General features: G+C 48.1%; 2 protein-coding genes, 1 long non-coding RNA gene and 1 pseudogene across 4 annotated transcripts; 1 reads left to right on the forward strand and 3 right to left on the reverse strand.

The window, feature by feature from the left end:
* Nucleotides 1–6,682: 6,682 nt before the first annotated feature.
* On the reverse strand, nucleotides 6,683–6,740 carry Gm22203 (annotated as a pseudogene).
* A 5,900-nt stretch (nucleotides 6,741–12,640) lies between these two features.
* Nucleotides 12,641–13,851, reverse strand: D530033B14Rik (RIKEN cDNA D530033B14 gene). The gene has a single exon (NR_165180.1). It is a non-coding gene; the product is annotated as an RIKEN cDNA D530033B14 gene (long non-coding RNA).
* 1600014C10Rik (RIKEN cDNA 1600014C10 gene) lies at nucleotides 13,286–27,637 on the forward strand. Of its 2 annotated transcripts, none has more exon segments than NM_001085385.1 (4): nucleotides 13,286–13,590; nucleotides 18,675–18,845; nucleotides 24,773–24,858; nucleotides 24,860–27,637. In NM_001085385.1, coding segments are annotated over 3 exon segments (426 nt in total). In that variant the 5' UTR covers nucleotides 13,286–13,590; nucleotides 18,675–18,685; the 3' UTR covers nucleotides 25,040–27,637.
* Nucleotides 27,638–50,722: 23,085 nt separating this feature from the next.
* On the reverse strand, nucleotides 50,723–58,063 carry Plekhf1 (pleckstrin homology domain containing, family F (with FYVE domain) member 1). Its single transcript, NM_024413.2, has 2 exons — nucleotides 58,010–58,063; nucleotides 50,723–52,227 (listed from the first exon to the last, which is right to left on the reverse strand). Exon 2 carries the CDS (start codon nucleotides 52,209–52,211, stop codon nucleotides 51,372–51,374), a length of 840 nt encoding a protein of 279 aa, NP_077724.2. The 5' UTR covers nucleotides 52,212–52,227; nucleotides 58,010–58,063; the 3' UTR covers nucleotides 50,723–51,371.
* Nucleotides 58,064–71,008: the final 12,945 nt, after the last annotated feature.

Here is a 71,008-nt window from a genome sequence, read left to right on the forward strand (position 1 = left end):
CCAAGACCTATATGTCTGCCGCTTCCTCCACCCCACCACCTGCTCTGACTCCTCCTCTCTTCCTCCTGGGACCTGGAAGTCAGACCTTTTCCTTCTCACCCAGCGATTGGCTTCTGCCTTATTTATTGACACAATCAAGAGCCAATTACGGGGGCTGGAGAGATGGCTCAGCGGTTAAGAGCACCTACTGCTTTTCCAGAGGTCCAGAGTTCAATTCCCAGCAACCACATAATGTCTCACAATCATCTGTAATGGGATCCGATGCCCTCTTCTGGTGTGTGTGAAGACAGCTACGGTGTACTAATATACATTAAATAAAAAAATCATGTGTATATATATATATATATAACCAATTACGAAATCAATACCTCCACCTTCACGTTACTTTTGCAGAGTACCCAAGTTCAGTGCCCAGAACTCATATGGTAGCTCACAGCCATCTGAAACTCCAGTTCCCTGGCATCAAACACCCTCTTTTGACCTACCTTGTCTCTGGATATGCACACAGTGCGCACATGTGCATGCAACTATGATGTTTTTTTTTTTTTTAATCAACTTGACACAAACTTCAATATACCTGGGAAGAGGAACTCTCAGTTGAGGAATTGCCTGCATCAGATCGGCCTGTAGGCAAATATCTGGGAGTGTTTTCTTATTTTCTTATTTTGAGATAGAGTTTCACTATGTAACCCTGGCTGGCCTGTAGACCATGCTGGACCTTGAACTCACAGAGACCCATTTGCTTCTTCCTCCCACTAGGCATACCCTTGATTAACGATGGATGTAGGATGACCCAGACCACTGTGGGCGGTGTCATTCCTGGGCAGGTGGCCCTGTGTGCATAAGAAAGCAGGCTAAGCAAGCCAGGGGGAGCAAACCAGTAAGCAGCAGTCATCCATGGTCTCAGCTTCAGTTCCTGCCTCCAGGTTCCTGCCTTGAGTTTCCTACCCTGACTTCCTGTACTATGGACCATACGCTCTAAGATGAAATAAACTCTTCTCTCCCCAACTTGCGTTTGGCTATGATACTTATCACAGCAATAGAAACCAAACAAAGACATAGATAAAACACTCATATACAGAAGACAAGACAAACATTAAAGAGAGACCTCTGCTCCAGCTGGGCATGGCAGCTGACAGCTGTGGTTCTAGCACTTGAGGCTGAAGTAGAAGAACCTTCATCTGAGGCCAGCCTGTGTGACTTACTGAGACCCTGTCTCTGATGGCTATTCTTCGTTGTCAACTTGACTCCATCTGGAATTAACCAAAACCCCATACCTGTGAGAGATTTTTTTCATTAACTGGAACATTTGAGGTAGGAAGCTGTCTTAGGGTTTCCATTGCTGCAACGAAGAGACATCATGACCAAGGCAACTCTTTTAAGGACAACATTTAATTGGGGCTGGCTTACAGATTCAGAGGTTCAGTCCATTATCATCAAGGTAGGAGGGTGGCAGCGTCCAGGCAGGAGGAGCTGAAAGTTCTACATCTTGATCCAGAGGCAGACGGGAGAAGAATGCTCCCACATGACTAGGAGGAGGGTCTCAAAGCCCACCCCTACAGTGACACCCTTCCTCCAACAAGGTCACATCTACTCCAACAAGGCTACACTGCCACTCCCTGGGCCAAGCATATTCAAACCATCACAGAAGACTCGCCTTAAATAGTAAATCTGGGCCACACTGTCTCATGGCGGGCGGCCTATACAAAGGACGTGGAAGAAGGAAGCACTTGCTTTCTGCCTGCTTGCCCTCACTCTTGCTTCTCCGGCATTGGAGCTTACTTCTTTGGGATTCTGATGCACACAGTGAACCTGCTGAGACATCCAGCCTCACGGACTGAACAACTGTTAGATGCTTGGACTTTCCTATGGAAGATCGCCGGTGCTCTACTAGCTGAACAACAGCCTCTAAGCTGCCCTAAGAATGTTCCTCCTGTATATTTAGATTCATCCTATCAGTTGTGCTCTCTAGAGAACCCCAGTCTACTGTCTGGAAACAAAAATGATTTACATTTTGAAGACCATGTTTCTGTTTCGTCCACGAGCCGTGAGGAGAGGAGTAGATAGATGCCTATGTGTAGCTGGGGTGAAAGAGATCATCAAAACCTAGACAGCTTGTCAGCCTGCTTGCCCAGCTACTCACGGGGCAGGAGGATCCCAGGTTCAAGGAATGCCTAGATAAAATGATGGATTCAAGGTTCGCCTGGATAGGTTAGACCTTGCCTCAAAATGAAAAGTACAAAGAAGACTGGAAATAGAGCCTAACGGTGGCAGAGTGCTTGCTTAAAACCCTACAGTGAGAGGTTGGGGGAGTGGTTCAGTGGTAAAGCCCCACCTAGAGTACCCCAGTGAGGGGGTCAGAGGCATGGCTTAGTGGTACCACACCTACCAAGAATCCCTCAGTGTGAGGCTGGGAGTGTTCTGTGGGTAAAATTCCCGTTTTTGACTGGAGAGACTTGACTTCCAGAGAGGAAGGGCATGATGCACTTGGGTAGAGCAAACCTTTGTCCTCTATGACTTATCCTTGTAGAATGTAAGACCCAGGGCCTTTAAGGCCTGTTACAGGCCCATAGTAGATAACCATCTTGCTGATACTGGCTATGAGAAATGGGAGTCCTGGGTGACTGGACTGGAGTGGAGTTGAGGTTTGGACCATTAAGCAGAGCTTAGTTGGAGGCCCAGTGAGGCAGAGAGTCTGGTTCACCAAGTGACCTTTTCTTTCTTGTTCCCCCCACCCCCAACCCCTGTTCTGGGGACTGACCCAACGCTTATGAGTAATGTGTGAATGTCTGTGAGGAGCAGGTGTGGCGGCAGTCCCAAAGGCGCCAGGGACTGCAGCTAAGTCGTATGACTTGCACCTGACTTCCTCATATAAGCCACAAACATCTTGAGAGCTGTGCAGGTGTACCAGGATACTGGTGAATCCATTTTGATGGAGATATGCCCCTGCTGCCCTGATTAGCTGAAGCTGCGTACCTGGTGAGGTGGCGTGGCCTGCTGTGAGTGGATGGGAACTGAGAGTATAAAAGAGTGAGAGGCCCAGGGTTCGGGGGAGATATAAACAAGGGAGATAAAAACAAGGGAGATATAAACAAGGGAGATATAAACAAGAAGAAACAGGACTGAATAAACGTGTGCAGAAGGATCCTGTTGCAGCGTCGTTCTTCCTGGCCAGTTGGGCGAGTGCAAGAAATGTCGATCCATCACTGAGCTCCATCCCTGATAGGACCAAGTGACTGGGAGCTGCAAAGATGGACACAGAGTAAGAGCATTGCTGTCCTTGCAGAACATCCCAGGACCCACATCAGGTGACTCACTATCCCTTGTCACTCCAGCTCCAGGGAATTCAATGGCCTCTTTTAGCCATCGAGGGTACCAGGCCGGCATGCACATGGTGGGCATAAACGTACACACTCTTTCACACGCGTGTACACATATAACAAATAAATGAATATATACTGCTAGAAGAGAAGGAGGAGGAAGAAGAAGAGAAAGAAGAGGAGAAGGAAGAAGAGAAGGAGGAGAGAGGAGGAGAAAGGCAGCATAGCAGAAGCGGCTGCAGAAGCAGGCTTGGCATTTCCTATCCGGCATCTCTGGGCCTCCGGTGAGCTTCAGCCCTCTAGCCTACCACAGGGAAAAGTTGTTTGAAGGTCTGTCCCAATAAGCACCTTTATAACAATCCCTTGAGAACTCATCCCAGATAGATCCAGGGTACCTGATCCTTCCAGTCAGACATTGTGCAGAGAGAGAATATCAGAGCTAAGGAGGAAGAGCCGGAGACTGTCAGGTAGAGGTGGGCTGCTCTGGGGCTGCTCTGTTCCTGGGCCACGGGAAGGCCTGGATCTCCCGGTAGTTTGAGTGCTGCTCCTCAGTTGATCCCGCTAAAAATTCTGAAAGGCTACAGGACATTTTGGAGTTCGGATATTTTCCTCTGAAAAAACTGACTTTTTAAGAAACTTACAAAGTGAATGCGTTGTAACTGTTTTGCAAATATAACTTCAAGAGAGACCCCTGTCCCGCTGCTCTCCTGGTCCACGCACCCTCCTCCCTGACCCCGACTGTCCCCGCAGCAAACAAGTTCTGGGGCCCTAAGAATGTGAGAGGGCTGAAGTCGGTAGGGGGCCGGGTGGGAGAATGGACTCTCCTCTCCAGCCCAGGAGAAAGGAAGCTGGTGTCTGGCACGCCCGTGCATCCTGGCGGGGTGATTATCTCAATAATAAAGGACAGGAAAATTTTTATTTCGTGTAAACAAAACAAAAACCCGGCCGTGATTCATTAATGTCATTGAAACGGCATGCAAATGACAGGATGGAACTTAGCAGAAAGCAGCTTGGTGCAAACAACAGGCATTGTTTGGGAGCGCGGTCCTCATTCGTTTCAAATCCACAGACACGATTTCCTGGGTGTATAATTGTCCCCCCGCCCCCGACAGCGAGGCTGGGCCCTTTGTTTCCCTGGCTCTGCTGCGTGGAACCGGTGCCGTGCGTGCAGCCCCCGCACAGATGCCGCCCGGCTTTTGTTTTAGAGGCCGAGACACAGAGAGCCGGGCGCACGTGTGTCGGGCGTCCCTGGGCACAGTCCCCCTCCTTCCTGCGGGCCCCATTGTCTACCGCCTAGCGGCAAGTGGCTTTGCAAATGGTAGGTTTCTGCAGCTATTCCGAGGAGCTGCTTAACAGACATCGCTTGGCTTGCAGAGATCCGTTTCTGCGAGCCCAGGCACCAGCAGGGCAAATGCAAAGTGTGTGCCTCTGGTCCCCGGAACAATGTGAGCCTGAGGAGAGGATTTAGGCCTCACAGAAATCAGTGGGTTTAGGCCTGGCACCCAACAAGGAGGTACCCCTCCCCCGCAAAAGAATCTCAGTGTGTCCCTGAATTCCAGACCCAAAGATGTTCTTCCACACTAAAGTCACCCTATTTCCAGAGGGATGGGAACATGGGCCTTTGACGTGAGAGGATTTTCAGCATGGAATTGGGGAAGGAAGGGCACAGGAGGCCTGCCCTCTATGAGGCAGCTGACGTGTTACAGTCTGTAGGCTAGGGAGGGATGGAGTAGGGTCGGGAGATAGTGTCCCTGACAGTTAAATCAAGACCTTACCAGGTGTCGGGTCACTTATGTATCCCCAGAGACCCAGCTCCAGAAGAGCCACTTACAAATTCCAAAGCCTTTTGGAAGGCTCAAACAGCGGGTCTTCAGTCCTGGATAATGCTCTGCTGTTTTTCCACACGGGTTTGTGTGTGTGTGTTTCAGCCTCCACTCGAGTTGGGGTGGTGAGAAGCTCAGAGGTCCAGGAGACCTTCCCCTCTGCTTTGACTCTGTTTTCAACAGCCTGACACTGTCTTCTATTCCCTCATCAGCCTAAGAATTCACCTGCCTGGGGCTGAAGAGATTGTTTTTAAAAGTTAAGAGCACAGAGATCAAGTGGCCTGAGCCTGATTCCTAGTACCCACATAGAGTAGTTCATAATCACCTATAACGTCAGTCCCTGTGGTGTTGGAGGTCTCTGGGCTCAGGGGCATACAAATTCATGTGCACACACACCCATACCCATATTCCCTCACCACTCACACACACACACACACACACACACACACACACACACTGCACATTAACTTTTTAGTGTGCAACTGGGGGCCTCCATGCTTCTCTAGACCTAGGATCTGCCCCTCCAACATCAGCAGCATCTCTTGGCTTGACATAAGGTCAGAGACAGCTTCCCAGAGTGTAGTACTGGTGGGGGACTTTCCGTAGACCTTATTCTCTTGTAGGAAGGATGAATGGCTTAAAAGCTGGGTGTGCAGCCCAGGATTTGAGGCTTCCCCTTTCCCAGGGATGATCCAAAGCCACTGCTGTCCGTGGTTTATTTAGCTGTCAGTTTGACTGGACTAAGAAGCATCTAGTGAGGTGGGCATGGTGTGTGGGCTTGTGCACAGGATAAGCTAAGCCTCTGATTTCTCTATTATTAATGTCACAAGAGTCTCACATGTGGCAGCATACAGCACCTCTATCTTAACACAACCAGACTTTTATTTTTAATTCAGACTATCCTACGAAGCAAGGCCTGGCAGCTCATATTGGTATTCTTAGTCCTGGAGAGGCTGAGGCAGGGGGATAATGAGCTCAAAGACAGTTTTTAGGCTATGTAGTCAGATTCTGTCTCTCAAGACCAGTGTAGGGAGGGGGTATGCCATGGCACACACCTTTAATCCCAGTACTATGAAGGCAAAGGCAGGAACATGGCTGTGAGTTTGAGGATGGTTTAGTCTATATAGTGAGTTCCAGGCCAGGGCTTCATAGTGAGACCCTGAAGAAAGAATGGAAGAAGAAAAGGAGAAGGAGGGGACAGGAGAGAGGGAGGGACAGGCAGGCTGATGACTTGGGGGAGTCATATTAATGAGGCACACTTCTGGGCGTGTCAGTGATGATCCTCTCAGAAATAACTGTATTCTGAGGACTCTGACCTCCCAAGGTCCAGCCTCGGCTTGGAGAGGGGCTCTGGGGAAGGGATGTCTGGGCGTGGCCAGAAGAACAATTCCAAGTTCATCTGTGGCTTTCTGACAGCCTTGTGCTCTGCTTGAGATAGCTCTCCAGACAGCTGAGCTCTTGCTAGGAAAAATTCTAAAAGCTCTCTAGATAGCTCATGGGTTTTCCAACCTAAGTCAGAAAAGCTGCTAGAAAATATTCTTGGGTTTTCTGAGCAAAGTCAGAAATCCTGCTAAAAAAATTCCAAAAGAGCTCTCTAAACCATTCTCCCTGGGTGACTTTCTCTTGCAGACTAGTCTTTTATATTTTATTTTTTATTCAGACTAAATATATATATATATATATAATCAATTCAGTCATTTATTCCAAGTTCCCTTTTGATTATCCTGTGAATCAGCATTTTATGACTACAGGCCCTTGATTCTTAAGAAAAGATAGCAAGTACATTTTTTTTTTAAAAGAAAACATGGCAAATTGAATTCAGAGAGCCACCAGCCTTTATAAGCACAAACAATAAATTTAGCTGGGTGGGATCTTGCTCTGCGATCCGCACTTCCTAAATCTCTTTACCTCCTTCCTTAATATCTTTCTGACAAGCTGGCTCATAGTTCAGCACCTCTCTTCTTTTAGATCTGTGAAGCCCCTCATATAATTCATATTGCATCCTCATACTTTGCATAGCTGAGAAATTATACATTCTTGAACTCATGTTTTCAGAGTTCTTTGCCACAGCCTTAAAGGCTGTCCTGAAGGTCACTGCATTTCCCATTTTGCTAAGGACATTAGACACACCCTTGACTCCTGGACTTGTGCTGTCTCTGATTATCATGGGGTCATGATAATGGCAGAGAGGACATTGCTCCAAAGGAAGAACATAAAGTAAAATGTACAAACAGGCCTTCTGTCTAGCAACTGTCACCCTAGGCTCACACCCCGCCTAGCTCTACTCCAGGGCGGAAACTGCATCCCGCTGTCCCTTCTGCACGGCCATGCAGGACTCTGCACTGACCTATCAGTGGACCAGTCCCTCAGTGGCATTATTAAGAAGTGGGAACAGCACAGCATAGAAGAAGGAAGTGGTCCTGAGAGTGTTCTATCCTGGGGGCTCTGACCCCATCACCATTCCCTCTGTGCTAAAGATCTGCTTCTGACACATACTCTCTCCATCATGGTGTGTTGTCCAAGGACATGAGGCCAAGTGACATAGATTGAACAATGATTTGTAACTGTAGTTCTAGGAGACATGACGCCTTCTTCTTGCCTCAGGGTCCTGCAGTCATGTATACACACATGCAGACACACATACCTACATATGATTTAAAAATAATAAAGATAAAGCTTAATATAAAAGCACACACACATATATCCACCCCCCCATCTTAGGTAGCGTTTCATTGCTGCAAAGAGATTGGGTGACCAAAGCAACTCTTACAAAGACAAACATTTAATTGGGACTGGCTTACAGTTTCAGAGATTCTGTCCACTATCATTATGGCAGAAAGCATGACAGCATCTAGGCAGACATGGTGCTGGAGGAGCTGAGAGTTCCACAACTCGATTCAAATGCAGCCGGATGTGTGTGTGTGTGTGTGTGTGTGTGTGTGTGTGTGTGTGTGTGTGTGTGTGTGTGTGATTCTCTTCTCATTGGGCAGAGTTTGAACACTAGGAGACCTTAAAGCCTGTGTACACAGTGACACACTTCCTCCAACAAGGCCATACCTCCTAATAGTGCCACTTCCTATGAGCCAAGCATATTCAAATCACCCCCCCCCACAGACACACACACACAGTGCAGATTATACAACTTTTCAAGATAAACCTAAAAACTTAGATTATTTATTTTATATGTATGAGTGTTTCATCGCATGTGTATATGTGTGTCACCTTCCTGCCTGGTGCCCGAGGACGTGAGAAAAGGAATCAGATCCCTGGGAATTGGGGCTACAGGTGACTGTGAGCTGCTGCTGTGTGCGTGCTGGGAATGGAGCCCAGGTACTGTATAAAAGCAGTAAGTGTGCTTGACTGCTAAGCTATCTCTCCAGCATCCTCTAGATGAGAAAAGGTTGAAAGCATGCTGACCGGGATGACTAGCAAGTAGATACAAGTGACCTCACAGTATGTGTTTGAAGCAAAAGAAAACATTCGGCTGTTGAGGAAACACTCAAACTGACTAGGATTTTAAAAAATGCACCCAATGCAGCATTAAAGTAAAAACTACTTAGGAAAAAAAAAAAAAAGGATTTCCATTCTATGAGCAATTTGAAATAAAAACTTCAGAATCGTAGGAGTGACTCTACCATAATTTTCTGTAATAAAACATCTATTATAACAGATATAGCAATACAATAAAAGTCCCATTGTTCCAGAGACTGTATCATAACTGAAACAGGATAATTATAGAAATACTTGTGTGGGAATTGCATGTTCAACAGAACCATTGAAACCCATTGTTCTCAGACTAAATAAGTCTTCCAGTGTGAGACTCTCCCGCACCCTGAGAGGAAGGCAAGGTGGATTTTTTTTTTTTAAATCTTTTATGGCATTGTAATCTTCCAAAGTCCCCTCAGGGCCATCTGTGACACATTCCTCAGGGCTCATCCAGAAGTCATCTCTACACTGTATTTGGAAAGCTAAAATTCATGAGTGGGGTTTGAAGTGGGTCTAATTCTTTTTACATTTTTTTTAAATTACTACTTGAATGTGGTATTGCACGATTTTAATCCCACTACTTGGGGGGAAGAAGCAGAAGGATTGCCACAAATTCAAAGCCACTGTGGTCTATGTAGTGAGTTCTAGGCCAGCCAAGGCTACATAGTGAGACCCTGCCACAACTCCACCAAACAAAAACAAATTTACTAGCATATATGTATTGTATGGAGAGCTAGGTTTCATGTCATTTTGTTCAAATATGTCATACACTTGGACCACATTCACCACATTATCCTCTCTGGCGCCTATGATGTTCTGGTTCCTTGTCCCAAATAGCAAGTGTCCTTTCTACTTTCCTAGAATATGGTTCTTATTTTAAATTTAAATTTTATTTTATGTAAATGGAAGTTTTGCCTGAATGTATGTCTGTGTACTATTTGTGTTCCTGGTATCCACAGAGATCAGAAGAGGGCGTCAGATTTCCCTGGAACTAGAGTTATAGTGAGCTGGGCAGTGTTGGCGCACGCCTTTAATCCCAGCACTGGGGAGGCAGAGGCAGGCACATTCCTGAGTTCGAGGCCAGCCTGGTCTACAGAGTGAGTTCCAGGACAACCATGGCTACACAGAGAAACCCTACCTCAAAAACAACAACAATAACAAACAACCAAACAAAAGATTTCTAGAGTTAAAGTGAGCTGCCATGTGAGTGCTGAAAGTCTAAGCTCTGGAAGAGCAACTAGTGCTCCTAGCTGCTGAGCCATCTCCTCATGCCTGTGTGTTTCATCTCTGTGAGACATTATCTTGCTATGTAGCTCATGGTGGCCTCAACTTTGTAATGATCCTCTTGCCTCAGCCTCTCAAATACCCGGCAGTAGGCAGCTTTAGGGTGCAACAGAGCTCTGTCCAGTTCATTTGTAAATTCTCCCGTAGAATCCTCAGGATGCCTTGTAAACCCTGGTCACTGCCAGTGTGCTGGTTCAGCCAGTGTCCTGTTCTTAGTGGACAGCACACCTTTTGTCTCCCCTCGTCTTTAATCTTCACAATATGCTCAGGTTGTTGAGAGCCTGGGCTCCTGTGCTCATTTTGTATGAGGACAGTAAGGGAGGGTTGGGAGCCTGCCTAGGGCTTTGTCTGGAAGCTGTGTTTGCACTTGAGTAAGTTGGCACTTGAAAGGCTGGGGGCCTGGGAGATTCAGCAGTGAGGAAGCCTGAGGGAGTTGTGGCTCTACAGGGCCGGAATGACAATAATCCTGGCAGTGATGACCGTTCATGGAATGCCCCAGCAAACATGCAGACTGGAACGAGATGTGATAACCGTCTACCGAAATCCGAAGAATGAACTAACCTTCATCAGAGTGACAGAGCCCAACACGAGGTTGTCGTCAGTCTCCAAACATCTTGGCTCTGACGGACGGCACTTTCAGAGTAGAGATCTCTCAAGACTGAAGTGTTGGTGGTCCTCATGGACACACCAAGCTTGACTTAGGCCTGGCCTGAGGGTTCTGTGTGTGTTGTGCCATGGAGTGGGCATGCATCTCTCGGGCAGGTGCTCAGAGGTAGTGCTCACAGCTGGCATTCAGCAAGTGCCTGATGTTATGGGTTTGTCCTAGCTGCTTTTTTGATGCTTTGATAAAACATCATGCATGACCAAGGAAGCTTATAAAAGAGAAGGTTTAATTGGGCTTCCAATCTCAAGGTTAGAGGTTATGGTGGCAGAGTGAGAGGCAGGGTGGCAGGTGACTGGAGCAGCAGCTAGAGGCTCATGTCTTTTTTTTTTTAAGATTATTTATGTATTATATGTAACTGTAGCTGTCTTTAGACACACCAGAAGAGGGCATTACGGATGGTTGTGAGCCACCATGTGTTTGCTGGGATTTGAATGTAGGACCTTTGGAAGAGCAGTCAGTGTTCTTACCCGCTGATCATCTCTCCAGCCCCTTGTGTCTTTTTAAAAATTATTGTCATAGTTTGAATATGCTTGGCCCAGGGAGTGGCACTATTTGGAAGTGTGGCCTTGTCAGAGTAGGTGTGTCACTGTGGGCGCGGACTTTTACACCCTAGTCCTAGCTACCCCGAAGCCAGTATTCTGCTAGCAGCCTTCAGATGAAGATATAGAACTCTCAGCTCCTGCACCATGCCTTCCTGGATTCTGCCATGTTCCTGCCTTGAGGATAATGGACTGAACCTCTGGACCTGTAAACCAGCCCCAATTACATGTCCTTTATAAGACTTGCCTTGGTCATGGTGTCTGCTCACAGCAGTGAAACCCTAAGACACTTATTTTTATTAATTTTTAAGTGTGTTTGTGCACACAGATGCAGTTGTCAGTGGAGGCCAGAGATATCAGAGCCCTTTGAAGCTGGAGTTAAAGGTGGTAGTGAAATGAACGTGGATGCTGGAACTGAACTCAGGTCCTCTAGAAAAGGAGGAAGTAGTCCTAACCACTGAGCCTTTTCTCCAGCCTCAGAGAGCTTATATTTTGGTCCACAGACAGGAAGCAGAGAGCACACTGGGTATGTCATCAGTCTTTTAAAACCTCAAAATCCACCCCCAGTGACACACTTCCATCAACAAGGTCACTTCTCAAAACAGTTCTACCAACTGGGGACCAGATAGTCAAACATATGAGCCTATGTGGGCTAATCTCATTTGACCACCAGGTTGAATTGTTATTGTCCCGAAAAGACTTGGAGTCCTAACTCTGTCACTGTGTATCTAACTGTCTTAGTTAGGGATTCCTTGCAGCTAGAAGACTGTCCTCCCCTCCCCCGCCCCCACCACACATCCATGCAGCAATAGAGAAGATTAACACTGTAAGCCAAGGGTTATCGAAGACTGGTAACTTTACCAGAAGCTAAGAGAGACAGAAAGGAATCTTTCCTACAGGCTCAGGGGAGTGTCAGGGGAGTCCCTTCAAGTTGCTGTAACAACATAGCAAGGATAGGGAATTTGAGCTACTGAACCAATTTCTTTGGAGACAAGGAAGTCCAAAATTAAGATACCAGCAGGTTTCAGGTCTAGTGTAGCTAAGCACTTCATAGATGGAGGAAGGGGACAATAAGCTCCCTTGGGCTTCTTATATGAGGCCACTAGTCACCTCCCAAAGGTCCACTACTAAAGACTTTCAGTGTGTGAACTTGGGGATAGGAAGGAAGAAAGTTGAGGGAGGGTCTCCATCTGCAGCCTAGGCTGGCCTCAAACCCTGATGGATTTGCTTGTTTGTTTGAGACAAGGTTTCACTATGTAGCCTGGGTCAGCTAGAATTCTCTTTGTAACCAGGCTGGCTCCAAACTCATGAGATTTGTTTGTTTCTGTCTCCCAAGTGCTTCGATTAAAGGTGTACACCCCTGCACCTGGTAGCTAGCCTCAAATTGTTGAGCTTTCTGCCTCAGAAGGAGCTCTATCTGAGTAACAGGATTGTGGATGTACACACACCTACTGTGCACCTCTTTCACAGACGGCCTCAGCCGCTACTGGCTGTCTAGGAACACTTCTAGGTGTCAGGGTGATAATTTTAGGGCTTTATTCATCGTCGGTGTGGATGTCTTATAGCCTAGTCTCTATTCTCCACTGAACTTTCCTGTTCCCATCATTGCTACATACTTCTGATATTTAGGCAAAGGAGAAAACAAGCGAGTCCGGTTCTCGACCTTGCCACCAGAGGGCGCTGCCCGCGGGGGACATTGAAGCGCCTCACCTCATAGCTCCACAGAGAGCAAGGAGCTAATCTATTCTTAGCCTCAGTTAACTTTGGCTCTTGAAAGTCACCCAAACTCGGGCAAAAGCTCCTACTCGAAAACGCACAGACTTTTCCACTCCAGCCAGGAGAATCTTGATGTTAAAAGGGGTTCGAGGCCTTCTAAGAAGACAGAAAAGAAGAAATAATATGGCCCTGCACAGATCATCTGTATGCCCGCAGCAGCTCTCCACCCCCACCTGGCAGATCGCGCTAGGGGCCACTTGGACCTAGACTGGAGTTCGCTCGCCACACTCTCTATTTGGGTGGCATTGGCTAGCCCAGTCCCTCTGTATCTAGTTTGTCACTGACAACCGTGCGTACTCAAGACTTTGCTCAGGGTTAAAGTTCAGTATTGGGAGAGATACCAGATTTGGCATATTTTCAGGCCAGCCCTAGAGTCCTTGGGACCAGGGGGCGGGGACTGCTCCCTAGGCCTCTCTGGATTTTTCTGTTACTCTGCTCTCTTTCTGAGTGGCTCCCTTTGCCCTGCAAGTGGAGTGGGCTCTGTTCTGGTCTTAGGAGGTCTGAAAGCTATACCAGCCCCTGCGCGTCCCACGCAGGCCCCAGCGTTAATTAACCAGCAGTCGCTCCTGACAGCCAAGCCCCTCTATCATCTCCCAGGTCCAGGACCCTGTGGGAGAAAGGGTCCGGCAAGTCACAGACCCAGCCAGCGCAAAGGGCGATCGAGGAGAACCTTCCAGGAACCGTCCCAGATCCTAAACGTGAGGTTGGGCACTGAGTGGGGTGGCCAGGCGGAGAGGAAGTGGGGGCAGCGGGTCCTCGCGACACAGAGTCCCCTCCCAGATGCTCCCCATTTCCGCAGGCACAGAGCTTCCTAGCCTGGGTCTTGGTGTCAGTCAATCAGACGCTGGGGCGCGGAAGGGACGCCTCGCCCCGCCATCAAGATCTTTCCCCAGGCCTGTCCCATCTTGAGGACCCAGACTCATGGGGACCCAGAGCTCGGCGACCCGGAAGGCCGGCGGAGCCGGAAGGTGGGAGGGCGGAGCCAGGGTGGCGGTGGCCTGTGAACGCCTCTCTGGAGCTGGCAGAGCAGAGCCGGCCTCAGTGCCTTGGCGGTCCCAGACTCCAGCTCGGTAAAGGTGCGCGCGGGGAAGCCGGGGTCTGCGAAGCCGGTCGGGGACCCTACGGTGTCAGGCCCAGTGCTAGAGCTGTTCATCTCAATGCAAAGGACCTGAGACACTGAAGGCCTAAGCTGCAGCGCCGAGGTTGGAGTAGTCAGCAGCTCCGTGCGCTTCCAGCCGCAACCTGGATGCTTGGGAGTGCGCGTGCGCGGTGCGGTGTCTTCCCACAGTTTATGCCTTCTGCCTAGCGGACTGCTGTGCTTGGCCCAGAGAGGGAGGAAATCTGGGCTCTAGCTTAGGGATGGCCAGGAATGAATGTCAGGGGATCAAAGGGCCAGATTAATTGGAGCTGTTGTTGAAAAACGTTCTTCTATGACTAAGTAGATAAGGTGCATGCATGGCCGGGTGCAGAGGGCACGGTGCTGCTGAGTGATGGGTGTCAGTTAACTCTGCGAGCTATGTAGCGAACCTACCACTGACCACTTCTGATCTTTCAAGAGAAATTAGGAAGATCTAAGATATATGTAAGATTGTATTATTGCTGTTAGTTTGAGACTGGGTCTCACTATGTAACCTTCACTGGTCTTGATCTGGGAGTCCTACCATAGCCTCCCCCATGCTGGGGTTATGGGAGGGAGCCAGCACACCCTCGATATCTTCTTATTTTTAAATACCAACAATCAAGTAAGTAAACAACTTAGTAGGCTGGAAGAACAGGGTGATGAACTTCACAGAGGACAGAGTACAACTGGGGAATTCCAGACAGGGGAGCAAATATTGCTATTTGGCCAAAGACCTGTTTTCCACTCAGTTTCTGTTTGTTTCTCCCTGCAGCCTCCCCTTACCCACCCCCTACCCCTGACACATTTCCTCCCTCTACTCTGGGGATTTGAATCCCAGCTTCGTCTAAGATTGCTATAAAGAACATGGAGCCCCCTGTTACTCTGAGGCCTCCTCCTCTGTTCCTCACAACTTGATTGGACTCAGGTCAGGCTGCTGTCCAAAGGTTTGAGTTTTTCACCTCCTCTGTGTATGGGAGCCCTGCTGTCATCTTCCCTCCAGTCTGGGTGACTATAGGACATCAGGGCTCCCAGTTAGCTTTTGTCTTCCCTATGGCTGGCAGATGGACTTCCGGTGAACAGGACCTGTTTTGAGGACAGCATTATTGAAGTCGTTCTGCTCCCGTGGGAAGGTCCTGTCTTCTGCGCCCCCCATCTCTTCCTCGCAGACAGACAGAGGTGGCCCCTGGAAAGAGGAGAATGGGGCGTGTTACCTTTCAATTTCTTGAGCCTGAAGAATTCAGAAAGTGAAAGCTTTCACATAGACTCCAGGTCCCAAACCTTTCTTTCACCACAAAAGCCTGTTGCTGCCATAACTTCTGGAATTACTCTTCAGGAAACCTAGGCCAGCCTTGCCTTGCCTTGGAGACTGCAGAAGCCCAGCTGGGGCGGAACCTTTCTTGCCCGGCTCTCCTGCCCCCTGACACTTGCTAAGGAGCCTGGCTTGTCTTCTGGCAAAGGCTTGTCTGGGCGTGGTAGAGATTGAGAATGGCATGTGCATGTTGGAACCTTTTCTTTTCTGCTCCATGGGCTTTGACTTAATGTTATTCAGAGCAAATCTGGAGGTAGATAATTCTTTGAGTAGGTAATCAGGGGTAAGATGGGTGAGTCCAGTACTCATTCCCAGCTCCCTCCCCCCACCCTGCCCACACTTTTACATTCTGTAGTTTCGGCTACTCACAGCCAAGTAGTAAGTGAAAAAAAAATTCAGAAATGAACAGTTCATGAGTTTGAAATGCTATGCAAGTTTTAAGTCATGGGCTGTTCTATATGGTTAGAAATTTCATTCTGAGTAGTAGTAGTAGTAGTGATGAGCTCAAGTAACCTCGTTTTATTTAACAATGGCCCCAAAGCTTAGGAGTTACAAGGTCAAGAAACCAGAGCAAAAAGGCTGGCTGGACGGATTGACCGTACTTTCAAGCATCTGCTGGAGTCTCCCTGTGTGTTCCTTATGGATGAGGGGGCAGCTGTGTGCATCTCTGTCCTAACTCCTTCACATGCCTTGTCTTGTTAGGAAGCCACCTTTTTGAGAGTGCAGATTCTTATTCTGTGATTTGGACTGGTGCCTGTGCTGGTGCTGAAGCTGGCCCTCAGAACCAGAATGTCACAGGCCTTGTGCTTCCGAGTATGGGTGGTGTCCTGCAGTCCTCTGAGACCTGGGCTGCACCTGAACAACAACAACAACAAAAAACCCAAAAGCTGGCTGTGCACCAAAGCTAAACTAGGAAGTGCTTAGCTACTTTACAGATTGGGGGTGGGGTATTAGTCTTTTGAAAGGAAGGTATTCATCTAAAGTTTGTCAGCATGGATAAGGAAGTCAGAGATGATGGTGCACACCTACAGTACTGGGAACCCCATACAGAAGGTCCATGAGTTCCAGGTTAGCCTGGGTTACATAGTAAGTAAAGAAATCTCAAAAGGGGATGGGGGTGACAAAATTGGACATTTCCAGGACTAGAGCACAACATACAATGTCCAGAAGTTTTTTTTTTAAGATTTATTTATGTATATGACACTGTTGCTGTCTTCAGACACACTAGAAGAGGGCATCAAATCCCATTACAGGTGGTTGGTTGTGAGCCACCATGGGGTTGCTGAGAATTGAACTCAGGACCTCTGGAAGAGCAGTCAATGCTCTGAACTACTGAGTCATCTCTCCAGTCCCCCAGAAGTTCTTTAAAATAGCCCTTGTGACAGTATGGTGGCTCCGTGGGTTCCTTATAAGGGCCCAGAACTCCCAGAGTCTCAGAGACAATTTTACATGAAGAGATTTGGATTCTGCGGAGTTCTTGGGTATCAAGAAAAACCAAGCAAAGCCCAGGAGAATGTCAGCCTGTTGATGGTAGCCTGGGACTCCCTCAGGAAGTTCCCTCAGCTGACTAAGGCCTCAGCCTCCTGGGAGCAGGAAGCGTCTCTTGGAAGTGTCACATCTGCTGCTTTTTCTCAGCAGCCTTATGAGGTGGCCTCTCAGCGTGTGGTCTCTCCTTACCTACTACTCCCTCTGTGGGGCACAGTCCACCTCACCTATGGCAATGCCTCTATCCCTCACTTCCCAGCCAGCAAGGCAATGCGTCCTGATCCTAGCAAACTGCTCGTAGGCTCACTGTTCTTCAGGGCTGCCTGTGGTTTCCTGTATCTTGCAAGCCCATGGTTTCCTGTATCTTGCAAGCCCCCGGGTGGCTCTTGTTTTGAGACATGGTCTCTTGCTCTGTAGGGCAGGCAAGCCAGATCTCACTGTGTAGCCCAGGCTGGCCTCAGACTCATCTGACCTTTCTTCTACTTCCTGAGTGCCAAAATTGGGCCTATGAGCCACCATGCCAAGCAGCCAGCCTCTGGAGATCTTTCAGTTATTTTGTTCTATGATTGTTTCATCTCGGTAGTTTATACTGTTCCTGGTTTTCTTTATTATTAATTAACTAAGTAATCATTATTCTTTTTATCTTGGTAGAGAGTCTAGCTATCTAACCCAGGCTCTCCACGGGCTCATAATCCTCCTGCTTTAGCTTCCCAAGTACTGAGTATTGCCTTGTGGTACCATGCCTAGCTCTTGTCTCTGCCTGTAATGTCCCAACAGGGTCCACAGTGCAGAGTCAATCACTCTGCATCCCTCTTGCTCATCCTTTACAAGGACCTAGCCTATAAATGGTCTCTCTTCATCTTTCTTTTCTTTTCTTTTCTTTTCTTTTCTTTTCTTTTCTTTTCTTTTCTTTTCTTTTCTTTTCTAAGTATTGTTCATGCCAAACATATTGTCTCCCATGTAGAATTGTACTTTCAGCCCCATTTTCACTCCATATTAAAGCTAAGTATCTGACTATTGGCTTCAGGCTCAGCAGGCAAGTGCCAGTGTGGCTCAGAATCTTGTCCTTTCCCCACTTTCTTGCTTGGCTCAGATACCTTGTCACATCAAGAGGCCATCTGGATTTGGCTTTTCCTGTTCCTGACAGCCTTTATACATTGAAGGTTTCGTGAGCCACTTTGGAAGTGTGTTTGTGTGAGAGGTCAGGTTAGCTTGGTAGGAGCAAGTGAAGCCTGTGGCTGAGGCTGTTTCCTCATTTGTCAGAAGTCTGAAGTTAATCAGAAGGCAGAAAAGACCTTTCATCCACTCGGCTGCTTCCTTCCGTAGCTTGTTAGCTCATGCCCAGGCTCTTGGCTTCAGAGAAGCACAGAGGGCTGCGTGCCTCTCTGGCATGCACATGGCCAAGCAATTCTTCCCAGAAGATGGGAGCTCCTTCTAAAATGCTATAAAGTGTTACATTGGGTTAAAATACTCATAAGTGTATTAAAAAAATCTTCCTTTCAGCTATAAGGTATAGTGGTAGTATCTCTCCTATTATCCCAGCACTCAAAAACCTGAGAGAAAATGATTATGAGTCCAGACTGGTCTGGAATATGTAGCAAGACTTTATCTCAAAAAACAAATGCAAACATGCACCGAAGAGATGACTCTGAAGTTAAGAAAACTGGCTATCGTTCCAGAGGACCTAGGTTCAATTCCCAGCACCCACATGGTATCTCACAATGGTTTGTAACTCTAGTCTAGTGGGTCTCTGCCTTCTGAGGGCACAGACACATATGCAGCAGGACACATGTATACTTTTTTTTTTAAGTACACAAAATGAGCAAACACCAAAGCCCACCTATCTATCTCTCTGAATCATCTCCTAGGGTCTGCTGAGATGCCCATCATGGTAGATGACATCATGAGGCTTCTGTGCTCCATTTCCCAGGAGAGGAAGATGAAGGCGGCCGTCAAGCACTCTGGAAAGGGTGCCATGGTTGCGGGGGCAATGGCCTTCGTCGGTGGCTTGGTTGGTGGCCCACCAGGAATAGCTGTTGGTGAGTGAGGGTGATTTTACAGGTACAGCCAGCCTTGGGGCTATCATAAAAGCTCAAGGGTCAGGCCTGTCATCCCTGCACTTGGGATCCAGGAACATGGGAAGTTCAAGGATAGCCTGAGCTACAAAGTGTGTTTCAGGCCTCCAGCATGGTTGGGGTTTTGGGAACACATGGGAGAATGACCTGGTAAGTACGAATGGTGCCAGTCACATGGCCTGCCTGGTCCTGTTTGTATGGTATGCCCCATCTGCTTCTGAGCTTCTGAGCTTTTGTGTAATGCAGAATTCTCTTGGCCTTGGTGTTTGTATCTCTCAGAGCCTGCAGGCACCTTTCCTCCAATGCCAGGAACCCTTTCCTGGAATTCTTCTGCCCTTTCTCTAGAGATATATCTATCCTTGAGTCTAAAAGTACTGGGTGTCTGGGTCCCGAGAAGGGACCCAGAGAAGAAGCTAAGCCCGCCAACTTCCTTCCTTGAGTGTGGCTGTGTCTTTATGTGCCTTTTCCTGCTGTGAGAGAACACCATGACCAAAGGCAGCTTGGGGTCGGAAGGGTTTATTTCAGCATGAAGGAGAGACAGGGCAGGAACTCAGGGCAGGAGCCTAGAGGCAGGCGCTGAAGCAGAGACCACGGACTGCTGCTTCCCGCTTCTCTTGGCTCAGTGTGCTTGCTTTCTCCTCTGATGGACTGTTCAGCACAGTATGGTTAGCATCCCCACATAGGCTGGGCACCTGCCACGTGCAGCTGGGCAGTTCTTCACTGACTGCTGTGGTTTCCAGTCCCCATATCCTAGCAGGCTGGGCAGAGGGGGGCTCTTTTGTGCTGAGGCTGGTTTCAGTTTCCCAGGTTGCCGACACCCCTTCCCGCTTACTCTGTACTTCCCTTCAGTGGCAGTGTTGACATCTGAGAAGGTTGCATTAAACGAAAGCTACATTTCATAGAAACGGAAGAACACACACAGATGGCCCAGACAGGAGCTCAGACATCAACTTCCTCCCACGACAGGAGAAGACAGCCCACATCTCGTTTCCTTAGAGTTGCCTTCACCTTCCACTCCTACCTAAGTGTCCTGGGGACGCTTGGCTGGGGCTGTTGTATCATATGGCTATGTCCTGTCCTGTTTCTGTTGTGGCAGCCCATATTTTATTCAGGTTGAGCAAGAACAGAGTCTGTCTGGACTTGCTGCCTCTGGCCCCTGGTCACGGTGGGTGCTTCATTTTCTTTAAAAGACACATAGCTTCTCCTTTCTCCAAAGGTCTAGTAGCAACTTGTGCATCGATGTCCTGATATCCCCACTGCATTAAGTACTCTTGTAAATCAAATATTGATGTTCTGTATGGAGGTAGTACAGATGCTTGCCGTACAGTCAGGTCAAGAGGTTCACTGGTATCAGGAGGAATAGTGCAGTCAGACTTGTATGAACATCCCTTCCTGGGATGCCTCTTTCCCTTAGAGACCAAATCTAGCTGCCCATTTGTAGGGAGCTGTCTGCTTCCAGAGCCACACTGCTTGGGTGTCAGTCTCTGTCTCCTGAGTCCAGCCTACAAGTGGGTTCTCCCTGACATAAGCTGGGTGGTCTGTTTACTTAATGAAACATTTATAAAGTGAGTATTTTTATTTTATATGCATGGGTGTTTTACCTGCGTGTCCATTAACTATATGCATGCAATACTCACAGAGGCCAGAAGAGGGCGTCAGGTTGTTTGGAACTGGAGTTAAGGATGGTTGTGAGCCACCCTGTGGGTGCTAGGAATCAAACAGTAGCCCTCAGCAAGAGCAGCCAGTGCCCTGCTCTTAACCACTGAGCCTACTCTCCAGCCCCACCTACCGTTTTTGAGCGATGATCTCTATGAATGTCAGACTGGTCTGAAACTATGTATCCCAGATTGATGTTCCTTAATGAGGTGGTACAGATGCTTGCAGTATGGTCAGATCAAGAGGTTCACTGGTGTTAGGAAGACAAAACTGAGTTCCTCATGCCTCAGCCGCCAGAGTGCTGGAATTACAATCATGGTGTCCCAGTATTAAAAGAAGCGAAGAGGAGGGCATCTCCGGGGAGTCCACAAAGAAGCAGTGATCATGGGGCTGGTGAGATGGCTCAGTGGGTAAGAGCACCCGACTGCTCTTCCGAAGGTCCTGAGTTCAAATCCCAGCAACCACATGGTGGCTCATAACCATCCATAACAAGATCTGACTCCCTCTTCTGGTGCGTCTGAAGACAGCTACAGTGTATTTACATATAATAAATGAATAAATCTTTAAAAAAAAAAAAAAAAAAAAAGAAGCAGTGATCATGCGCAGTGCTATCTGTTCCCGGACCATCCAAGAGCAGCTTTCCCTTGGGACCGGAAGCTGTGCTCCCAGGGCTCTCCGGGTCTCCCACAGCGCACTGCCATCCCGGCTGCTGGCTCTGAAACACCAGGGGAGCAGGATTTGGCTCAGTCGCCCCCTGCGTCCTCCACTCCAACACACACCTGCCCCCTCCTGCCAAGGCTAACTTCCCATTTAGCCACAGCCTGTCCTGCTGCGCACCTCCCTTAGACACACTGCTCTCTGCGTGCCCTGTTTTGCTGGTCCCTTCTGCTCTGCTGTTCCTGGCTTCCCCTTAGAGGGTCCTGGGAGCATTCTTTGGCCCTAAGGGGCCCCGTCTCAGAAATTCTGACAAGCGCCATAGGCTGACCTGGCAGCAGAAAGTGTGGTCAGTGCAGTGGATGCTTAGATCCCAGCTTGTCCTTCACCTCCCCACCCCCAAACTGTCAGATGGGCTTCTCAGTTATTCTGCCCCACCTTACCCAGATCCTGCACGAGACTGGCTAAGCCTCTTGGACTACAGTAAATAGGAAAGATGCTGACCCGCCCACCTTGTTGTCACCTGGGGCCTGATGCAGTGACGTAACCACCTATCTCCTAAGTGAGGTTCTATTTCTCTGGCTTCCACCTAAGGCAGACAGGATGCTAACTTGCCTCCCGACTTCCACTCTAGGCCGTTCCCTTCCTCCAGGAGGCGCTAAGGAGCTAGCATTGCTCTCCTTTTGCTCCTCCCTGCCGCACACCCTCAGGGTTCTGGTTCCATCTTTTCCTCTGTTCACAGAGAACCACTGGACAATCGTGTTGATTTTTGGTCGATGTTCAATCTTAGACACCACTATTGTTGCTACTACCAGCACCAAATGGTCACCCCCCCCCACCCCGTTTTGCCTGCACTCTCCTCCCCAACAACATTTTAGGGGAAGGGGGGCTGGGGCGCAGTAGGCTGGTTTTTGGACTACCTCACACCAGGGAGGATGGGGCCCTGCCCCTTGGATGCTGTAGCAGAGTGAGGAGGGGTGCCCACTTTAATGGGGAAAGTGTGTAGGAAAACCTTTTCCCCTTGTTCTGTAGGGTAGGGGTAGCCAGTATTGGTGCCAGCCTCCGACTCCTCATCTGCGTTTCTGTTTGCAGTTACTTGAATTTTTTTTAAAGGCCTTTTCTTGAAGGAAAAAAAATTCATTTTGGAGTAGCAATATGTAGAAGTTGCAAATATTTTACAGAAAATCCCTGTGTGTCCCTCAGTCAGGTTTAGTTTTAGTGGGAATGTTTCCCGGTCGGGACCGAGCCGCCAGCACTCATGCAATCCTGTGAGATCTCTGTGACTGACCAGTCAGTGCTCAGTGGCCTTGTTTTTCTTCCAGTTGCCACTTTTTTTTTTTTTTTTTAATTTGAGACTAGGTCTCACTGTGTAGCCCTGGCTGTCCTAGAATTCACTATGTAGACTAGGCTGGCTTTAGACTCAGAGATCCCCCTGCATCTGCCTCCCAAGTACTGGGATTAAAGGTGTGGGCCCCTATGCTCAGCTGACACCTTTTATTGTTTGTTTGTTTGTTTTTCTGAGACAGGGTTTCTCTGTCTAGCACTGGCTGTCCTGGAACTCAGAGATCTGCCTGTCTCTGCTTCCAAATGCCTCCAAATGCTGGGATTAAAGGTGTGGGCCACCACATTGCAGCTGTCTTCAGACACACCAGAAGAGGGCATCAGTTCCCATTACAGATGGTTGGTTGTGAGCCACCATGTGGTTGCTGAAAATTGAACTCAGGACCTCCTGAAGAGCATGCAGTCAGTGCTCTTATCCGCTGAGCCATCTCTCCAGCCCAACACTTTGCTTTTAAAACCTCGTTTTCCGTAGTCTCTTCTGGCCCGTGACAGTTTCTTAGCCCTTCCTGGTTTTCCTGACCTTGATAATGGGGGAGAGGGGGTGCTGGCAGGTGTTTTATAGAATTCTCAGTTGTGTGAGGAGCTTCTCCTGAGCCTTGGGAGGGAACGCCCCTGAGGTGAAGTATCTTCTCCATCAGTCCAGGGATACACGGCATCCCGTGGCATGTCCAGTGAGGCTGACCTTGGTAACTTAGTCAAGGTCATGTGTGATGAGTTTTTCCACCCTTGCGATTTTGGTTTCTTACCCCATATTCTGTCCCTTGGGAACAACTGAGTCTACCCAGGCTGCATCTGTGACTGTCTGATTGCTGATATGTACAGTTCATGGGAGGCTTTGAAGATACAGATCTAATGTGCCCAGTGACAGCGGTTGTCTGGCACACAGAGAAACCCTGTCTTGAAAAACAACAACAACAAAAAAAATTTAAAAAAATAAAAATTAAAAACAATGTTTCTAGGAGGGAGGGACTCTGTGAAGGGGACCAGGAGGGTGTTTGGGATGTAAATATGGAAAGGCAGACAGACAGACAGACAGACAGACAGGATGCATGCCTATTAAGAGAGCTTGGCTGGCCCCTGAGCCGCTCTCCCACGCTTCTCCCACAATACCAAGCACCTGGAAAAACAGTGAAAGCAGAAATCTAAAAATAGTGTTTTCTGACTGGGCAAGGAGGCTCGCACACACTTATGATACTCAGCTGAGATGCTGAGGCAGGGGGATCAAGAGTTCTAGACTGCCCCTGGCTCTATAATCAAAAAAAAAAAAAAAAAAAAAAGTAAGAGAAAGTAAAACCAAGCCCCTCTGGAAAGAGAACTAGTAAATTCTGTTAGGTTTGTTTGGAGGAATGGGATGACAGAATCTCCAAGAGAACAACTTGCCTTGCCACCAGAGTCATTCCCCATGTGAGTTCTCTAGGAATTCCCTAAGCTCAAGGGCACAATTCCTATCCCCCCTGAATTTATATCGATTTGACACAAGCTTGAGTTATTTTGGAATGGGGAATCTCAACAGAGAAAATGCCTCCTGCTAGACTGGCCTGTGGGCAAGCCTGTGGTACATTTTCTTGATTGATGATTGATGTGGAAGAGCTTGGCCCATCGTGGGTGGTGCCATTCCTAAGCTGGCGGTTCTGGGTGCTAAAAGAAAGCAGGCTGAGCAAGCCAGTGAACAGCGCTCCTCTGTGGCCTCTGCATCAGCTCCTGCCTCCAGGCTCCTCCCCAGACTTCCCTCAGCTATGGAGTATGATCTGAGGTGTAAGATGAAATTAACCCTTTCCACTCCAAGTTGTTTATTGTCATGGTGTTTTATTACAGCAATAGAAACCCCTAAGACCGCCACACTGTGGAAATGGTTCAGGCTCCCAGCCTTTCCAGGCAAATGGCTTTCCCCAGAAGATGCACGTCCCTCTCGGCTTCTCCTTTATGGAGACAAATTGCTCTGGGAGCCACAGCGGGTGGGGGTGGGGGGGTGTTCCTCAGTCATGAAGGGGATCTTAGTTGGCACAGTTCTGAGGTAGGGAGGGTGTAAGTGAGGGGCATTGGGAACAACCAATTTGAGTATCAATTATGTGGACCAAATGGACTAGAGACCACATCAACCTTTGCCCTGCAGAGTGCCTGGCAGAAGCTGGGCGTGCTGTGACCTGGTGAATGTCCCCACTTGTCATGACTCTCAGCAAGAAACAAAGGCCATTGTTGGGGAATGAGGCTGACTAATTGAGCCCTTCCTTGTTTTCCAGGGGGGACCGTTGGGGGCCTGTTAGGTGCCTGGATGACGAGTGGACAGTTCAAGCCCGTTCCTCAGATCTTAATGGAGCTGCCCCCCCGCTGAACAGCGGAAACTTGTTAACGAAGCCATGGCCATCATCGGGAACTTGGACTGGACAGACGCAGTGCAGCTGACTGCTCTGGTCATGAGCAACCAGGCCATGCAGCAGAGGCTCTTGGCCATGCTAACGACCTATGTCACCAAGGAGCTGCAGGCTGAGATCCGCTATGAGGACTAGGCCCCGCCCCCTGGGGAGTGGGGCTCTCATTTTAGATGATTCTATGGCTCATTGAAGGTGACCAGGGAATGGGGGAAGCCTGACTTCTGGGAAACTTGTCTAATACCAGCATTGATTGTAAGCCGCCATGCTAGTGCATTCTGTTGGACCGTCCTGCTGGAGAGGCATCAGCCATGCCTCTTGGGCTGTGTGTGCTATGGAAGGGTACAGGCGTGCCTGCTGTAGGCATTCACGGACAGCTTGGAGTCCTCCCGATGACCATGTGGGTCTAAAAGGTTCTCATGTTGTTGGCTGGCCGACCATAGCAGATGCTTCTCTTTCTGTGAAGTGTACCTCCAGGTACCTGTCACAGGATCGAATCCCCTTAGACTCTGGGGTCTTGGGGTTCAGAGCCAGCTCTTGTCAGGATTGTGCTAACCTGCTGAGTGTTTCCTTCCCTTGGCTAAGGACTTCCCAGTGGTCTCATGGTGACAACTGTCCCTCCTTTGAGTGAAGCCACAGATGCCAGGCAGGTTCTATTCTCTGCTACAGGCTATGCCCTAGACGCTCTTGAGTAACTTTAGTTTAGCTTGTAGGAGCTTCTTCTGCCTCCTTAAGAAAAATCATGGCACTTCATTATATTTTATTTTCCATGTCGATTCTGGACTCTTTTTGTTCTCTCCACTTTCGTAGCCTAAATTCATTTAGCTCTGTTTTCTTTTTCTTCTTACTATGTTTCCTTGGGCTAGCCTTGAAGTCCTGGGCTCAAGCTACATAGCTGGGACTGTAGGCTTGTGCCACCATACCTAGCTTTACCTCAAAGACTGTTGTCCACTCTACTTTTCCTAAGCCCTCCCGTGTTCTCCTGTCTGCTGGCTGCAATCTATAATTCATTTGTGTGAAAAGACAAAATTACCAATGACTTGAGTTCAGAGATCCTAACATAGCTAGGTGCTATGGTGCAGACCCATACCCACGGTCCCAGATAATTGAAAAGCTGAAGGGGGAACATCCTTGGGCCCAGGAATCCAAGGACAACCGGACATTGTGGAAGCCGGGAGATAGGTGGGGACACACACATCTTCTTAGTTAGCTTTTATTTGCAGTCACGGAATCAAGAGGCAGCAAGTGCCCTGGTGAGACGGAGAGAGAGGGTGGACAAGGGCGAGCAAGGGAAAGTGGAAACAGCAAGAAAACTAGATTAACCTCCCGTGACACTGGCTGTTTATGGATTGGGCTAGCCTCGCCTCCATTTCCCTAAGTGACGGAGGCTCAAATCTGACATTAGCTTGTTTGTTTTCCTTGTGTTGTGGATGGAAGCCAGGGCCTTGCATAGGCTAAGTGCCACCCCTGAGCGCTGCTCCTAGTCCTCCTCTCTGCTGATTCCCGCCCAGCCTGGTCCCAGCCCTTGAGTGACTCAGCTTTGGTCTGGTCGGTTGGTCCCAGTGCTGGAGCTCAACATCTAACATTGTATCCATTTGATTAAGTATTTGATACTTCCTCCTTATCCCTCCTTGGAGGTGCTCACTCACTGAGGGCAGGAGCTATGTGTCTCGGTCACTTCTCCTGCCTCCAGCTTGCTCCTGCCTGGCACCATGGCTTTTGTGGGGTAGACACTCAATAAATATATATTTTTAAAGCTATGTATTTCATATCTTTCTGTTTGTTTGTTTATTTATTTATTTATATCTTTACTTATTTATTTTACATGTTTTGTCTGCATTTATATAAGTACGATGTATGTGTCTGGTTCCCACAGAGGCCACAGGAGGCACTGGACCTCCTGGAAACGATGTTACTGACAATTGTGAGCCGCCATGTGGGTGCTAGGAACTGAACCCAGGCCCTCCATTAGGGCATCAATGGCTAAACAATCTCCCTCCTCTAGGTTTGGGTTTTTAAACCTGGGTTTCTCCATGTGATTCTGGTTGGCCTCAAACTCCTGGTCTTTCTTCCTGCCTCAGCCCCTTGAACTCGGAGACTACAGGCAGGCATTTCCAAGCCAAGACAAATACGTTTTGTTGTTGTTAGAAGTCTTTAAGTTCTTATTGTTTGCCTTTTCTTTGTTTAGTTTTTTGTTTGTGTTTGTGTTTTGTTTTGTTTTGAGACAGGATCTCATGTAGCCCAGGCTAGCCCCCAACTCTATGTAGCCAAAGACGACCTTGAACTCTTGATTCTCCAGCCTCCATCACTGCCAAGTGTTGGGAATTACAGAGATAATACCTTTATGTGAGACTTCAGTAGGTATTTTTGGAAGTTATTGTTCTGAAATCACTTCCTGTGGAATTCCTCCAGGAAGGAAACATGTGACAGGAGAGACCTAGAATCCAGTTTTAAGCTTTTTGAAACCACTGAGCTGCTAGCCACGGAAGCTGGAGTTTGGCCTGGTGTCCCTAGAACCCAGAGCCTCGCTTGAGCACCATGTGGTCCCTCAGTTTTCACAAACAGGTTTGGGACATGTTTTCACATGAAATAGTTTTAGTCAAATGTATGCTGTCTCTGAAGTGGGGTATCCCAACCTCAGATAGTTCCACCCCAAGGTATCCCCCATGCTATATCCTTTCAGAACTACTACCCGACTATCATCAAATTACTAATAAATTACTTTTCCCTGAAAAAGTCACTCTCTGTGTATTTTGTGGAAACCACTTCTGAAGCCTTTAACATCAAAAGGAAGATTGCTCCATCTGAGGCTTGACAGGACAGGTAAAAGCTCCCTGGCCCGGTTCGTGGCGGCCATTTCTGGCCAGCATGCGCCATGTTACTGCAAGCCATGTTTAACCTCCACCAGCCCTCCAGCCCCAGTCCTGTGTAGGCAGTGCTGGGACCGGGGCTCTCTGTGTGGCGGCAGCCCAGACTTTCTGCAGTCTGAGGGAGGTGCTGGTCTAAGGGCCAGCTTTGCAGTACAGATCTCTCTGTGTAAAGGAAGCCTCCTGTGGACTTCACCCCATGGGGATAAGGCTTTGTCTTACAGTCTGCCTCAGTGAGCCTTTGCTGGGTTGCCTGTGTGACCTGGAACTCACCATGTCAGTGGAAGGTGTTGGGGCAGGGCTGTGAGCAGATGCTGTCTTTGGAAACTGGCTCTTCTGGTTCAACCTGACATTCCTGTTCCCATTCTCCCGGCTAAACAGTAAGGGACCCTCACAACCCCTAGCTCACAGCCCCTTAAGCCAAAAGTCTAAAATCAGAACACTACCTCCAGTTGCTATAGCTCTGAAGTTGCCAGCCTTTAGTACAGAGGTGAAGATGTTGGTTGGCAGATCCGGGGCAATGAGATCCCAAGTAAGATCTTTTTAGCTCAGTGTTTCAAGTTAGGGGATGTTTCTTTTTTGTTTTGTTCTGTCATTTTGAGTCGGGGCCTCACTATATCCCTGTACAGTGTAGGCTGTGGAGCTCAACAATCCTCCTGCCTCAGCCTCCCAAGTACTGTGAGTAGAGGCATGTGCCCCGTTTTGAACAGTATGTCAAATTCTGCAGTTGCTTACACCCAAGCCTTTAGAAAAGTTAAGAGTTGTAATAGAATCCCTTTGTTAGGCCTGGCATGAACCTTAAAGGGAGCCAGGATGTGGAGAAAGAGGAACACTCCTCCATTGTTGGTGGGATTGCAGGCTTGTACAACCACTCTGGAAATCAGTCTGGCGGTTCCTCAGAAAATTGGACATAGTACTACTGGAGGATCAGCAATACCTCTCCTGGGCATATATCCAGAAGATGTCCCAACCGGTAAGAAGGACACATGCTCCACTATGTTCATAGCAGCCTTATTTATAATAACCAGAAGCTGGAAAGAACCCAGATGCCCCTCAACAGAGGAATGGATACAGAAAATGTGGTACATTTACACAATGGAGTACTACTCAGCTATAAAAAAGAATGAATTTATGAAATTCCTAGCCAAATGGATGGACCTGGAGGGCATCATCCTGAGTGGGGTAACACATTCACAAAGGAACTCACACAATATGTACTCACTGATAAGTGGATATTAGCCCAAAACCTAGGATACCCAAGATATAGGATACAATTTGCTAAACACATGAAACTCAAGAAGAATGAAGACTGAAGTGTGGACACTATGCCCCTCCTTAGAATTGGGAACAAAACACCCATGGAAGGAGTTACAGAGACAAAGTTTAGAGCTGAGACGAAAGGATGGACCATGTAGAGACTGCCATATCCAGGGATCCACCCCATAATCAGCTTCCAAACGCTGACACCATTGCATACACTAGCAAGATTTTATAGAAAGGACCCAGAGGTAGCTGTCTCTGTGAGACTATGCCGGGGCCTAGCAAACACAGAGTGGATGCTCACAGTCAGCTATTGGATGGATCACAGGGCCCCCAATGGAGGAGCTAGAGAAAGTACCCAAGGAGCTAAAGGGATCTGCAACCCTATAGGTGGAACAACATTATGAACTAACCAGTACCCCGGAGCTCTTGACTCTAGCTGCATATGTATCAAAAGATGGCCTAGTCGGCCATCACTGGAAAGAGAGGCCCATTGGACTTGCAAACTTTATATGCCCCAGTACAGGGGAACGCCAGGGCAAAAAAGGGGGGGGTGTGGGTGGGTAGGGGAGTGGGGGGGGGGAGGGTATGGGGGACTTTTGGGATAGCATTGGAAATGTAATTGAGGAAAATATGTAATAAAAAGATATATATATATAAAAAAAGGGGGAGCCAGGATGTGACCAGTAAGAGGAAGCAGTCTGGATTCGCTCGGAACCAGCCACTGTAGATGGTTTCGTCCTGGGGTTAGCTCTGGGGGGTTGGCCTTGGCTTAACGGGTTTGATTTTGTTTAGATTGGAGTTATTTTTGAGATAGGGTTTCATTGTGTAGTTAAAGGCTTGTCTCGAACTACTATCCTTCTGCTTCGGCCACCTATGTTCTAAGATTACAGGCATGCCCACCTTCAACTCTGTATTTTAGAACAATTCTTAGAAACTATTCATCTCCTTTTATTTGTAACTGATTTTTCTTGCTGAAAACTTAGAAAAGTCCAGAGAACTGTACTCCGTCTGCCTCTGTAGCATGCACCACCAACTTCATATTTCTTTTTAAAATGTATGTATGTATTTGTGTGTGTGTGGGTGTTAGGCTTACATGTATGTCAGTGTACTACAGGTGTGCCTAATGTCCACATGGGCGGGAAGAGGGCGTCAGATCCCCTGGAACTGGATTTACAGCCAGGTGTGAACCACCATGTGTCTTCAGTCCTTGAGGCTGGAGAGATATAGCCCAGTGGTTAATTCCCAGCAACCATATGGTGGCTCACAACCATCTGTAAAAGGATCTGATGCCCTCTTCTACTGTGTCTGGAAACAGTTGCAGTGTACACATATAATTAAAATAAATCTTAAAAAAAAAAGAAAAATTATTCTAAACTTCTTGGAAACCCTGGCAATGGTTACACAATATCCTTTATACTACAGCATTTGGGATTGTGCAAGGGTGGCCTTTTAGGCAAGTTCCTGTCATCCAAGCGCTGCAGGAACAAGCTTGTGTATCTTCGAAATTTGGATTGTGATAGAATCTTTGGACTATGACAGATACCTCCAGAGCGAAATAGCTGGATTTAAAAGTATGTGTTGTTCAATCAAAATCTCTCATGAATTTACCCTCCAAGTTTTGGCGTGCTGGTCTCGTGTCCTCTCTATTAAACTCTGCTGTTTAATCTAGGTCCAGGCCTCCCTGAGAAGGGACTCCCTACAGGGCTGTGTCTCCACTAGTAGCTGGTAGCAGCAGGTGGCAGGGCACACACGGTGGTGTGACACACACCTGCTCCCGCTGGGAAGGAAGCAGAGGGGAGTAAGCTAAGACCGGGACCCGGTAATTATAAAAAAGCAGCCATCTGCTCCGAGGCCGGTTATTAACCTGCGTCGGGTGCTGACGTGACAGCGCCAGCGAGATTTTTTTTTTCCCCCACAGGCAGATGGTGTATTTTCAGCCAGATTTGACTTTGACTCTGTGTTTGGAGATGCAGCCGGGGCCTGGAAGGAAGGGGGCGGGAGGGCTGCAGGGCGAAGGAACTATGACTAAGGATGCAGGGCAGAGGTCCCATAGCCAAGGATGTAGGAGTAAGACCCCATGGCCAAGGAAGGATGCAGGAGGCTAGGGCTGGAGGCGACCATTCAGCGACGATTATGAGGCGCCATCTAGCGGCGAACTGCGCACTCGCTGTTCTGCTCTGCAGCTCGGGCCGCAGCGCCCTCTACTGATCAGCATGCAAAGCCCAGGATGCCGCCACAGCGGGGGTTTGGTTTATGAGCTAGGGTGCAAAGGGTTTGAGCACTTCCTGAGGTTTTAAGACGCCATGAGTAGAAAGAACATAGGCTGGATCTCCTGCTGCAGCCTTTTTTTTTTTTTTTTCCATACAAAACTGGATGTTTCTTCATTCCGAGCAATCAACATATGGTAATTAAGAAATACCAGGATTCATCTCATTCTGGGTCTGTCTGGTGTCTACAGTTTGTTGGGAGGGAGGAGATAAGTGGCTTCATTAGCCGGGAAAGGCTTCGGAGGCCATTAAGATAATGGTGGCTTAGAAGGCTGAGTTCTGCCCTGGCTAGCTGAATCACAGCCTTGGGGTTAGTTCTGGCTATCCCAGTCTTGGCAGATGAAGGGTTTCCACCAAGGGTGTTTTTCTGTTGTTGATGTGATAGCCATTCACTTTATTATTTTAGACTTTTAAATTTTTTATCAAGGTTTTAAGACTTTATTTTTTATGTGCATTAGTATTTTGCTCACATTGCATGTCTGATTCTTGTGCATTCTGGAACTGGAGTTATGCACGGTTATAAGTCGCCCTGTGGGTGCTAGAAATTGAACCTAGATCCTTTGTAAAAAAAAACAACTGCTGAGCCATCTCTCCAGCTGCCTTAATTTTTACTTAAAAACAGAAAATTAGATTTAGTTTTTTTGGGAGTGGTGGCAATGATTTCTGAATTTGAAGCCAGCCTGGTCTACATTAGCAAATTCCAGGCCAGCCAGGGATATATGATAAGGTCCTGTAACAAATGTAATAATACAATATAACATCAATGTACATATTTAAAGTTTTATTTTAGTTTTTATTTATTTATGTCTGTGCACGTAAGTACAGGTGCCCTCAGGAAGGCCAGATGAGAGGGGGTCAAATGGAGCTGGAGTTACAGATGGTTTGAGCTACCATTTGGGTGCTAAGAATTGAACCTGGGTCTTCTGGAGGAGCAGCCAGTGCTCTTTAATCTCAGTGGGATTTCTCCAGCCCCGTGACAGACTGACTGAGACAGGGTCTCATTATGTAATCCTGGTTGTCTTGGAGCTCATTATGTAATCCAAGCTGGCCTTGAACTCTCAACAGTACCCCTTCCTCTGCCTCCGATATGCTGGGACTAACAGCGTGGACTACCATTCCCAGCATAATTGCACTCTTTGAAAAAGAGTAGTAGCCGGGTGTGGTGGCACACGCCTTTAATCCCAGCACTTGGGAGGCAGAGGCAGGCGGATTTCTGAGTTTGAGGCCAGCTTGGTCTACAGAGTGAGTTCCAGGACAGCCAGGGCTATACAGAGAAACCCTGCCTCGAAAAAAAAAAAGAAAAAGAAAAGAAAAAGAGTACTGAGTGTTGAGTCTCAATGGGCAAAGGCGCTTGCGGCTATGACCTGTGTTTGATCTCTGGAAGCCACAGGGTAGAAAGAAAGAACTGACTTCTGCCAATTGTCCTCTGACCTCTCCGCACATTGTGGTATAAGAGTGCATGCACACACAGCATCACACAACCACACATGCACACATTAGCTAAATTAATCCATTAGTTAATTAATTAAAGAAGAGCCCAGTGTGTTCATGCAAATCTGTGATCCCAGCACACTCAGGAGGCTAAGGCAAAAGGATTATGAATTTCAGGCCAACCTGAGTCCCTGGTTTTCTATCTCCAAAACCATGAAAAACTAGGGCTGGTGAGGTAATAAAGCCGGGAAAAAAAAGGCACTGCCACCTGACAGCCTGAGCTTGATCCTTAGGACCTACATGGTGGAAGGAGAGAATGGACTCGCACAAGTTATCCTCTGACTCACACACACACACACACACACACTGGACATAACTTTTAAAACATAAGAAACAGGGACTCTGAAGAGAGTTCAGACCTTAGCACCAGAGACAGACAATATGGTGTGAGTCTCTGAAGAGATCAGAGCCCCAGGGGCAGAGGAGGGAGAAATAGCTCTCAGAGGACAGGGTTCCGAAATAAGAGACTACACCGAGCAAGCTCTGCAGTTCTGACAGTGGGTAGGGAAGGAAGGGGTGGAGAGCACGATGTGTTGCTTTGATAGAAATTCACTTCTCAGGTGAGAGATCCTAGCCCTGGGGAGTCTGTCAGCCAGGGACCCACAGACCTGCATCAGCCTGTGGACATCGGGAAGGAGGGCTGCTGCAGACACTGTGGTCTGAGCAGAGGCTGGGTTCTAGCAATACATTCTTGGCTTTGTTTGGTTTTTGTTGTGGTGTGTGTGTGTGTGTTTGTTTGTTTTGAGACAGGATTTCTCTGTGTAGCCCTGGCTGTCTTGGAACTTGCTCTGTAGACCAAGCTGGCTTCAAACTCAGAAATCCCCTGCCTCAGCCTAGAGTGCTGGGATTAAAGGCGTGCACCACCATGCCTGGCTAACATCCGTTCTTAAACCACTCTCTTCTCAACTCTGGCTCCTGTTTTGCCTTCTGTCTTCTCGCTCTGCTTCTTGCTTCAGAAAGGAGAGGGAAGGGATCAGAAGTGAATGCCCACTACTTAATCTGCATCCACATCACCTGACCTAGCTCACTAACAACAGAGTCCCCTTCCCTGGGAATGAGACTCAGTCCCTTCTCCCACCTGAGGACTCCCCCTCAGCCATCTCCTGCATTCTTCAAGTCATTCTTTGTCATTCTTTCTTCCTTTCTGCTGGCTCTATCCCCCATATGGACACGTGTATCATTTCTTCCATATTAAAAAAAAAACAAACCAGCTCTAATAAAGGTCGTAGGACCTTTCAGTGGGAGAATGATAGTCTGTTTGGCAAATTTCACTGCGGGAAACTAAGTGTGTGCAAAGCAATGAAGCTGAGTCCCATACCTAATGACATGGAAAAATTAAGTCAAACAAACCAAGAAGTAAAAATATAAAATCCTTAGATGAAAAATGTACAGTAATTGGGGGCTGGAGAAACAGCCCAGTGGTTAAGAATACTGACTGCTCTTCCAGGTGACCTGGGTTCCTTCATAGCCCCCACATGGCTACTCACAACCACCTGTAAGTCCAGTTCCAGGGGACCCAGTGACCTCTTCTAGCCTCTGAGGGCACTGCACGCACATGGTGTACAAACAAACATGCAGGTAAAATACTCATAAATACAAGACAATAAAACAAAATACTTTTACTTACCATAAATGTGCAGTGAGCACACGAGATGAGTTGAGCCCCATCAGTCCTCCAAATCAGAAGGGGCTAGAGAAGTGCTCGGCAGTTAAGACTAGTTGTTGCTCTCACAGAGAACCTTCCGACGGCTCACAACCTCCTGTAACTCCAGTTTCATGGGATCTATCGCCCTCTTCTGGCCTCTGTAGGCACTGCACTCATGTGCACCTATACACCCACACATACATATAATTACAAAAAAAAATCTTCAAAGCTATGAGGAAATTCAGTTTCTGCACTACAAAAAAAATGGGTAAATAAAAATAGAAAGACGTGTCAGTGAGGCTGGGAAGAAATTAGAACCTTCCTTCAGTGCTGGAAGGGATGTAAAATGGTTCAGCCATTTTGAGAAGCGATTTGACAGTTCCTCCAAAACATTAAACACAGACTTGCCTAGTGATTCAACATTTCCACTTTTAGGTCTGTACCCAAGATTATTGAAAACACATGTCCACACAGAAGCTTGCTCACAAATATTCATTAGCCTCTTCACTTGTGCAGGCAAAAAGACAGAGAGAGAGAGAGAGAGAAAAAGCAAAAACCCTTATTCAAAAGATGGGTAGTAATAAAATATGATGTTTTAAGAAAAATCTTCTATTGTTAAGTTTCACTGTGTGTATGTGTGTGTTTGGTGGGGCGGGATATGTGCAGGTGAGAGATCCTAAGGCCTAGGATCCCCTAGAATTAGAATTACAGGCAGCTGTGAGTTGATATGTGATGTGGGAATTGAACACTGGTCCTTGGGAAGAACTCTTCACCACTGAGCCATCGGTCCAGCCCCCAAATATAATATATAACACTCAAAGGGCTACTACCTCGTCATCAAGAGGAACTAAATGCAGATGCAACAATATGGACTAACCTTGACGGAACTATATAGAGTGAGAAAACTAGTTAGAAAATGTCTTATGTTGTATGGTTCCCTTTATTTATTTATTTTTTAAAGATTTATTTATTTATTTTAAATAACTACACCATAGCTGTCTTCATACACACCAGAAGAGGGTGTCAGATCTCATTACAGGTGGTTGTAAGCCACCATGTGGTTGCTGGGATTTGAACTCAGGACCTCTGGAAGAGGAGTCAGTGGTCTTAACCACTGAGCCATCTCTCCAGCCCATGATTCCTTTTCTATGAATCTGGAATAGGTAAATCCACTGAGGTAAAAAAGAGGTTAGTGGCTGCCCAGACAAGGGACAGCTGGTAGAGGGTCAACAGTGTGTGTACTGAGCTGTGTCCTGAAATTGTATAGTATTGATGTCTGCACCATCTTAGGGCGGTTCTAGAAGCCGCAGAGTGGCTTCTGTAAAGCGTTTGCAATGCTTTGATCCCCAGTTGGTGGTGCCATGTGGGAGGTTGTGGAACCTTTAGGAGGTGAGGTGGGCAGAGCTGACACAAGTAGATCCCTAGAGACTGGTCTAAGGTTACCCTCTCCTCTGATTCCAGTGAGTGATCTTTGTTTCCTCCTTCACCCATGTGACAAGCAGAGGAAGGGTCCCTGCAGGCAGCCACTCCTGTTTCTCAGTTCTCCCCACTGTGATCATGGCTGACTGATCCTCTGAAACTAGAGGCAAACTCTTCCTCCCCTAACTTGTTTTTCAATTGGGGATTTTGTCACAGCGTGGAAGTAGGTGTATTCTAGGAGGTGTGATTTACATCTCAATAAGACCTTTAGGGGATCGAGAGATGGCTCAGAGTTGTACTGGCTGCTCTTCATAAGGACTGAGTTCTCAGCACTCACATGGTGGCTCATGAGTGTCTGTGACTGGAGATCCTGTCTGTAACTGGATCCTGGGGATCCAAAACCCTCTTCTGAACTCCATGAGGACCAGGTACATATGTGGTGAGCAGATATATGATGCAGGACAAACACCCAGAGACATACAATAAAAATAAACATGTTTTAAATTAAAAAAATAAGACTGTTAAAACACAGCACAAGCCCACCCTGGCCCCTCTGCCCCCCAGCCACTCACTGCCCATCTCTTTTCCTTTGTGAGAGGACTCCTAAGGGACATTTCCAGGGCTCACTGTCCCTGGCCTGTCTCTTTCAATCCATAGTCCTACAGTTAAGTCTAGAAGTGCCACATGGAGACCACCACTCCATGTGCAATTGGCAAGGGTGTTTTTATTTTGCGAAAGCAAGAAGTCTGCATGCAGGAGTCGGCCACTTAAAAAAAAAATGACAATGACCCCAGACAAAGACGCACAGGCCTTTTTATAGGGAACTAGAGGAATTTTAGCTACGGTTAGGCATTCTAAAACTTCATGGGTGGGTGCTAGGGATGTCACATGGGTCAGTTTCTGATTGGCTTGTGTCCAGGTGGTCAGTGAACTGCATTCTTCTGTCATGATTGTTTAACCACAGGATGAGATACCCAAACCATATACGGCTGCCCAGCCTTGAATCCATGCTTTCTATCTACATCCAAGCCAAGCCAGAGTTGCACACAGTACATCTGCTCCTTCCTGAACCAAGGCTGAGTTACCACCTTCAGGTGACCACATACAATACCCTTGGTGTCACTGGTGTCCCAGCACAGATAGCCCATCCTGAGATAAGATTATTTCTGCATCCTTGTGGTTATCTGTAGGCTGTTCTTTGGATGGGGGATTTTGTGGCTTTGTTCCCGGAATTTATGGTCTGTTCCTGGAGCTGGTGACTTATGGCCGAGTTCCTGGGACTGATGACTTTGGGGGTTTTATGGTCAGTTCTTGGAGAGGATGACTTTCCTTTTGAAGTCAGGCCTGGCCCTAAAATGGGGTTTATGTTGTCCCCCAGTAGCCATCTTACTGAAGACCCCATCTCTGGCCTCCATGTTACTAAACCTGGGCTAGATCTCGACTTCATCTTCCTTGGCCCAGATGCACGTTGATGCTGCTGTCATTTCCTGGCTTCTGGACACTTGCTCTGCTTCTTTTCCCCCAAGATGGGGTCTAATGGCCTGGGATGCCCTGCAACTTGCTATGTAGACCAGGCTGGCCTTGAACTCACAGAGGTCTACTTATCTCTGCCTCCCTAGTGCTGGGATTGAAGTTCATATGCCACCACACCTGGCCCCTCTCTCTGCTTCTTGCCTGTGGTTCAGAATTTGAGTTCTCATAGCTATTCCAGTTGCCGTGACTGCCACTTGCCCACCATGACAGCCTCTTAGCACTCTGGAACCAGAAGCCCTGATAAACTCTTTCTTTTGTAAGTTGACTTGGTCATGGTGTTTTATCAGAGCAACAGAAAGTAACTAAGACAAGGGCCCTGGAAGCATTTTCTGAGCAGATTTCAGTGGAGGGAGTGGTTGCTCATAGATTAAGTCAGAGGAAAGGTGGGGAATTCCACAAAAGGATTGTGGAAACCAAGCTCAGCTCCTTCCCCTTGCAACTGCAAGATAACCTTATGGTTATACCTGCCTCCGTTGTTCTTTGGTACATAGACTGGGCCAGGATAAGTCACGTGATGCAGAAGTTCCCACCTTCCCTGAAAAGCTTTAAGAGTAAGAGTTCCTTTTGTTTAGGGGACTTGAGGGGCTCTTCCCTTCAACCTCTCCATCTTGCTGTACATAGTGGCTCACTCCCCCATGCATGTGGCCACATCTCTCCTGATGCTTTCTCTGGTGCAGAGGCTCTCTCCTACAGTACACACTGAAGGGTAAAGCCATGCCAGCTCCTTTACTGGGAATCTGCCTGTTTATTTCTAACTACTCCACCTGAAACCACAGCTTCAGCATCTCCCTCCCTGTCTTGTTCTTTTCCCACAGTACTTAGCCTCTGTAAACATGGTACTGTACCTGCCTGACCCGGTTAGCTTCCTGTTGCCGTGATAAACACCATGACCGAAAGCAACTTGAGAAAGAAAGGGTTTATTGCAGGGTAGAACTTATAGTCCACCATGAAGAGGATCTAGGGGAGGAACCTTCAGGAGCTGAAGCAGAGGCCATGAAGGAGTTCTGCCTACTCGTTTGCTCTCCACGCCCACTCAGCTTGCTGTTTCATACAACGCAGACACACCTGCCTCAGATGATGCCACCCATGGTGGGTTGGGCCCTCTCATATCCATTGTTAATTAAGAAAATATTTCTTCCAGGCAGCAGTGGCTCATGCCTTTAATTCTAGCACTCAGGAGGCAGAGGAAGGCAGATCTTAGTGAGTTCGAGGCCAGCCTGGTCTACAGAGCAAGTTCCAGGACAGCCAAGGCTACACAGAGAAACCCATCTCACAAAGCAAGCAAACAAACAAACAACAACAAAAAAAAAAGAAAAAAAAGAAAAGAAAAGGAAGAAAGAAAGAGAAGAAAAGAAAAGAAAAGAAAAGAAAAAGAGAAAGAAAAGAAAAAGAAAATATTCCCACAGACATGCCCAAAGGCTAGTCTGATGAGGCAACTCTTCAAAGTTCCCTCTTTCCAGATGACCCAAGCTTGTGTTGAGCTGAGAAACATTAACAGGCACATTGCCTCTCTCCACCCAATGAAAACATCTGTATCCAGAGAACAAATGTTGAGATAATCTCTTCAATTTAATAAGTTATAAAAGCATACCGGCCGGGCTAAACTCATAGGGACAGTCATGTGCCTTACAAACATCACAGTCCCTCTTTGCAGGAAATCTTCTTGGCACTGTGGAAGATCCTGGAGATATAGAGTGTAGTGGATAGTGGAGGGGCAAAGGCAGAACTCTCCTGCTTTTCCCACAGGGCTCCCTAGAATGAAATGAAAAGAGACTGACACAGCGGTGACAGTCACAGAAGCTTAGTTACGCAAAGCCAGGTGGCCCAGAGGTCAGGAGTTGGGAATGTGAAAATCTGGGTCTGTGGGAATGACATCAGGTGATAGTTAGTGATCAGCTTCCTCTAGAAACTGAATGAACCTCGGGAGAAGAACCAAGCCAGATGAACTCTGTGTGTGTGTGTGTGTGTGTGTGTGTGTGTGTGTGTGTGTGTGTGTGTGTGTGTATAGCTTGGGAATGGCTTAAAGGCCTTTCTCTAGCTGAGATAGCATGCTAGGACACTTCACACAGTATCTATCGCTCTCCAAAGGCCATTACTTTAGAATGATCACCAGGATACATAGTTGTTTGGGGTTCAATTCCCTGGATTCCTTCCATAGCAGACTTCTAACTTGTGTGTCCTGTTCCTCTCCCTTCACCAGTGAGGCCCAGGAGGGAGCTTTGCCTGTTTAGTTAACAGCTGAAGCTCCAGTTCTATCTCAGCAGATGTTTGTTGAATGAATAAACAAAAGATGGGACAGCCAGGAGGTGATTTGATCCCTTTTCCCATTGCTTAAGTGCCCCACAAACATTCACTGTCCCTTAGGAGGCAGGCCTGGCCCCAGCATGACCTTGGGCTCAGATAGACACTCATGAGGGAGAAACAGTTTCCTCCCAGTGAGGGAGGGAAGGCAGATTATCAAAAAACAGGATCTGAGGCCAGATTCCACATGTAACCAGAATGGCCACTGGGCAAAGGAGCGTAATACTGTGTCCTGGTTCCGGTGAGAAATGCCCTCACTAGGCTCAGGCATCTGAACAAGTCCCCAGTTGGTGGTTCTGTTTGGAGAGGTTTAGGAGGTGTGGCCTTGCTTGGAGGCCCGTGTGTCACTGGGGGGTGGGGTGGGGGTGGGCTTTGAGAGTTTGTCGCTTCATTCTGCTTCCTGCTTTTGGTCCTCTCAGCTTCCTGTTCCTGGCTTCACGCCTGCTGCTCGCTCCTGTGCCTCCGTCGCGCGATGGACACTCACTTTCCCGCATAAGTGGGAATGTATATGTCTTTAATTCCAGCCCTCAGGAGGAAGAAGTAGGTGGCTCTCTGTGAATCTGAGTCAGCCTGGTCTCCAGCGTGAGTTCCAGAGCAGCCAAGGTTCTAGGCTGAGACCCTGTCTCAAAAAGTTAGCTTGGGGTTACAGAGATAACTCTGTGGCTAAGAGTGCACATTAGTGGGGTGTGGTGGCCCGTGCATTTTATCTCAGCACCTGGAAGACAGAGGCAAGAAGATCTTTGAAAATTCAAGGCCTGCCCAGGCTACATTGTGAGTTCTAGGCCAGCCAGGGCTACCTAGTGAGACCCTGTTTCAAAAAAAAAAAAAAAAAAAAAGGTACATATTTGCAGAGGACCTGAGTTCGGTTCCTAGTATCCACGCCAGGCAGCTCAGAACTGCCTGTATCCAAGGTTCAGAGGATCTGATGCCCTCTTCCGGCCTCTGAACCATATACCCCTCACTTCACAATTAAAAACAACAACAACAAATAAATCATTACAAAGATGTATGTGCTTCACTAGGGGGAGGGGAGAAATTAAGCCTAATGGTTCAAACTTGGAATCCCAGCTCTTCAGGAGGCTGAGATAAGAGGAAAAGTCTGATGCTTCCCCATGAAATTGAGCGATTTCCTGTCTCAAGGTAAAGTGACGAGAGGGTTGGGGCGTAGCTGAGTGGTACTGTGTTCGCTTGCCTCACCGTGTATGACTCTAGGTTCCATCTCCAGCACTGCAAAAAGAACAGCGACAAAGAACAACTCCCAAGCCAGGTGTGGTGGTATAAACACATCGTTCCAGCCACCCAGGACAACGAGGCAGGAAGATGACAGGGCCTGTGTAGTCAGTCCCAGGCTAGCCGGGACAACTGAGAGTGACCCAGCCTCCATCTCTCTGGGTCCCTCTGGGTCTCTCTTGGTCTTTCTTGCTCTCTCTCTCTCTCTGTCTCTCTCTCTCTCTCTCTCTCTCTCTCACACACACACACACACACACACAAAAGGAAGGAGGCTAGGGGCACAGCTCAATGGTAGAGAGTTGGTCTAACATGGGCCTAGTACGACCAAAAAATAAACTTTGCAAGGAGGGGAGAGAAAAGATGGAGGTGGGGGGAGGGAGGAATGGGGACTAATAGGATGGACCGACCCTGCTCTGTCCTGTATCAGCCCCCCTGCTAATCCTCCCCAGCACATGTTTGGAGACACAGATTTCCCCTCCTGCTCCATTGTGGAATCAATGTGCACAAGTGTAGGAAGGCTCAGGCTGCTGAGACTCAGTGGGTCTGTCCCGAGACAGGTCTTCCTGCGCAGTTATTTTTCTATGTTGAGGGGGATGGGAGGCCTTTGTATCCCCAAATCAAGTTGTATCCGAATTGTTTCTTTCTGGGCTGTGACTCATGGTAATTGGCTCGGGAGGTACAGAGACTATGGCTTTGTAAGTTGGATAAAGAAATCACTGTTCCCCTTGTGGTTTTGGACGCCCTGTTATCCGTCCATCTGCCTTGAGCTATTCATTGTCTGATGGGCTTCTTTTTCAACAGAAGTCTGCACAGGACTGGAGAGATGGCTCAGTGGTTAAGAACGCTGGCTGCTCTTCTAGAGGACTCAGGTTTAACTCCCAGCACCCACACGGCAGCTCGTAATTGGTTGTAACTCCAGTTCCAGGGGATGTGATGCCCTCTTCTGGCCTCCATGGGCATCAGGTAAGCAAGTGTTACATACATGCAGGCAAAACATACACAGAAGAGCGAGGGGGTAATGGGTGTATCTGGACCCCAAGATAACCCAGCGCACTTGCTTTTCTTGAATCTTCTGAGAGTCACAGTGACACCTGCTGATGTGACCTCAGGATTATGTTCCCTGACACTGGGAACCCTGCTCTGTAGGAAAGTGAGGTTGACTCTTGCAGACTGAAGATTTCTCTGGTTAGAACCTAAGTCAGGTGGCTGCTTCTAGAGCCAGGGTATGGGTGAGGTCATCCACGATAAACCTCAAGGCTCAGGGGCAGAAAGAGGGGCTCTCAGGGGTGATCTTCCGAAGGCCGATGCTCACAGGAGCCTCTGTCCTGTTCTACACTCTCAGTCCCAGCTGAGATGGGCAGGGACTGCGAGCAGGGGACATTTCCATGTAAGAGTGTGAAGTGGGCAAGAGGAAGCCTCACACTGGTCCCTCAAGTGTAACCTGTACCCTTCAGGCCCTGGCAAGGGCCTTGTCAGCAGTCCAAGGGCAATGGAGGACAGGGCTCCTACACAGCTGCCTTCCCTGAGAACTCTGGAGAACTGGCCTCCCTCCTGCTCTGAATCTCACTCTTTCACTGGACTGGCTCAGGAGAGACCCAGGAACTCCCCCAGGCCAGCAAGAGGGTGACTGGCTCTTGGTGAGCTGGAAAAGGTCAAAGGCTTTGCTTCTTGGGAGTGGGAGTGGGGGCCCCCAGAAGGCTTTGCTGCTGTTCGGATTCCAGAGTCAGACATTTGACTGTGCTCAAGATTTTGGTGATTTGCAAGCTGCTTGAAGTTTCCATGGGTTTCCACAGCCAGGTAATTCTGTGGCTCTGTGTGTGTGTGTGTGTGTGTGTGTGTGTGTGTGTGTGTGTGTGTGTGTGTGTGTGTCACTGGCTCGGATGCCAGCTTCACCTCCCTGCCAGCTTGGGAGCCACACTGTGCAGGAAGGACACTCTGGGAAGCTTGCTCTTTGGAACCAGACACTCTCCAGACTCTCCATGACGTGCCAATGATTGAAATTTCCCCTTGTTTTTTTTTTTTTTTTTTTTTTTTTTTTTTTTTTTTTTTTTTTTTTTTTGCACAGAACTGTCTGGCTCTGTTTGTGGTCGGCCCCTGCCATCCCCCACCTCCAGCCAGTGCTGCCTTTCTGTTGTGAGCTTGGAGCACTTGGCTCAGGTTGGCCTGGGAGACTAAAGTGGGAGAGAGCAGGAGACAGGAAAGGCTTGGTAAGACAGAAGACAGTGCTGGTCTCAGCTGATTCTCTTTTGATCCTTCTGATCCAAGTGTCAGGTAGGGCTTGGGTGTCTGCTCCCTAGGCCTTGGCTTCCTAACCTTAAAGATGCAGGGTGAAGCGAGGCCTCAGAGTCACTGGGATATTCCTTCCTTCCTGGGCAAGAGCTCCCTGGAGAGGCTGGGGGACTCAAGTGGAGAAATGTGTGTGCGTGTGTGTGGGGTGGATTCTGACAGGATGCCTGCCTAGAATCCACCAGTGAGTGAGTGACTGAGGGTGGTGTCAGTTTGAAAACCTTACTTAGAGTTTAGCAGTGAAAGGTTTGGGGGCGTGGCTCAGCAGTACAGCTTGCCTTCAATCCATCATCAAGGGACTAGTGTCAGGACTTGGTGAAGGACCTTGCCTAGAATCTAGCAGTGAGGAGCTGAGGGATGGCTTAGCAGCAGACCATTTGCCTAGAGTGAGGGCTAGGGTCCATGGGTCAGTGGTAGAATGCTTGCTTAAAATCCACTAGTGAGGGGGTTGGAGGTGTGGCTCAATGGTAGAGCACCTGCCTAGAAACCTCAGTGAGGGGCTGGGGGTGTGGCTCAGCAGCAGAGCCCCTGCCTAGAATCCCACAGTGAGGGGCTGGGGTGTGGCTCAGCAGCAGAGTCCTTGCCTAGAAACCTCCAGTGAGGGTCCCGGAGGTAAGCTAGCATGCAAGAGGCCTTAAGTTCAGTCCCCACAACTGAAGATCTCCTAGCACCTGTCTAATTATTTCTTTCATGATAAACCAAGGTCAGATGCTGCAAGACAGTTTGGGAGCAGGAAGGCAGACACATAAGCAAGTCTAGAGGTCAGGGCTGCAGCTGAGAGGGATATGGAGTGTGTACATACAGAGGTTTTCTTCTTCACGATAGAACTCGACCTAATGATGCTACACAGCCTGGTCAATGTTCACTCCTTTGGTCTTGCTGGAAAGTCTTCCACTCTGCCCAAAGGAAGTTCCTTGGGTGTCCACATGTACCGACTCCATTCCTGTGCAAGTTTCCCTATTTACTGGTGTGTCACAGGGTCCTGGACCCACAGGGCACTCACAGATACAGTATTGCAGGCAGTGAAAACACAGCCAGGCAACAGCTTTGGAGAACTGGTTTGTTTACTGGGGGTGGTGGTGGTGATGGTATTTATGCTCCTGGAGAGGTGGTCAGGGTCTCTGGCACCAGATTCGTGTGGCTGTGCACCACTGGCCAGGTCAGGGGTGTTGGAAGATGCTTCATTTACATACTCAGGGGCTGCAGGGGTGCCGGGTACCTCATAAGGTCAAACAAGGAGTGGAGCCCTCTGATAACTGTTGGGTAATACATTTCCTACTAGGGTTGATGGTGGAGGAGGCGGCTTGATGGAGCCAGGTTGGGACAAGGGAGGTAGCCAACTCCTGCAGGCCTTTGTTTGAGGTATTGGGGTTAAAGATCTCTCTAACCCTTCTCCCTTCCTCTGCAACCCCAGGTCATTATGGCCCACACATACCAGACAGGGTTTACCTATCTACACCCCCTGCTCTGGCTTCCCCACCCACCTAGAATTGCATCTGTTTTGCTGATAGGCTGAGTGAGGTTCAAGCTCTGGGCAGGCACCTGAGGACTTCTGCCTCTCTGCCTTCCCTTTAAACACAGCAGCAAAAAGCCTGTGGGAGGAAGTCAGATCAGCCACTGGGATTGGGACCCCCCCCCCCCCCGCCCCGGAAATAGTGACTCAAAGGCTGACCCAGTTCTCGGGCAGAATCTGAAGTCTTGGGACAGTTATAAACAAAGGTAGCCACTTCCCCTTGGCCTGCTTGTGACTGAGGCCTCTAGGAAGTGGGCTCCCCAGACGGGGGCTGTGGGAAAGGCAAGGGCTATCTGTGGATGTGCAACTTTGCATAGGGTCTTTGCATCATGCTCTAACAATGCCCAAGATTAAGCCTCAGTCTTTGCCACTATCTACAGAGGTCCCCACTTGTGAAAGCCCACATCCTCCTTGCACATGCTCTGCCACAGTCTATGCATGCTTGCTAGGAGCTGAGGGCAAAGGATGGGGGCTGGTGCAGTGAAGAGCGGCCTTCCTCAGCCAGGGCTGCTTTCTGGCTCCCTTTTCTGCCCAGGCCCTCTGGCACCTGTTCCTCAGCAGCCTTCCTGAATGGTGGGCTCTCCCATCTATGTCCCCTTCTTTGGCTTCCCCACTCTCCTATGAACTGTCCCAGTTGGTCCCCTGTGAAGCACTGGGCAATTGCAAATGATCCCTTTGAAGGTGGCATCAGTACCTCCCCTAGCTTCTGGGGCATTGTGGGAAAATGTGGCGGTCTGAGTGAGAAGAGCCCCCAGAGGCTCACATATTTGAATGTCTCGTCATCAGGGAGTGGAACTTGTTTAGGTGTGGTCTTGTCGGAAGGAGTGTAGTACTTACTGTTAGAGGAGGTGTGTCACTGAGGGTGAGCTTTGAGGTTTCAAAAGCTCTGGCCACCAGCACGTGTCCTGTCGTCCCCACCCCCTCCTGCCTGCTGCCTTCTGGTCAAGAAGCTATTGCTTCGGCACCATGCCTGCCATGATGCTCAGAAACTGTAAGCACGCCCCAATTAAATGCTTTTCTCTTATAAGTTGCCTCAGTCATATAGTGTCTCTTTACAGCAATAGAACAGTAACTAAGACAGCTCTCAAAGGCTGTGTGCATCCGATAGTTCTGCATGTAGCACCACCCACACTGGGCAATCTATTGTACACGCATCGGCAATGGAGATCCTGCTAAGCTGTCCTCCCTCCAGCCCAGGTCCCAATGGGCCTGGCTACCCCAAGGGCGAGGTGGATACTGACGGTGGGTGTGGTGGGCACTGGCTCCAGCTTGTGAGAGCAACTGGTGTCAGGAAGGAAGATCCTGCCCTACATCTGCTGAGAGGCCAGGCCACCAGTTCTGGGACCCCATACATGACTTAGCTATTGTGACCTCGCTGTCAAGCACACCCATGGTGTATGGGTGCCTTCCTGGTATGCTGGCATCATTTTCTTTGAAAGAGACTCTGAGGTGGGAGGGCTGGCTCAAGTGTCAGATCTCCCATTGAGCAGGGGGACCCCTTACATCATCATAGAATGGCTGGCCTAGTGAGATTTGCCTGCTAGCAAGGCAGGTAGGCCCTTTAACCCACAGCTTTACAGTAAGGTTTGTTGCTGTTTAACAGTAGACATTCTAACTGGGGTGAAATGACAGGTCAATCAAGTTTTGATTTAATTTCCCTAATGACTAATCAGCTCCCAAAGGTTACAGGCACCACCACCCCATGACTGAAGGGGCAAAGGCAGGTGGTGAGTTCAAGGCCAGCCTGAATTGCAAATTTTAGGCCAGCCAAAGCTAAAGTGAGATCCTGTTTGTCTGTCTGTCTGTCTGTCTTCTGTTGAGTCTGTCAGTTGACTGTAGCCCTCCTGCCTCTCGCTTTTGGTGTCATATGGAAAATCATTGTCTATACAAGTCTCATGAATGAGGAAAATACCTAATTAAAAAACAAAAAACAAAAAACCAAGTCTCATGAAAGTCTGCTGGGGCCTACAGTAGAAGAAGAGAACGGACTCCAACAGGTTGCCCTCTGACCTCCATATGGCACATGTCACCCACCCCTAGACAAATAAATGTTATAATACATTTTTAATCTCTCTCTCTCTCTCTTTCTCTCTCTCTCTCTCTCTCTCTCTCTCTCTCTCTCTCTCTCTCTCTCTCTCTCTCTCTCTCTCTCTCTTGAGACAGGATTTTTCTGTGTAGCACTTGCTCACTTGCTGTCTGTCTTGGAACTCACTCCGCAGACCAGGCTGGCCTCAAACTCAGAGTTCCACCTGCCTCTGCCTCCCGAGTGCTGGAATTAAAAGGGTGTGTCACTATGCTTAGCGACTTTCAGTAATGTTTTTTAAAGGAAATTTAATAAAACAAACAAGAACCGGTACCCCAGTCCTCATGGATACCAAGATAAAGCTTGCTGAGGCGCATTATTCTGAGGTGCCAGTAAGTGTCTCCTTTCCAGCAAGCTCTCCCACGGCCATCCTCTTTGAGACTCGATTAGGTTTTGTGACCTGTCTGTCTCTGCATTGAGCACAGATAGACCCTAATAAGTAGGTACCAGCATTCATCCTCATTACCACAGAGACAGCATCCCTGGGGTCCCAGGATCCCTTGCCTTCTTCCCCACTTGGCAGACCACACTTGGGAGTCACTATGTAAAAGGCTCTCTCCTTTAATAAATGTGGCACCTGGAAGTCCCACAGACAAATGTACAGGCAAGGAACCCTGACCATGCTCCTTTGAAAGGCCTCTCCTGTTGTCTGAAACCTGTGTGGAGATTGGACCCTACTGAACCGCAAGAGCAGTCTGTCATCTGTCCCTGAAGCACTGGGTCACAGCTGCAACTTTATGTCCTGCTCCAGTGCTCCCTCATCAGGGCTGGACCCTGCCCAGCAGGTTCAGGCAATGCTGAGGTCTAAGTTCCCGTGCTGTCACTCAGGGTTCTGGCCTCAGACTCTCTCTTGTCTCTCTTCCTTTCCAGGAGGGGCAAGGCAGGCTCCTCCCAAGGCCCCAGGGCTGCCAGAGAGTCACATGCTCCTGGCAGGGACAATATCCACACAGCTGGGAGGATACATTCCAGGGAGACTCAGCTGGCAGGACAGTGGGTTCCTATATCTTTGCCAGGCCTTGTGAGCAGAGCCCTGGACAAGAGTGTGAGGCCTGGCCCCAACCCATGAGACAAAGTGCTCTTGGATCCTGTTGTCTTTCAGCTCAGAACTGGGAAAAATCAGAAGACATCTGCAAATGGCTGAGGTACTGAAGTCCATCCTGAGAACTCCTGAGCCGCTGGCTGGGGTGGCAGTGAGGGGCAAAGGTCAGCAGTAGAGCCTTGACGTAGCCCTCAGCACCTGGGCTGGAAGTCCCCATTGAGAACGACCCATGCTTGAGTTGCTCCCCAGGCAGGGCCCTCTCTGAGAACAGCCTGCAGAGCACACTTGCAACCCTTGATCCCAGCCTGGCTGACTATGCTGGCTCAGCAAGGGACTGAGGACAATCTCCCACACAGGTTCATCCCTTCCCAGGCTCCATTCTATGTCCACACGCTAGATTTTTGTATGTTACATTTATATATATGTATGGAAGGCTGATCACATCCACCCCATTTCTCTCTCTTGCTCCCTCACTGGTCCCTTCCTTTTCCTAAACACCTCCTCTACTTTTCACATCTAATTTTGTAAAAATTAGAATCTGCCTACGAGAGAAAGACATGGTCTTTGAGTCTGGCTTGTTTGGTTTAACCTGGCAATCTCTACTCCATACATTTCTCTATGAATGACAGATTTTCCTTCTCCTTGGTGTCTGAATAAATCTCCAGTGTGCATGTACACTGTATTTTCTTTATCCATTCACATGTTGGACACCTGGGCTGGTTCCATACTGGCCATTGTGAATATTGCTAGGATACTGATAGTACCCAAGTGTATGCTGAATACCCAGATTGAACAGGGCCATCCCCAGCGGTTTTTGTTTGCAGAGAGCCTGCACAATGGCTTCTGTAGTGACCACATAATTTTGCTTTCTTCCACGACTTATTTCAAGGCCTTCATTCCTGCAGTCTGTTCCCCACTACCCTTCAGCAGTGGCCAGATACTGGGTGCCACTTGGTCTCATAAAGAGTCCGAGGCAAAGACCCTGACAGTCATCTAGGTCATACAGGGAGTCCCCTCAGTATCTCAGTACAAAAGAGTCAGAGGTGGGAGGGAGGCCAGGGAAGCGTGCCCACCACTACAGGCAGAAGGGCAGAGGATGGGCTTTTGATAGACTTCCCTTTGGGAATCCCAGGCTAGCTCTGGCTACACAGTCCCCACATCTGTCCACCTCTCCAGCCATCTGTCTACAAGTCAGAACAGTCTTCAGAGCAGAGAAGAGACTGCTGCCTGTAGAAGTCTCTGTGGTTCTGGGGGTCTACTGCCTTTTGGACTCCAGCATGCTTCTCCAGGACACACAGAACCCTTCCTCTTCAGGGCCTCCATACTAGTCGCTGCCAGTTCCTGGGGTGCTGTTTCTCCATTGGCACGGCTCGCTCTCTGCACCTGGTACCAACCTCAGCCCGCCTCTAGCCTCCCTTCTCAGCTGAGAGCTGAGCCAGGACCCTGTCCATCTTGGTCACAGCTGTGCCTCTGGCATCTGGCAGGGAATACACGTCTCAGTAGCTTAGCATAAGTGAACTCCTTTCCAAGGTTGTTGACCATCCAGGGCCCTTGTGGTCTCCAACATCTTGGAGTTTAGGGGAGTAACATCCTAGTCTTAGGTCTGTGGGAGAGGGAGTCAAGCTGAGCTCTGAGGTGAGAGATGAGCCAGTTCCCATCTCTCCTTCCCACAGTGCCACATGGCTCCGACCACTCTGGCTCCAGACACTGCTTATTTTGTCCAATGGCTAAGAACCACCTCTATACCCAGTCAGTCTCAGAAAGTGCCGTCGGTCCAAGGGAACTACTGCCTTTTATACCCTGAGGGTTTCCTGGACAGGAAGGTTCCAGGGGAGTGAGGGTTGTTGGTCAGCACCCCTGGGTGGGAAGGATGGGGCTGCCTGGCCTGGGCTTCTGAGAAGATGCCAGTTCTAGCTTCAGGAAGCTGCTCCTTCCTCACCTGAGAACCTGCCTGGCCCTGTGCCCTCTGCCCAAACAGGAGAAGCAGCCTGAACTAGTTTGTGTGGCTGACAGAGGCCATGGAGGGAAAGGGCTTCCCAATGCCCCCTAGCCTGTCACTGCCATGCAGAAAGGGTCACAGGCAGCTCCTGGGTACTCCATACTGAGACCCCTCCAGCAGTCTCTGAAGGGTGGCCACGAGTCTGTCAACCGCAGGCTTTGGGATATGGAGAATCCTGATAATGGGGTTCACTATACCAGAAATTGGAGGGGAGTTTTCCTAGCACCAAAGTCCCACACGTAGCTAAAAGTGACCCCACTCTATGTACAGGGACTCCAGGCAAGGACGGCCAGGTACTGGGCAAAGACTCATTCTCAAGACAGGGCTTTTGTGTAACCAGGGCTCTGAGTCCTGGGATTACAGGCAGGAACTGTCATGCACACAGCTTTACAGGAGGTTTCTGCAGGGCCTTGAAGCTCTACAGTCAACATGAAAGGCTGGTGGCTTGCTCCCCAGACACCATCTGCAGAGGCAGTGCAGGAGACTACACAGGGGAGTCTTTTCATCCCAGAAGGATCAGGCTGAGCCAGACACTGTTTCCTTCCTTATCTCACCCATTTAGATAGCCCACAGCCATAAGCAGGGTGCAGCGGCACATGCCTGGAATCCCAGCACTAGGGAGGCTGAGGACAGAGGATCTCAAGTTTGTCTCAGCCCTATGTAGCAAGTTCTTGTCTCAAAAGGAAGGAAGGAAAGTAGGAGGGCTGGCTAGCTACCAGAACAAGAGTATGGAGCTCTGTTCTTGGGGAGCCAGGGACCTGGTGGCATGAATGTCTCACTGGGTGGGAGGCATCTTCAGGAATGCCCAGTGTAGCAGTATCAGTGATGGTTATCCCTAGAGCCATGGTTTCTACCCTGGACTGAGCAGTGTCTGAAGCTAGGGTACTCTTAACAATCAAAAGAGTTGGTACTTTATTCTTGTTTATTGGTAAATCAGTTTGGATAGGGCTTTTCTCCCTGACCCTAGAGTCCTAACGAGAAAACACTGATTCTATTAACCGCAGACAGAGATGGGGACAAGCCAAATGGGCACCAGGCACCTTGGTAGTGACAGGGCAGAGGGCTTGATGGGCTGGCTTGAGCTCAGAGAGCTCAGGCTGTAGGTCACCTGGGCCTGAAGGGCGCACACCGTACATCTGGCGTCCAGTTTGGAAGGACCCGGTTGCCAGGTGGTGATATCTGCATGGTAGATGTGCAAGTCTCAGGCTCTTCCATGGGCTGTACCTGTTCATGGTTGAAGGTGGGAATGGACTCTGAAACCCAAGCTTCCCTTTGCCCTCTTTAACCCTTAATGCGTGGGGCACCTGGCCTGGTCAAGTTCCAAGGGTTGCAGCTATAGCCTGGTCACCAAGGACTGCATGTGAAATGGAAAGGAAATTATCTGAAAAAGACTTAGAAGAGGGCCCAGGAGGCTACAGTCTAGTAGAAAGGCACTAGTAATGGCTCTGGAACAGCCACCTGTCACACGCCCACTGCCATGGGCAAGGGTCTCCGGCAGAGGACTGACTTGATACAAACACTCTGCAGGTAAAGGTCAACTATGGAAGGCTGACCAGGAGACACCAGAAGCATAGAACTCCACCTGGGTGGGCCAGTCACCATCTCCATTGCCCTCTCTGTCCTCATCGGAGTCATCGTCATCGCCACTGGATGCACCACAGACAGTGCCGCCTAGGTGGGACAGCTGCGGTGGAGAGCCTCCGATCCCCTCCCTGGCCTCCTCCCTCAGCTTCTGGGCGGCCAGCTCTCGGTAGCACAGGCTGCAGACGCGAAGGGGCTTGGGAGAGAGACGTGGCAACAGGAAACGCTCCCTGGAACACTCAGCACAGACCACAAACCCGCATTTGCGGCAGTGGTGACGCCGGGTGAGTGCGGAGAAGCGCGTCTGCGTGCAGCGCATGCAAATGTCCGTGGCCTTGTCCGGGATCCAGGGAGCTGCGTGCTCCGTGGTGGGCTGGCGGCCTGTGGCCAGTAGCTGCCTCCGCACACACTCTTCGATGTGGCTTATCCATTCCTGGCGCTCCGTGGTGGAGGCTGCCGACACCACAAAGGACTTCTTGGCTGTCTTGATCATCCATCGGTTCTTGGCCTGCAGGGTCTCGGGCAGTGGCTCCAATGTTACCTCTTCTAGGGGAATAATATGCTGGCTGCGGTACTTGCGCTTGCTAAGCACAATACTGCCATACACCAGGATGTCGTTGAAAAGAAAGAAGATGCGTGGCTTGGCCTTCTTGCGGCACTCCTTGGTCAGTACCCCCTCGCCTAGGAGCACACGGCCGGGCAGGGCCAGCGGTTGCCCCGATGCCCCAAAACAGCTCTCCACTGCTGCAATCCGCTGGCTGTTGATCTCCGTGTTTGCCAAGTGGTCCACCATCTTCTCAATAGCTAAGCTATAGGAAGCAGACAGGAAGGCCATCAGCTTTGCCTATGAAGTCAGAGCCATAGTGCTCACCTCCCCGCTACACCAGCTCCCTCACCCAGCAAACTAGACTCACCCACCAAACTATTATCGCACTGTGCTTCAGCCAGCCCACTTAGCCTCCCAGGTACAGAAACCGGGCGTTTCAGAGGTTGACCTGACACGGGCGTGAAAAGAATTGTTGGGGGTAGTGGAGGTGGGTAAAGGGGACTCTCTAGCAGGAGGCACATGGAAGGCAGACAGCAGTGGGAAGGCAGCCATAAGAAGTTAACTCCAAGATGTAAGATGCCCAGGAGCCCTAGGAACCTTGGCAACAGAGCTCACCTCAGGCACGCACCAGGAGCAAGGAAGCTGGAATAGTGGGTCCCCAGCTCCCATCGGCTAGCAGTTCTGGGACGGTCTATAATCGGAAGACTGAGGGTGCACATACTGAACGGTGCGTGTTGGACAATACGACCGTCTGGGATCCAAACAGATCACAGCTTCTGCAATCCCTCGCTTGCCCAAGGTATCCAACTATCGAACTTTTCTGGGTGGCAAAGCTCACCATTGCCATCTAAGTGTGATGTTATCTCATGATCCCTCACACAAACCCCTAGCAGGTTAGAAAACCCTCTGCCCACGGCCCCCATCTCACAGGAGGAAAACAGACTCTAGGAGTTCATCAGAGGGAATATAGCTCTTACCTTACCTCTGTGTAAGGTAAGGCCCACTTGGGCTCTCTCTCTGCTGACATACTAGGCAGTAAACCCTAGCATAGCATAGCATAGCCTAGCCTAGCCTAGCCTAGCCTAGCCTAGCCTAGCCTAGCCTAGCCTAGCAGAGCATAGCATAGCACATGCTAGCTACCCTGTGCTGTCCAACCCCATCTTTCTAAACCAAGCATACTCAGACCTGAAGAGCACACAGATGTGACCTCTTCCTGGTCCAAGCCTTTAGACTCGGCATCTCCACTAAGCTCTAGGCCCTCACCCACCCAGGAATCAGATAACTTCTTACATTCAACACCGAATTCTATGTTCCCCGGGCCCTCTCTCATCCACCCAGTGGCTCAAACTCTAAATCTAGTCTCCATCCTTGAACCTTCTCTTTCTTACACACAATTTCTCTGCATGGGACTCTACCACTGTACAGTAGGATGGCGCCATCTTGCCTCACCTGGAAAAGGCCATCCATGTTGGCCCTGGTCTGTGACCAGCTTAGCTCCCAGTTCTCTTCCAGAAAGATTCTCCATTAACCTCATCTCAGGTAGCTCTTTCCAGTGATGGCAAACTAGCCAGAGGTCAAATTTGGCCCAGAGCCCATTTTTTATAAATAAAGTTTTTTATTGTAACGTGGCCCTGCACATTCGTGTATATGGTATGACTGAGCTAAGTAATGACAGAAATCAAATGGCCATAAAACCTGAAATACTGACAATCAGTGACCCCTTCTGTAAGATGCCACACTGCTTTTTTTTGTTTGTTTGTTTGTTTCCCTTTGTGATGTGTATCAAGACTTAGTCACAGTGCCGGAGAGATTGCCCATTTGGATAAGAGCTTGCATATGGACCTGAGTAGATCTCGAGACCCCATGTAAAAAGACAGGTATGGCGGTGTATCTGTATTTTACTGCTGGGGAGGTAAAGATAGGATCCTTGAGGCTTGCTGGCTAGTTAAGATGGCTGAATTTGTGAGTGTCAGATAAAAAAAAAGTGTGTGTGGGGGGGTGGGGTGGGGGTGGGTGTAGGAGGCCTATACTGCTTTCCCAGAGGATCTAAGCTTAGTTCCCAGCTCCCAGCCTCCCGATCCAGCTCCAGGGAATCTAATACCTCTTCTGGATGCTGTGGGCACTCACACACATACTTGCTTATGTCACCTGTGCTGGCCACTCTTAGGTCTGCTTGACTTATCTAAAAGGAGGGAACCTCAATTATAAAAATTCCTCTGTAAGATCCTGTTGTCAAACATTTTCTTAATTAGTGATTGACAGGGGAGGGCCCAGCCCATTGTGGGTGATGCTGTACCTGGGCTGGTGGTCTTGGGGTCTATAAAAGAACAGGCCAAGCAGGCTAGGGGGAACAAGCCAGTAAGCAGCAGCCTTCTATGGCCTCTGCATCAGCTCCTGCCTCCAGGTTCCTGCCCTATTTGAGTTCCCGTACTGCCTTTCTCTAATAATGAATAGCAGTGTGGAAGTAGGAGCAGAAGAAATCCTTGCCAACTTGCTTTTTGGTCATGGTATCTCACTGTAGCAACAGAAACTCTAACTAAGACACCACTCATACATATATACCCATAATTAAAAGTAAAATAAAAATTAAAAAAAAAGTTGGACGACAAAGGAAGAAGACACCAGACATCAACACACACACACACACACACACACACACACACACACACACACACACACACACACACACACACACCAGCAGCAGCACCAAGAACAACAACAGAAAACCTGGTATTTTCCTGTCCAGTCACTGCATATGTCCCCTCTATTGCCTCCATTCAATCTTTAGCTCCAGCAAAATAGAAGCCTTTTCTTGCCAATTTCTTGCCAATGACTAGATCAGCAATTCTTAAAACTGTGCCATGGACACGGTAGGTGCCAGGTGCACAAACCACTCACCTCTTACTTGTTGAAAGGAAGCAGGAGTTGACCTCTTACCACATGCAAACACTTGCTTGCGCGCGCACACACACACACACACACACACACACACACACACACACACACACACACACCACACTACACATACATTTCTAGGTCACCGTACCGCGGTTCTGTAATGTGAGGCTGCCTGTGGGAATCTGGAGGTGGGGGATGGGAAGGGAGGAGACAAGAAGTCAGCCTGGAGGAGACACCGAACCTCTTCAGTCCTGTTTCGCTCCCCCCCTTCAGGCCTCAGGGCTGCCCACACCACCTGATGTAACTATTTTTAGTTAGCTGATCTTGGCTTCAAACTTTGTTCTGCCACCTGATCATCAGTTCTTGGCTGAGGGACAATACAACAAACCCAAATGTGCCAGCATGCTACCTCCAAGGCCACCAGGCACTGTGCTGGAGGCCAATGTGGATAACATCTCACTGTGAGGAGGCCAGAGAGGCCCAGGGGCAGGAAGCCCAAAGGCGCAGTGGCGTAAGGATAGCAGGGTCAACTGAAACTCTTAGGAGCGGAGGGAAAGGACGAGGAGCAATGTCTCAGCTCACTTGCTGTTCTTCCTGAGGCCAGCATCTGGATCCCAGTACCCGCATCGGGTGGCCACAACTGCCTGTTAACTCCAGCTCCAGGGGACTAACACATTCATCTGGCCTCCGAGACATTCACATACATGTGGCCTTCAGTCATACAGACCCATGAATAAAAATAAAAATAAAAATGAATTAAAACAAAACAAAACAAAAAAACCAACAACAAACCCCCAAAAGCCCAGGTCCGGCCGAAGTGAGCATCTCTAGGTTGGCACATACAACTGAATGTCACTCAAGCAGAAACCACACAAGGTTTCAAACCGTTAAAGAAGCCCATCTAAACTGGAGGAGATCTCATACCCATTGGAAAGTTCCTAGCAAAGAAATTCCAGTTGGTGCCAGAGTGGAAAAGTGGGAAGAGTGTGTACTGCTGCTGGGGATGTAAACTGTCACAGCCACAGGCTTGGGGGACGGCTCAGTGGCTCTCCATACGCTTGCACAGACCCAGCCACCAGTAACTCACAGCCCCCAGTAACTCCAGTTCCAAGGGTATCTGCATACGTGTAGTGCACAGACATAGAAACACTCATAAAATTAACAAATACATCTTGAGGGAAAAAAAAAAAACGACATAGATACGATGGGAAACAACCTGAAGACTCCGCAAAACATTAAAAATACATTTACCATATACCTACCTTTCCCACTGTGCATCTATCTCCAAAGGGATTGGAAGGGATAGCTATACTCTTGTGTGTGTTTACTAGAGCCAAGAGGCAGAAGCAAACCAAATGCCCAGCACCGAGGAACACATAGTCAACGAGAAGGACTGGTGATCTACAACCAGAAACTAAAAATCCAGACCCATTATGAGCCACTGCCAGGCTTCCTAAATGCAACCTTAGTGAAATACAACCACACTCAGACTAACACAATCTAACATGTATTTACTCTCTGGCCCCTTACTGGTAAAATGCACAAGACACCTTGCGTGTGGATGTGGCTCACAACAATATGGGTTCTGTCCTGATGCAAGTCCTCAAGCCCTCTTGCTCACTGCAGTACAGCCCTTAAGAGAGGTCTGGGGCCCTGAACTCAGGAAGGAGTGAGGTACGGGAGTAAGAGGTAAGGTTACAAGGGGCAGGCAGGGCCTGTCTTGCAGGTCCACAGGCCAGTGTGAGCATTCCAGAGTTATTACAAGGGTACTAAGGGAGTGGCACCACCCAACAGAGTCACTGAGACCTTCTAGAATCTTCCTCCAGGAGAACAGATTAAGGAAAATAAACCCTTAGGTGCTACTTTCTTAGCACCCACTGTTTGCTAGACACAATGTTAATTAAGCACAAAGCATGGCTGTAACTCCGTGCCCATGAGCCACTTCACAGTCACCACCCAAGAACCTCAGGAGTGGGCCCAGCTTCCAGATAAACTCTGAGCCAAGGTAGAAAAACTTTGGCCCAGAGGGCATTCCTATAATCTAGCATCTGGTAAGATTAGATAGGAAGGTAGAGAGTTGTAGGTCAATCTGGACTATACAAGGAGACCTTATCTCAAAAAAAGCAAAATCTTTTGGGTAACCTGGTGTTTGTGGCCATGTCCTATCCCGGGAATTCACATGATGAAAAGGAGACAATAACTTCTGAAACTTTTGGCCCTAGTAAACAAAACAACACGCCCCCACCCCCCCAAAAAACAAACAAACAAACAAACAAACAAACAACAACAACAAAAAAAACATGCCCTGGGTCAGAAGTTCTTAAAATCCAGAGTGTGTAGTCTTTCCTACTGCCTGACTTTGGTGTCTTTCACCGCATAACACACAGGGTAGTCAGTCCCATCCCGCAGGCCACAATGCCAAACCCCTCCTTCCTTGGCGGGACAGGGTTGGCCAGGTCCCAGTGCTCAGACAACTAACTGGCCTAGCCACTCTGAGCAGCTCTGAGGGCTGACGTGGGCAGGACGCACAGCAAATGAAGCACTTCAGCTTACAAAAACCGCAGGGGTCTTGACTCTAGCACTGATCGCCCCTCCTCTGCAGCCTCTGACCGGGTAGAATCTGATACCGGTTTTGTTCACATTCTAAGGACTGCGCCCTCTCCGGGGAGTGCACACATTCCACTGAGACTTGGAACTGCCGGTTTCCCTCCTGCTAAGGCCTGGGGACACCTCTTTATTGTACTTCAGTTACTCCCTAGGAGAATCCAGGCCCGGTCCCACACCAATAACTTCCTATATGAAGAGTCGCGAACTCAAACTCTTCAGGGTCCCAAATCCGAGGCTATTGAGAACCGTCCCTCCCAACCCAAGACGTCTCTGGCCAAGACGAGGTTCCCGGAACATCACGGGATAAGGAGAGGGTAGAGACTCTGCGGAGAACCCTTCTCCAACTCGCGCACAGTCCTGGGACTCAGTGGCCCTAGAGTCCCAGCTGTCAACCCCTTCCCAAGTCAGAAAACAGCGAGCAGCCTCTGCTCCAGTGGAGCCCCAGATGCGGGTTCCTGAGGCCACCTCTACCCACAGCTGCAGACCTGGCAGGGTGGAGGGCGGAAGGGGAGCGCTCTCCCCCTCCGTAGCCTGCTTACCTCCCGTAGGAACCTCCGCGTCCGCACAGCCAGTCCCGAACTGGCGCCCGCCAATCCCTGCGCCGCCCACGCCTCCGGGTTCCAATTCTCTGGTCACGCCCCTTCGAGGGACTCTGGACCAATCGAAGCCCTGGCACGCAGGCGGGGGCGGAGCCGGCCCGAGTTCTCCAGAAATGTGCGCGGGCGTAATTAAACCGCTGGACCGTAAACGGGTCAGCAGCGGTTGTGCGTGGGGACGATGGGCTGATTCCTGGTTGGAGTCCGGTTCCCAGCTTTGCTGGTCGCCACACTCAAGACTGAGTCGGCGCTGGTCAGAGGAACAGCCTGTGAGGGAAGCAGGCATGACGGAGTGGTGGGCCCTCAGGTGCCCCTGTTACTATGATGTTACTCTTTTCAGCCACAGAGACACACGTTTTCTTAACGATCAACAGAACTTTATAATTTTTTTCCTAGAGGAAAATGTCAAAAGTACACGGGAGGAAATTAGTTTAGTGGACCCCAGGCATTCATCGTGTAGATCCAAGACGAACAGGTACCCCGCCCTGGCTACTGGTGTCACTTAGAACTCAATTCCAAGGCTGCTTTCCCATCTCACCTGCCCCCACGCAATTCTCATCCACTGTCTTCTGGTTCCTTAAAAACCACTCCCACCCTTCGCCCTCTCCCTCCTTTGTCATTTCAGTGTCACCTCCTCAGAGAGGTCTCCTTGGCCACAAAGCAGCAGTTCTCAACTCCATCCATTTTTTATTGTCTTGTTACCCCTGGCTGACCAGAAATTCTATATGTAGACTAGGCTATCCCTGAACTCATAGAAGCCTTGCCTCTGTCTCTAGACTGCTGGGCTAATATTAGTCTATAGTGTCAGTTTGTGTTGCTAAACTGGTTACATTGAAGAGGGACTAGCTCTGGTTAGCCTGGTACCCGCTGGGCCAAGACCAAACTGGGTTTGGAAGGGGATGGTGTGGCCCTCTGGTGATGGTGTTAGGGGCAGACCCTTCCCTAAACTGTCCCTTAATCCCTACCATCCCCCACATCCTTACCCCACCAGCGCTTATTGATATTTCTTTTAGGTTTGAAGTTTGTTTAATCATTTACAAAATGCACTGCTGTGAATATTTCAGATGGGGAGAAGACACATAAAAATAGAGACTTTTAGCCCCCCCTCCAGTAAACTCACAATCTCAAGTTCTAGAGAAGTACTCCACCAGTGAGATATTATATCTCCAGCCCTGACTTTAGCTCATCTTTAATCATAAGATTTAGGGATCTGGGTGTCATATGCCTGTGATCTCAGCACGCAGGAGGCTGAGGCAGGAGGATGGAGTTTGAGGGCAGCCTGAGCTACATAATGAGACCTTGTCTCAGTCAGTCAATCAAGGATTTGGCAATATTGGTTTATTTATGCAGAGGTCTGGTCGTTTGCTTATATTGTAATGCTAAATTACAATATAATAACAAGGCCAGGTTGCTTCCAGGGAGCCTTGCACATACTCTATAAATTGCCCTATGTAACCTTGCCCCCCAGCTTGTCCCTGATTGGTGAATAAAGCTGCCCACAGCCAATAGTTGGGCAAAAGAGAGATAGGCGTGGTCTTGAGTTCCCCAGTTTGGGGGTCAAGGAGACCTCGACCAGGAGAAAAAAAGGAGGTGAAAAAAAAAGGAAAACGCCATGGGGTAAGAACCTTAAAATAATCTCCATGTGGGGTGGCTAGTTGGAGTTAAGAGCAGCCCAGATGAAACATAGCAAATTATATAATGGAATTATTATATTATATAGCATAGAGGATAGATATCTGCCCAGCTCTTGTGCTGATTAAAGCTTATTGGAAGTATAAAGGTTGTATGTATCCTTTATTTGGGAATTAATGGTCAAAGCTGGGGTAGAAACCCTGGATTGGGATTAGAAATATTCATCAACATATTTGTCCACAGCAAACAGCCCTCTTTAGATGGGGCTCATTTTCTACTACAGACCCCAACACTCTCTAGAACCCACAGATGCATCCCACTTGGATTTTTGGTTGGAGGTGTAGCCACACTCTCCACTGTCCAGAGGGAAGGCAAGGTCTGAAGTCCCCTAGGCTAGGATGTAACTATTACTGGAGTGTTAGGACAAAGCCTGGCTCTGAGTTTCCACAGCATGGGCTGAGCCACCCATCCTTAGCGAGGAGGAACTTCTCAGGGAGAAATGGAGGTGACCAGGATGAGAATGGTCCCTGCAAGGGCAGAGCGGTTTTATTTGTTCTGGCATTTTGGCATCCAACACAGTACCTGGCAGAGAGGGACTGCCTGGAGGAGGGAGTCTAAAAGACCAGATGTTGGAGTCAGGAAACGTCTCCAGGTTTGCTCCACTGGTGACTCGGGGCCCGTTAGAACTCAGTACCCGCTGTCTCCTAGCCCCAGCATCTCCCGAAGCTGCCTGGAAGGGTGGGGAATCCCTAGAGCCGCTTAAGCAGACCATCCAGCTACCCACCCCTTCCCAGCGGGGGCTGGCTGTGGGTGGAGAGGCCTGAGCGGAGGGCTCCCTCCCTTCTCCAAGGAAGAGAACAAACTTGTGACTCAGGAAAAGGCAGAAGTTGAGTCAGCCAAGCCACAGCTATGGAAAAAATGAAGTTTCCTGGAGACCTTTTCTGCTTCCCTGGCTAAAAAAGTCCTTTCTGGGAAAAGCTGGTTTCCAGACACAGGGACCAGGGAGTCGGGGAAACCCCAAGGTCAGGAGGCTAGTTTTTATTTTGTTTTGTTTTTTGTTTTTGGCAAATTCCTGTGTGAAAAAAGACCACCAGGAGTTATCATTGTCGTGTTTATCAAGTTCTGTCGAATACCAAACATTATGCGCCTAACACTACATTATCTTGTCTCTCCCTAGTCTAAGCCAGCGATTTCCTGTGTTGAGCTCAAGAAGCAGAGGGCTAGGGATGTAGTGTCCGCCCCGTCCCATCCCCATAAAAGAGATTCTGGGTTCCATCCCAGGAAAAAAAAATGTAAAAGAGCTACTAACACTTAGGGGTAAAAACAACAAAATCTTAATCCTTGGAGAGCTGGAGAAGGGTCTTGGCCGGGGAGCACTTCTGTGCAAGGCCCTGGGTTCCATCCCAGAACCACAACCACACAAACATTTAATAATCGGTAAATCTAAGTCAGGGGCTGGCAAACTTTGTGTATAAAGGGCCAGGCAGTAAGTATTTTGGGTTTTCCAAAGGGGTCTCTGGGACCAGTGCACCACATAGTGAAAGCAGTCATGGGTATAATGGAGACAAGTATGAGTATGGACACTTAATATTTGAATTTACTATAATTTTTTAAAAGATTTTATTTATTTATTATATGTAAGCACACTGTAACTGTCTTCAGACACTCCAGAAGAGGGCATCAGATCTTGTTATGGATGGTTGTGAGTCACCATGTGGTTGCTGGGACCTTCAGAAGAGCAGTCCGTGCTCTTAACCACTGAGCCATCTCTCCAGCCCTGAATTTACTATAATTTTAACGTGTTAAGAAGCATTCTTTTGTATTTTTGTTCTGTGATGGTTTGTATATGCTTGGCCCAGGGAGTGGTACTAGTAGAAGGTGTGGCCTTGTTGGAGTAGGTGTGTCACTGTGGGAATGGGTTTAAGACCTTCATCCTAGTTGCCTGGAAGCCAGTATTTTCCTAGAAGCCTCCAGATGAAGATGTAGAACTCTCAGCTCCTGCACCACTCCTGCCTGGTTGCTGCCATACATTCACCTTGATGATAATGGACTGAACATCTGAACCTGTAAGCCAGCCCCAATTAAATGTTGTCCTTACAAGAGTTGCCTTGATCATGTGTCTGTTCACAGCAGTAGAACCCTAACTAAGACACGTTCCAACCCCTTAAAAATGTGGAAGCTACTCTCAGCTCATGGATATTGTTGTTCACATCCACTGGGGGAAAAATAGAGACTTCGTCTCAATTCAAATCTAGATTAAATAATTTATTTTTACTGCTAGCAGCAGAAGGATCACAGCCTTAGAGCCAAAACAGCAAGGCCATGCAGAAGAGGGGTTAAGGTGAGGTTTTGAGGCAGACATCAGAAAGGCAGGCATTGCAGCTGTTCATGGGATCCACAGCTGGGCAGCAAAATTGTTTTGCTTCTCAGGTGTTTCTCACTTTCCTGTTACAAAGTAATAAAAAGACCATTTCACCTTTCCTTTTTACAGAGGCCAAGACAGCTACTAATATGTCTCACCCTCAGACCACCAAGGTCTCCCAGACACTGCAGAGCAAAAGGGATTCCTGGCTACATACTGAGTTTCTTTAGGCAATGTGGGGATCTGTGTAACTTACCCAGGTCTGAGCATTGATGGACTAATGACTGGGGTTGAAAAGTTCCTTTCTGGGCAGGCAAAATCACAGGACTGTCAGGTTAGGGCTTCCTGTCATGTCCCATTGTTATATAAAACAGGCCCGGTTACTTGGGTTTTTAAGACTCTGGGTGAGTTTAAAAAGTTCAGAGCAAAATGTTGGGAAAGCAGGGTTTTTTTTGTTTTTTGTTTTAAGTGGGTATGGTGACTCATACCTATAATCTCACTACTTGGAAGACTGAGGCAGGAGGATGGAACATTCTAGGTCAACCTAGGCAACTTAGTAAAACTGTTTGAGAAATAAAACAAACCCAAGGGCTAGGGCATGTCTCAGTGCACTCGCCTGGCACGCACAGAGAATAAGGACTGGGGTTTTGTCCCTAGCACGTGGGTAAGGTGAAGGAAGTTATGAGAATGGAGGGCATTTTCGGAAAGATTTCAGTTGAGAGGATGGATTTTTCGACTGGAGAGATGACTCTGTGGTTAAGAGTGAGTACTGCTCTTGCTAAGGACCAGAGTTTCGTTCCCAGCATTCTCTTTTCCAGCTTAGTTGCTGTTACTCCAGATCCAGGGGATCTAACACCCTCATCTGGCTTCCCTAGGCACTCACGCTCGCCCACCCCCTCCCTCTATATGGGCAGAAATAAAAAACAAAGAGGCTGAGTTTCAAGAGAAGACCTCAAGAAAAGCAGTGCAAACCCAGGCTGTGCTGACAGACCACGTCTGCTCCCACCCAACTATGAGGCTGCATGCTGTCCCTTCCCTTGCCTTTGCGAGACAGAAGTATTTATCTTTGATTTGTGTGTTCTGTGTGTATCTGGCTACTGTGCACATCCTTCCAGGATTTCCCCTTAAGGCCTCAATGAAGCCAGAGAAGTAGAAAGAGAAATGAAAACAAAGAACACTTTAGACAACACGCTCCAGAAGAATGAAGGCAATGTCACAGGGAAATATGATCCCCAGAGCGTCAGGCACAGAGCACTAAACACACCTAATTGCTTAGGATAAAGCCACCAGATCTTGGATAGCATGCTCCACAAAGTTCCACCTGGGCCACTCGTTCATTTAACAGTCATGAAGTAGCCCTTTGTATCCCTGCCTGGCTTCTTAGGATGATGAAGGAGGCTGACTCTGGCCTTGGGGAGTATGGTGGTTTGAATAAACATAGACCCCATAGTCTCATATTTGAATGTGTGTTCTGTATTTAGTGGAACTGCTTAGGAAGGATTAAAGTGTGGGGGGGATATGTGATTGGAGGTAGGCTCTGAGGCTTAAAAAGCCTACACTATTGTCTGTTTGTCTGTCTTGTGGTTGTTATTTCAACAGGAAAGCTCTCCACTACTGCTCCAATGTCATGCTGCCAGCTGCTTTTCAAAACTGGGATGGGCTTTAACCCTCTGGAACTATGAGCTGACAAATTAAATGTTTTCTTTTATAAGTTGCCTTGGTCATGGTGTCTCTTTACAGCAATACAAAAGTCACTAAGGGAGTTCACGGTCAAAACACATTAACCTATGAGCACACATTCATCCATTAGCGAAAGGAACAGGAAGGCTGTGGTGGTGATGGGAGGAGCAGGTACCCCATCATGTCCATCTATTTTGGAGACCTGTGCTGGTTACTTTGATCACTGCGACTAGATATATGACAGAAACACTTAACAGAGGAGGCACTTATGTTGGTGCTCGGTGTCAGGGTGTCCCAGTCTGTGCTGGCAAGAAAGCACAGCAGCAGGAGGGGCTGTCGGCCCGTGTGTGTGTGTGTGTGTGTGTGTGTGTGTGTGTGTGTAAGCTCACAGCTGAGGCTTGTTCATTTTCCAATCATGGAAAAAAGCAGAGAGCAGGACAGGAGGAACCCTGAGATAGTGTCCCCAACAGCCTGCTCCCAGTGACCATGTCCTCTGACTAGGTTCCATCTTCCCAAGTTGCATTTCCCTCTCTTCCTAGCACATTCCCAAGTGTTCAATACATGTGCATAAGGGTTGTTTTGGACCCAAACCATGAGAAAAACCATTTTGGGCTTGGAGAGTTAGCCTTGGGTATTTAGCTGTGTTTAACCCACCTGCTGTGTTTAAGGCATGAACAGGAATTTTAGAGGCCATAGGGGCAAGAAAGCATGAGAGACAAACAAAACAAAACAAAACAAAACAAAACAAAACAAAACAAAAACCCAAAACCCCTAGCACACAGTCCAGAACAGTGCTTCTCAGCCTGTGGGTCATGACCCCCATACCCTTTTCAAAGGAGTCTCTTAAGACCATCAGAAAACACAGATATTTATGTTATGATTCATAACAGTAGCAAAATTAAAATTATGAAGCAGCACAAGAATAATTTATGGTTTAGGGGTCACCACAATATGAGGGATTTTATTAATGGGTCACAGCATTAGGAAGGCTGAGAACGTCTGGTACAGAAGAAAGAGGGCTGAGGGAAGAATTTGGCAGGAGGGCTGAGATGGTTCAGTGGTTAAGAACACTTGCTGTCTTCCTTAGGACCAGTCTCAGCACCCATACCAGGCAGCTCACACCCACAAGTAGCTCATGTAACTCAAGCTCCAGGAGACTCTGCACCCATAAAACAATCAAGCAACAGGGATGGATGATATCGTACTTTAAATTGCTTCCTCAGCTTCCCATAGCTCCTAGCCCATTACCCAGTCCTTCCTTGAGGGGTGGTTGGGGGGGGATACCAGTTGTTATAAGCAACCTTTGAGAAGAGCAACATGGCGACATGAATCATGGAAAAAGCAAGCAGGCCCTCCTGCTGGCTGGTCCACTTCTAGGAATTTATCTCTGATATTCTTATTCTTGTGGAAACGGATATAAACGTCTGCTAATTTAGAGCAACACTGTTTATAGTAGGCAGCCTGAAGCAATCACCCATGGGGAGGGCAAACCGACTTTATGGCATGTGTGCACCCTGGGAACAGCCTACTGCAACAAGAGAATGACCAGTTGCTGTGTCTGTCATGGGAAGACTTACTTCTAACACATGGAGTGAAGAGATACACGGGTGGGTAAATGTAAGTGTGTGTGTGTGTGTGTGTGTGTGTGTGTGTGTGTGTGTGTGTCTATAAAATACTACCGGGAGCTGGCAAGATGGTTCAGTGGGTCAAGGCACTCTCGGCTAAGTCTGAGGACCTGAGTTTGATCCTTGGAACTCACACAGTGGAAGGAGAGAATCAACTGTCACAAATCATCTTTGGACCTCTACGTGCATGTTGTGGCAGGGGCACAACCCTGAGAAAGAAAATCAGTAAATACATGGTTTAAAACTTACTGCTGGGGCTGGCGAGATGGCTCAGTGAGTAAGAGCACTGACTGCTCTTCCGAAGGTCCTGAGTTCAAATCCCAGCAACCACATGGTGGCTCACAACCACCCGTAATGAGGTCTGATGCCCTCTTCTGGTGTGTCTGAAGACAGGTACAGTGTACTTATCTATAATAATAAATAAATCTTTGGGCTGGAACAAGCAGGGACTGAGAAAGAGGGAGCGGGGAAGACCGACTAGAGCTAGTGGGGTTGACCAGAGTGAGCAGAGGTCCTAAAAATCCAATTCCCAACAACCACGTGAAGGTTCACAACCAGCTGTACTCAGTGTACTCACATAAAATAAATAAATAAATAAATAAATAAATAAATAAATAAATAAATAAATCTTTAAAAAAAAGTTACTACTGTTTTGAGTGCTTGCCTTTGAAGAGACCACTGGGTGGCTTGACCCTGTAAGAAGTGTAGCTACATTTTATTGTGTGTCCTATGACATCATTAGGTAGGCTAGTCCCTTGTCACTCTGAATGAGAATAGCTCATATAACCTTGGGGAAAATGTGGATATGGCAGGCTGTGGCTTTTCAAAATCACTTTGTTGTTTAATGGATATGGGTGTTTGGCCAGCATGTCTGTCTGTCTGTCTATGCATTATGTGTGTTCTTGGTGCCCTTTGAGGCCAGAAGAGGGTATTGGATCCCCCTGAAACTGCAATGTAGTTGCTGGGAACCAAACCTAGGTCCTCTGGAAGAGCAGTAGGTACTCTTAACTGCTGATGCATCTCAATTGTCAACACCATAAACAAAAGTACGTGGCTTTTAATGTGAGGTCACAAAAGTTCCCTTGACTCTTGGCCTGCTCTCTAGGCTCTGGGGGAAGATAGTTTCTAAGTCATGACAATCCCAAGGAATTTTATGGAGAGGTCCTTTTGGGAGAAAAAGGGCTTCCTGCCAATGGCTGGCATCCCTTGGCAACTACTTGAGCTGCTTACTGCTCAGTTAGTTTTTGTTATAATATAACATAGTTATCTGGAAAAGAGGAACCTTGGCTGAAGAATTGCCTCTATCAGATTGGCCTATAACCATGTCTGTGATAAGCCGTCATGATTGATGTGGGAGAGCCCGGTTCACTATGGGCAGCACCATTGCTAGGTAGGTGGTCCTGGGTTATATAAAAAAGCTAGCTGAGTTTGAGCTAGTGGGTAAGTCAAAAAACGGCATTTTCCCCGTGGGCTTATGTCCCTGCCCTGATTTCCCTCAGTGATGGACTGTGACCTGGGACTCTGAGCTGAAAAAAACCCTTTCCTCACCTGAATTGGTTTTGATCATGGTGTTCATCACTGTAGTCTCCCCTCCCCCAGCCTGAAACCTGCTTGCTCAGGGGTGGAGCTTCCTGCTCATTCGTTCTGCCACGCCCACTGCTGGAACCTGCCCTTTGCTGTTTGGAGCCACACACGTGCTCACCTTTCTACTGGATCAGAGGTTATTCGGCGGGAATCGGGTCCCCTCCCCCTTCCTTCATAACTAGTGTCGCAACAATAAAATTTAAGCTTTGATCAGAATAACTGTCTTGGCTACATTTCTTTCTCTCGCCACCTAGCCCCTCTTCTTTTCCAGGTTTCCAAAATGCCTTTCCAGGCTAGAACCCAGGTTGTGGTCTGCTGGCAGACACAACACATCACAGTAACAGAAAAGCAAACTAGAACAGGCACTTTGCAGGATGACAGTCAGTTCTAGAAAGTTTTGGGTGACTGCAGTCCAAACCAACAGCTCAACAGGGATCATGTGAGGGAGATGTGACAGAACTAAGCCACTAAGAACAGCTAAGCCACTCCCTGTTTCTGACACCCAGAAACTGTGTGCTGTCATAAATGTTCATTGGTCTCTGACACTCAATCCTGTAGCAAGTCAACTCATATCCTGTCTATTTTTGAATAGTGTATCCTTTGTTTTTGTTCATGCTTAGGTGCATCTAGTCACAGTCCCAACATTAGCCCAGTACATGAGATGACCGTGTAGGACTGGAACTCAAGGCTGCTGCAGCTGACTAGATGTGATGTGCAGATGAGACCATAGGAGGCATGAGCCTAAGGATGAACTCCACTCAAGAACTGGGATCTGGGGAAGAGGATGCTGACCTCTCTCTCTTCCCCCGCATCCCTCCCTTCCTCTCCCTCTCCCTCCCTCCCTCCCTCCCTCCCTCCCTCCCTCCCTCCCTCCCTCCCTCCCTCCCTCTTCTTTTTCCTCTTCCTCCGACCCCACCCCCACCCCCCGTGTGTTAGATAAACCTATGCAGTAGATAGAGATAGATTCATGGCTGAATGCTTTAATTAGCTGCCTATATACCCCACAGACATTTTTTTTTCTTTTTCTTTTGCTAGTGCATTGGATTTTAGAAATCTGAACCTGACAATTATTCACCAGAATAACTGTAACTATGATGTCAATGATTCCAAGTGTCAGAGGCATATAGAGGAGTTGTGCTCATAGACATTGCCTCAGGAAGTGTTCACGGGCACAAATACATTATAAAAGCCATTTGGTAGCATCCACTGAAGTTTAACTCACCTTCAGAAATTTCTCTGCTTAGAGAAAAATTCAAAAGAAGTGAGAATGGGCTGGAGAAATGCCTCTCAGTGGTAAAGAGTACTGGGGGCTTTTCCAGAGGACTGGGGTTTGGTTTCCAGCACCCACAAGGTGACTCACAACTGTCTGTCACTCCAGCTCCACGGGACCTTATGCCCTTTACTGGCCTTCACAGTCATCAGGTAAACAAGTCATAGATGCATACAAACCACCCATACACATGCTCCTTAGGAGGCTCAGTCAGCAACTGACCAATACAGATGTGGATGCTTGGAGCCAACCATCAGGCTGAGCTCAGTCTGGGGGAGCTAGCAGAAGGACTGGGGGAGCTGAGGGGGTTGTAATCCCATAGGAAGAATACCATCAGCTGGCAGGACCACCCAGTGCTCCCAGGGACTAGACCACCAACCAAGAAGTGTAGAGGGAGGGATCCATGGCTCCAGATACATAGGTAGCAGAATGGCCTTGTCTAACATCAATAGGAGGAGAGGCCCTTGGTTCTCTGGAGTTTTGATGCCCCAGTGTTGGGTGATGCTGGAGGGATGGGGCAGGAGAGGGTGAGTGGGTGGGGGAGCACCCTCTAGAGGCAAAGGGGAGGGAAGAGAGGGAGGTTGTGGAATGGGGGGCTTGTGAAGGGGTAACCAGGATATCATTTAAGATGTAAATGAATGGAACGATTAATAAAAAACAAAACAAAACCCCTACCCATACACATAAAATAAAAATAAGTAATATTCTATGTCAGAACAGAAACTTGGGAATCAGGCTGGAGAGATGGCTCAGCGGTTAAGAGCACTGACTCTTCTTTCGGGGGTCCTGAGTTCAAATCCCAGCAACCACATCGTGGCTCACAACTACCTGTAATGAAATCAGATGCCCTCCTCTGGTGTGTCTGAAAACAGCTACAGTGTACTTGCATATAATAAATTAATAAATCTTAAAAACAAAAAAGAAGAGAAACTTGGGAATCAAAATCTTAAAAGAGTCATTTACAATAGTATCAGATGAAATATTTGATAAGTCTAATAGTAAAAATATATTTTAGATTTATGTCTTAAAAACCAGAAAATTCTGATAAAAGAAATCCAAGAGGATTCAAGTAAATTGAAGGGCTGTCATACAGTATAGATTGGAAGACACTGTTAAAATATCTGTTGTTCTCAACTTGAACAGTGCAACCATCAAACATCAAGTTTACCCAAATCCTCAGCAGGAATTTATTTCATGGGAACACCAGTTGGTTATAAAATACGTGGAAAGTTGAATCATCAAACATTTCATAAAGGAAGGAAGAGGGACCAGAGAGATGGCTCAGCTATAGACACTTTCTGCCTTTGAAGAAGTGCTCACATGGAAGCTAACTGTTACTTTAGTTCCAGGGAATCCAAAGCATACAACTCACACATATAAACTTAAAATATCAACCTTTTTTTTTATTTTAAAGAAGGAAAAAGGCTGAGTGGAAAGTTCACACATACCTTTCTCTAAAATTATAGATATTAAGATTCTCTCTCTCTTTTTTTCTCTCTCTCTCTCCCTTTCTCCGTGTCCTACCCCAGCCTCATTGTGATGTTTCAAAAAGATTCATTGTCCACAGAACAGACTCTAGTCTAAAGATAACTCTCCATGAACATGATGAATTATCGTCAACAAAACCATGATGTCTGTGCTGTACTTTATATGAAAATTGGCTCTAAATGGATCATTGAGTCATCTCTTGTAATTTGGTTTTTAAAATGTATTTCATTGCTAACTAATCTGAGTAGATGGATGGTTTTCTTACAGGACACTGGTTGCAGATTTATGACCTGGACCAAGATGAAAGTCATGGTCAATTCCAGTTCACTGGTATTAAATACATTTCAGCCCTCGTGGGTAGAATGAATTGTGTACTGGTAGCATATAGAGGCATTGCTACATTGACCTTATGCTTTAAGATAAGGACAAAAATACTTCAACTCTGAAAGCAACATATGTGAATTCTGGAATATCTGACAACATTTGTTAAGTTCAATGCTCGGAGAAGCAAACATCAACTCATCATGTAATGCTTAATTTGTGCAGTAAAGTATGAACCTGGGAAAATATTTTATTTATCTCTGTGTATATTTATGTGAATGGATGTATGCATTCATTTTCATGGCTATACTGGAGGCCAGCAAGCTCTAGCTATTTTCCTATCTCTTTCTCCAACTCCCCTGTTGAGGTTCTAGACAAGAGAAGGATTCCTGGTGTGGGTTTGAATGGAATGGCCCCATAGGCTCATATATTTGAATACTTGGTCACAGTTGGGGAAGAAACTGTTTTTAAAGGATTTAGAGGTGTGGCCTTGTTGGAGAAGGTGTGACAACTGGGGGTGGGCTTTGAGGTTTCAAAAGCCTATACCACTCCCAGTTAGCTTTCTCTGCCTCCTGCTTATGGGTGAAGATGTAAGCCCTCAGTTACCGCTCAGCGCCATGCCTGCTTGCCTGCCTGCTTGCCTGTTGCTCTGCTCCCTGCTATGATGGTAATGGTCTCATCTCTGAAACACTAAATCTCCAAATCAAACTCCAAATCAAACGCTTTGTTTTATAACTTGTCTGCGTCACAATGTTTAGCAATAGAGAATTAATTTAGGCACCTGGCTCGTTACATAGGTGCAGGGATCCAAACTTTTGGATCTTATGATTGCATGGCAAGTGTCCTTAACTACCAAGCCATCTTTCCAGCCTTTTCTTGTCATCTATAATGTCTTGAATGGTGATAATGTAAAACACAGCTCTTGGTTCAAAAGGAAAGAGTTGTAGTTTGTTCTGAGCCAAATACTAGTGTCCTTGGCC

This window comes from Mus musculus, chromosome 7, assembly GCF_000001635.26.
Source record: "Mus musculus strain C57BL/6J chromosome 7, GRCm38.p6 C57BL/6J".
Lineage (NCBI taxonomy): Eukaryota > Metazoa > Chordata > Mammalia > Rodentia > Muridae > Mus > Mus musculus.

Coding starts and splice junctions, on each gene's coding strand:
- Plekhf1 (NM_024413.2), bottom strand. CDS start 52,211: ATGGTGGACCACTTGGCAAACACGGAGATCAACAGCCAGCGGATTGCA.